We start from the raw sequence: 72,089 nt of genomic DNA on the forward strand, positions 1-72,089 counted from the left end.
CAAACCCTCATTTATTCATTGGTGCAACCTCATATTCTTAAACATGATAGCCAGTTATTGGCTCAATTTTCAACTTTGCTTGACTTAGGTCAAGCATTCTTTTTCCATCATTCACATTTAGCTAAATACCTTTTACCATCAACACCTATAGTATATATTTCTCCCTATTTTATTACTTTCATGATTTTATTGGCTAATCATTTATTCCAAATTGAATATCAATCTTTGCTATCTTCTATTTTCAATCATCGAACATGTGATTTTAACTTATTGAATCTATATGTATCAAGCTTCATGCATTTATTATACTCTAATTGATATATGTATCAAACTTCTTAATTAAGATGCTCTATTGTCCTATATTATCTCGCTAGAAAATCACCATCTACCGATCATATACATAGGACTTCAGTTCGAAATAGACTGGGCATTGGGTCAACCCGATGTTCAACATCCGAGCCAAGGCCCAACACAGTTACATAAAAAAATATTTTTTAAAACAAAATAATTTTTTAATGTAAAATATATTTTAAGTAACAATATATATATATATTAATAAAATAAAATTAATATTTAAAAGTTATCGGGACGATTGGGCCCCCCAGGCTGACCTGGGCCGGCCCGATACATTATCGGGCGGGCTCGGACCCAGGCCCGATATGGCGGTGCACCATGTCTAGTCTAAATCATAATCTCTTATTCTTTTTTAGATGTATATATGAGAATACAACAAGAGAAAGGCAGGATTCAGGGTTCAATTGATCTTGAGTCTTAATTTCCAGGCCTCTTGCCCAAAACCAATTAGTTCAATTGTATCATAGATGAGCAATAGCCAATTATATTGTGCTTGCTAATCATGTCTAATATTGTTGAATGGTTGAATTAGAATTTGGGATGGCTGGAAAGGTGTCAACCAAAGCCAATGTCTACAGCTATGGAATCTCCTCCTTGAGGTGTTTACAGGAAGAAAGCCTACTGATGAATAGTTTGATGGGGATTTTACTTTGAGGCAATGGGTGGCAGAAACATTTCCTGTTGCAATTTCAGATGTCATTGACAGCCATCTTTTGAATGAAAGCAATATTACTCCAACTGAAAGATTAGCTGCTATGAATGATCTGATGGTGATGATCATGGAGATAGGCTTGTCATGTTCAAGCCTCCAAGTGAGAGAATGGACATGAAGGAAGTGATTGTAGGGCTGAGAAGATACGATAGAAGACAAGAATGATAGAAGGACAATTCAAATATATCCATAGATAGAATGAGATTTAAATCCAGGGCACCGGCCATTGGCTGAAATGTTGGAGGTGGAAATGTAGTTTGATTGCTTTCATTGAGAGCTCTCACTTGCATTGCTCAATTACAGTTGAAAATAGGATTAATAAAGATATGCTTAATATGCTTGTGTGTTCTATTCCTAAGGCATCTGGGTGACCAATCTTGTAGAACAACTCGCACATTCCAGTGCAAGTTACATTAGAGAGGCTTGGAACTTTGTCCATTATTGCAGTTTGTGCCTTATTCTAAGTAAGGACACCTCATTAGCCATGGTCCACACAAATCCTTTCAAATTTCTAAAATTTTTATGTACTATATCCTCAGCATAATTCTCAAACCTACCAAAAAAATGCACAACTAGAAGAATGACTGAAAATGAACAATTCAGTAAGTTTTGGACTGGAGTCCAATTTTATCAAAAGAAAAGCCCTTGAATGAGGAGAAGGATAATTATATGTTGTGAGCAACATTGTGTTATTGAAGCATGTTATATGTAATGGCCCTCTAACAAAGGACCATGTGTTATGGACTAAAAATGATCAAAAAGACCAAAATACCCTGTTCGTTAAACAGAAGACCCCTCCCCCCCACAAGCAAAATGAAACTTGAAAAATCCTCATTCTATTTCCTATGAAGTGAATCCTCCACCAATGTTAAGAGGAAGCTTGGTGTTATCTCGAAGAAAGTAATATCTTCATTCTTTTCAAGCATGCAAAAATGCATGAAGCCAAACCCATGAGCACGCCGATGGCCACATTCATAACATTATTTGCTGGTAACAATTCAAGTCCAAGCCTTTATAATGAAGTATTGTGGAAGCATTGCAATCTGTGACCATCACCCAGCCTGATATTGCTTACGTGCAAATAGGGTATTGGCATCCTAAAATTTTTTAGGTTTTGTTTTTGGAGTGTATTAAAAAATTATTTTTATTTACAAAAGAACAAAAAAGGGACTGGCCTGTTGGTTCCAGGCTTGGCTATTCCCAACATCTTTACGAGGGATAACTAATCCTATGGCTAAGTTCATTCTCAATGCATTTCATATTGACCCGAACATCATCTTCAACCTGTATGTGTTCTGATACTTGGTAACGAAGTTAGAACTTTATAAAGCGGAGGAAGGAAATTCTTTTTAAAGGAAAGTATTTCATAAACCTTTATCAAAATAGATAGATAGATAGAGAGAGAGAGAGAGATATATACAAATATTTTTAAGAGAGAGAAAATATAGACAGAGAATAACCAATAAAAGAGGAAGAGATTTTTAAGAGAAAATTAAGAGAGAGAGAAATAAAGATTTATAAGAAATAGGAAAGAAATAAAGAAAAACTAGTAGAAGAGCAAGAGAGTTTAAGAGAAAATATGTGTGTGTGTGTGCGTGACAAAGAGAGAGAGAGACATAAATATTTTTAAGGGAGAGAAGAAATAGAGAAAGGAAAATTAATAAAAGATAGATTTAAAGGAATAATCAGAGAGATATAAATATTCTAAAAAAAAGACAAAATAAGAAAGAGCGAAGAAAAGAAGGAAGAAAAAGGATCTAATAACAAGATATTTTAACCCCTCTTTTATTTTATTAGAAATTAAGATTTAGAGATAATTTTGAAAATTTCAACTTCAATATTTTATGTAGGCAATAGAGAAACTTGGGCTCATGGGAGAGCCTGGCTAAGTCTCTATAGCCTCCTGAGGGAGGACTTATTTTTGAAATCTTTTTAAAAATAAGATATATTACATATATTATATATAAAGACAAAGGTGAAAATATTTCATTCATTATTGCAAAAAGGTACCTCTCTCCCACCATTGGGTGTGGGAGAGAGACTAACCTCAAAAGAAAAAACAACTATCAATAAAGAGTGCTCCTCTTGTTCTTAAATCCCATTGGGAAGACACTTTTAAAGGTGGATCACTCTTCTAAGGCTACTAACAGGACGACCAATAGGTATTTTATCAAGGGAATGTAGATCTAAATGATGTCAAAACGTATTTTAACATCTATATATTCATAGTGTTTTTCTTGGTTGGACAAGCACCAAACTCAAAATTCAACTAGCTATACATGCATATTGTTGTAGTAATATAACGAAGGCATACACTCAATTGAAGCTTGAAAAAAACACATATCATGCCTATTTCAATTTATCAAACAAACAAGACTTGGCTTTACATTGCTCATACTTCCAATGCACTCAAAAGTGGCTCTTGGCTTGAGGAGGAAATTTCAAGAGCTCTCTTACATAGCATGGGGAGATGATGAAGGGAAGATTAGGAGAAAGTGATGCTACATACCTTGAGATGGTAGAGTTCAAGAATAGATGTGTCCTTTACTTTAATCAAACAATGAAAAATGAAAACTCTGATGTGTTGAAGAAGCTTTCCAAGGGTCTCCACGTGCTCCCCTTTCTACTCATTGAAGATGAAGGTTGGAAAAGAAGGAGAATCCCAAGTTTGAAGATGAAGAAGTCTTCAAAGAGAGAGAGAAGAATAGATGAAGTTAGAGGGCTCATAGAGTTCCCCAAAGGTAGGGATATCAACGGATCAGACTTGGATCCATCTGAATTACTTTTAAAAATTCGGATATGGTAAGCAATTTACCATCCACTTAAGAAAATCGCATCGGATTCGGTTTTAAATAAATATCTGATCGGATACTAACTATCCTAACAGATATATCTAAATCCAAACTATAACCTGATATCTGAATCTGAACTGTGAAAGTTGATATCTAAATCCTATAGCCAAATATCTAAATCCGAGTTGTGGGAGCTTGAGTTGGTGAGAGTAGGTTTGGAAGTTGTAACCTACGTCAATGGTAGAATGTTTCGGCATAAGGTCTAGCCAAACCCACTTAGTTAACATTATGACAAAAAATGAATATGAATTTTATATGAAGGTATTTCACTAAAAGATAATGAGTTTTATGAGTTGCATATAATAATAGCTTTATAGTTACCATATAAACCATTTAACTTATAACATTTAAAATATCATATAAAATTAATTAATTAATTAATATTGTATTTAATTAAACACTTTTTGTAATCAAGCAAACCATTATAGTTAAGGCATCAACTAAATAGGATATCTTAAATAATTTATTGATTTAATTGGAAATAATAAAGAAAACTTCAAACAAGAAATTCAACAAAATGGGCATTTTAAAAAATATGAAAAAGACACTTTTAGAACTACAAATTTTTTATGGACCATTATGTCAAATTAGTTGCGAGAATATCTATATTATATACTTAAAAAATTGCAAGTTTCAAAAAAAAAATTATTGGTATTGACATATGAGAGACCTCTAGGAATTGAAATCAATCGACTGTCAAATATTGCTTGATGATAAATTTGTTTAAAAATCACCCCTAAAAACACCTTGCAATGAAGCATTAGCAATAATTATCACATAGCCATGGTTTATGGTGACTATACCAAAGGCTTATGGTGTTTTTTGTAGTTATCAGGCCAATTTCAAATTTTTGAGACTCATAAAGTTGGAATTTGAAAGAAACCAAAGAAGTTGCTTCTTTAACATAAGTACCAAACAATGTACTTTAATTAATATAATTATGTTTGGTCAATTTGACCTTGTAAATGTTATATGTTAATCAATGTTTCTTATGAAAACTAAAAAAAAAAGTTGATAGCAAAAAGTATACTTCACTATGCATAATCTCAAATAGATATTTTAATATGAAAAAACTGCTGAACTCATAAAAAAGTTTTATTTATCAAATTAACAATTACTTACTTAATCAATCAAGTAAATTATTTTTATAATCATAACATCTATCCAAAAGTCATAGTTATTGATATATAACACATAATTTACAAATTTGAAAACAAAAACATTTTAACTAATATGAAAACAACAAATTGTTTGATTTAATAAATTATCTGATATATAAAACATTTATTGCAATAAAACTAAGAGGACTAATAAATTATGTGATATATAATTGAACACTCTTCTTACGGATGTAACACAAATTATTTCAATTAACAATGAAATGAAAAAAACATTAAATAAGTTTTTTTCAATGAGAAATAATATGGGTTACCTGATTTAATAATTCTTAATAAGAGATCATCACGAAATAATAGTTTACTCAATTAAATATATGTTTTTATTTAAAAATTGACCAATCAATGTTCAATATGCACAACTAATGTGAAAAAAAGTATGAAAGTCAAGCATACTAGTTGTTCAATAGACCAATCAAAGTTCAATGTACTATTTGTTTTCCACAAGTATTTAAAAAAGAGAATTTATCAAAAAATATATGTGAAAATAATTTAACACATCCTTAAACAATTTGAAGACATACCAGTCAAATATGATAAATTATGAGCATGAACTTGTTGAGAAAATTGATAAGCTAACAGTTAAAACATCTTAACCAACCAGGTGAAAATTAAGTAAAAAATATTTGATCATAAAAAGAAAATATGAAAATATAAAAGTTCAAAATATAAAGCAATTTATAGTTAAATTCAGTAAAAAAACTCGACTCGTTGAAATGCACACACACACACACACACACACACATATATATATATAATATAAATATTTATTAAACATTTCGTACATATTTGAAATGGGCCCAAGTGCACCTAATTTGAAATGTATTTTGACTATAAAAATAAAATTTGAAAAATATTAAGAAATGAAGCATATATTCAAAGAATTAAAAAATAGAGATAAAGAAGCTTCCCACTGTTTGCTCTTTGCTTCTAAAAAAAAAATCCTTCTTATTGGTGGTTTGATGTATGTTATTGAAGATGATTGGTTGTCTGTCTATAGGGGTGAACAATGAGTCGAGCTACTTGAGCTCGACTTGTTAAAGCTCGGCCTCTGAACGAGTCCGAGTAACATCATTTGTGGAATGTGTGAAGCTCGAGTTGATGAGTTGACTTGTTCAAATAATCGAGTTGAATTCGAGTTCACTAGACTCGAACTGTTAAAGCTCGACTAGGCTCGAAAATGGGTAGCAATTTTTACATACTTATTTTTTAATTAAAAAATGGTTCCCAAACCCCTTGTCTCAGGCGGGAAAGTTTAACTTTTCCCTTTTCATTTTTCCTGGTTTCGAAAGTTTTTGCCGCTAGATGCTCCCCTTCAGCCTTCAAGGTTTCAGGAGGCCACTGGCAATTCAAGGTTTCAGGTGGCCATTGGCGAGGCGACATTTTCTGGCAGAAAAGAAGGCAAACTTCCTGCCTACATGTAGTTCTCTCTTGCTTTCTCTCTGTTTTTGCATTTTTGTTTTTTCTAACATATGTCGGTGGGGTGTCAGGTGGGCATGGCTCAAGTCGCTACGGAGGAAGAAGGGATTGGAGGGGGCAAGATGAGGAAGAAACTCAGCACTCATTTCCCTTCAGTATGATCCTCTCCATCGGATTGTTCTCTATTTTGTTGCCGAGACTTGAAGTTGAGATCCCAAACTTTCCCCTTTCTTAATTTCAAAATGGGTCTTATTTCTATCTCTTGTTTCTTGTTTTTCTTTTCTGAAATTTGATGGTCAAGAAACAAGAGTGTCATGTCGTGCATGAGTTGTTTGCAAAGTTAATGGAAAAGTGATCTCTTTCCATTTTCTGAACAAAATCTTGCTGGTCTACTTTGTCGATATTTTCAATGCGTTGAATCGGAAAGGTTAACAAATTCACAAAAGATGATTTTAATCCTTTATACATATCTGCTGTATTGTTTGGCTGCTAGAAATTTCTGGTCTTTCCTTATCACTGAGCTAATTTTACATCAATCTGCAAGAATCAATAGAGAGATGGGCCTAGAAACGTGCAAACAAGCTATGTTTTTGGGGAAACAGGAACGAAAACATGCGAGAATCTAAGGTGTATGTTTTCAATTTAAAAATGTGAAGTTCCAAAGCTACCAATCTGCTGTCCCCTTTCTCTTTCTTGACCAATGACTTTCATTTTGCTATTTTCAGAGCACGTACAGAAGCAGAACACCAAGTTAATAGCCATTTCTTTGATTTCAATCTTTCAAAGTTCAAGTCTTTTAGGAGAGGCAGAATAATAGAAATTCCATTAGCATAAGAGAAAACTTTGATCTGCATATACCAACTAATGCCCCTAAAGCTAGCTTCCTAAGCACATGGTTTGAAATTGGATTTTATAGAAAGCATAGCAAGTTGGTGACTATAGGTTGCAGGCCTAAAGCAACAACACATGCATCAACAAGAAATTGAATTCAACTGTTTTCCACAAGCACTCAAGGATCACGGCGCAGCTTTTCCCTAATGAGGGTAGAGATGTGGGCTGATAAATCAAGAACGTGAGGGACAGCACCTGCTCTTGCTATGTAATTTTTGTTCTCTTGGCAAGCTGATAACTTGGCTAGAACTCCCAAAAACAGCTTTTGATAACTTGGCTATATATATATATATATATATATATATATATATATATTCTCCCTCTCCCTTAATAAGCTTGACAATTATCACCAATGTTAATATTGGCAGTTCATTTGGTGTTTACTATATATTTTTGATACATAAATCGAATTTGGATCAGATTTGCATATGGTTTAAATAAAATATATTATTAACCATCCATTGGTTTTGAGCTCCCTAACAAATAAAAAAAAATGTAATATCCAATATTGATTCCGAAGTCAGATTCCACAATCTGAATCTCATCCGAATCTAATTTTTTTCCTCATCCAAAATCAGATTTCATAATTTGAATCTGACTTAAATCAATTTTTTTCATCCTAATCTGAACCTAAATCATATATGCATTGGATGTAGAATTTTAATTAAGTCCCATCTGGATCTGATCGGATACTTTGGTATATTTGAATCTGAATCAAAATTTAATTGGATATTTTTATATAATTAAATCTGAATCCGTTCGGATATTTATGCATATATGAATCTAAATCTAATCGGGTGTCAGTTCTTAATTTCAAATCCAATCCGATTTTTTAGTTGACTAGTAAATTTCTTTTCTTCATCCAAATGTTTTTGGAGTAGTTGGCTTGGACATTCAATTCAAATCAGACATATTGACATCCTTAGGTTGAAGCTTCCCCACTCCAACTTACATGTTTCACCATTATAAACAGGGGACGAGTCCATTTGTGTGTGTCATGTGGATAGAGCTGTAAAACGAGTCAAGCCAAGTCAAGCTCGACTCGAATTTGCTCTGTTAAGCTCAAGCTTAACTTAAAACTCGTGATTATAAACAAGTCAAGTTCGAGTTTCATAAAATCGATTTGATTGAACTTGAGTAAACCATTATTCTGGGCATTCTTTTGAAAATTTTCAAATTTAAAACCAAAAAAGAAAATCAGGTCAAATGGGGAGTCAGTAAACAAGTTGAAAAGAGAGTCATGCCCGAGCTGTGGCTCGGTCTATTGCATGGAGTTCAACTTCACCTTGCATAGCTGAACTCAAACTTGAGCCAAGCTGAATGAGCTCGATTTTGACTTGGCCCGTATATAGCCCTACGAGTGTGTGCTGAAGTGGTGTGAGGTGCCCATGTAGTGAGCTCACGGCATGAGCAAGTGTTAATGATTCACTTGATTCACTTATTATTTTTAATTTTGACAGCAGCCACTCGTGTTGAATGGTTTGCCCCATCACTATATCCAAGCCCCATCAATCTCCTATAAGATGTTCCCTTCATCCAACTGACCTCAAAGTGGTGATAATTTATCCCTGTGGTGTAGTTCCCTTCATCCAACTGACCTCAAAACAAAATGTAAACTTAGTCGCCTGTTTGTTTGGGGAGATGTACTTCTGTGACAACATATTATATTCTTGGAATTCCATCCACCCCATCCATCGGTTTGGGTTGGATTGGGTGTCTATAACGCGCCATCTAGGACAAGGTATTAGCGTACGCAAGAACTTTGGTCAGATCCATATTGGTATTTCAAAAATTGAATAAAACGGGAAAAGATAAAAGAGTTGAGTGTCACAGATACACCATCATATGCTGGACAAAAGTGTCTCAAAGGTGCATTTTGGGACCATTCATCCATGAAAGCTATAATAGACTACCAAATTAAAGAGAAGACTTCCAATTGGGCTCTGATCCAGTGGCGGAGTAATGTTGTAGGCACACCGGCCCATCAAATTTACTTTATTTGCATATAAGTGCCCCTTAAAGATTGAAATTTAATCTTAGAGTTTTCTTTAAAGGTTGAAGTTTAAAGACAAAAATTTCTGACTCCACTCTGATATGGAGTGCTAACTTGTAATCAATTCCCTTTAAGGCTGACTGGGAATGCGATCAATCCTCAGAGGCTCTGTTTCAGGGTCGGCTTGGATTATGATTTCATTCCTCATTCTTTTGTATACTCTCTTCTGCTTCTTCCTACATCATACCTATTGTTTCCATCGTCGAAATCGAAAGACTCAACCTATACCAGGGCTTCCTCTCTTACAGAATATGTTTGGATTGTTCTTTTTCTCTGCTGATGAACTTGTGTTCTTGATCGTTGCCCTTATCGTCTCATACTTGGAAACAACTAGGCCCATATATAGGAGACAAAAATTAAGAACTTTTGCATGGGAACATTTCAATCAGTCTTCGAGATTTGAAATTTTGATTGTTTTCCTACATTCTTAAGTTTTCCAAACGTCCTTTCTGTAGTGAAATAAAATGTGATCAGATTGGAGCTTTCAATCGTCAAATTTCAAGGTCATGTACATTTCACATCATCCGGACTTTGCTTATGATATCTAACAATAAGAGATGGCATGAATAAATCAGCTAATGAACTGCATATCTTAAAAATTGACCTGGCAAATTCTGCATAGTTTGAAGACATTCTTAATGACTTCTATCAAAATTTTGTTCCTTTCTTCGACTGTCTAAATTTACCTGCTTTGACCAATTGATCAGTTGATTACTAAGCCAAATAAGAAGTGAAACAGGTTTTATCAAAAAGAACTAGCATTTCTACTGTTAACTTTTAAAAACATGGTGCTGGTACTCATGAAAAGCAAGTGATATCACTTGTTGTTTTCCACACTCGGTGTCTACGGCACGGGCGCAGATCACATCAATGGGACTTTCTCTAATTTGCAGGACTTCTTATTTCCACATCCAGCAACTTAGTTGACATGAAAGATTACATCAACAAGACTTTTTCTTCACAACCCTTAAAAACATATTTCCTTGCCAGTTTTCAACATATTCATATTCGTAGTACTTTTTCTTCACAAGTAGGACCTGAGATTAGCCAGCTCGAGCTTGTTTCAACTCAAATAACTTGAGCTTGAGCTTGGCTCAAACTTGAGTCAAGATCCTTATAACATGATCGAGCTCGACTCGACTACATAAAATCAAGCTGGAACTTGACTTGTTTAACCCATTTAACTCGTTTAGGTTTTAACTCATGTAAGCATTAACTCGTTTAACTCATGTGAGCGTTACATTTAAATCGTGTAAGCATTAACTCGTATAAGCTGTGAAAATTTGTTTTTTCCCTCAAGTTAAAACCAGTGATTCAGTGGACCGGTTTTGGCAAATGTGTATATAGAGTACCGGTGTGATTCGAGTTTGAGTTTCAAGAACACAACTCGTTTATACTCGACTCGACTCGCACCAGTATTCCATATAATATTGCGAAAACAAGTTGACCGAATCACTGGTTTAAACTTTGAGGATAAAGACAAATTTTTGCAAGCTACACGAGCTAAACAATTACACGCAACCTTAACACTTACATAAGTTACACAAGTTAATGCTTATACGAGTTAATGCCTAAACAAGTTAAGTGATTAAATGAGTCGATGTTGAGCTTGATTTTGTGTAGTCGACTCGAGCTCGAGCTTGACCTTGAGCACAAGATTTTTGAGCCGAGTCAAGCCATCGTGCAGCCCTACCAACAGGCCGGTTCTTCTAAATGCAGTGTAGGCTGTTCAATTGAAAAACCCCCCAAAAAAAAAGCTAGAAAATTGGCAAGAAGATAAGAGAAGGCAAGAAGAGAAGAGAGCATGTCATTGGAAATATGTTGTTAAGGGTTGTGAAGAAAAAGTCTTGTTGATGTAATCTTGTGTGCCAGGCAAGGTGCTGGATGTGGAATTAAAAAAAGTGCCATTGATGTGATCTGCGGCAATCTGTGGCCATGTAGTAGACACCGAGTGTGGGAAACAACAAGCGTTATCACTTGCTTTTTATGAGAACCAGACTTAGGACTCTTCCAACAACTTGAATTTAACAAAAAAAAGGTGAATATTTATGGAAGAGAAGCTGCAAAAGCAACTTGATAATTGTTCAAGGCGATAACATTATTTAGGTAAATACATTCCTTAGCACCTCAATTAAATTGTGTATCCTAATCAGTAAAACTGGTTTCTGAATCGAGTCAACAATGTATGTTTTCAATTTGGTGGACCAGCCAATTCAAGAAAAGAACCCCTTGATGTTATCAGCCGTGCCAAAGGTGCTAAGTGTGGAAATAACAGACGATTTCCCTTTCTTTGCTCTTAGACTTGAGTCTTCCAACAATTTTAATTAAACAAAAAAAATGATTCTTTCTGGAAGAGAATCTATAGAAGTGAATTATTTGTAAAACACACAGGCTTGGGAAAAGAAGATCAGTGGAAGTAAATCAGCCTCTTCGATGTGCCGACCAATCCGGTGATCTAGACGATTTAGTTGTGAATCAGTACAAAATATTAAAAAACAGAATTTATTGGAAATTAAATAAACAATGAATAAAAGCTAATAAAAAACATTGTTTTTTTAAATAAAAACATGTGAACTGTATCAAACTGATTTGGCACAGATTTGAATGAACCTGCTGACTCAAGCAAATATTTCAAGCTAATTGGATACTATAGTCTGATTGGCAAAAACGGTTGAGTGATAAAATCTTTGGTGTTGGAGTGTGGAGCTTGATCCATACTTGATAAAGTTTTGTCCAACATAGGCAAATTTTCTATAGAGTTGGGATTGAATAGGGTTGAGAAGTGGTTAAAGGAAATAAGATAAGGGGTACCAAGAAAAAGTCTCATTGATGCAATCATCACTGGTGCGACTGGATTTAAAAATGTGAACCAACGTGTTCCAAAGCAATAGACCTGAGGCTCCTACAACTTAAAAAAGAAAATAATAAAAATTTCTTGAAGAGAATCTATACATAAATTAATGACCTTGATTGTTGTTCATGCATCTTCTGCATAGAAAATTGGATAGGCATGGCTACCACCTGTTGGTCACCCCAGCCGCTCATCCTTCTTTTGTGTTTCTCCTCCTTCACCTTGATTGTAGTTCTCGGCCAAAGGGAGGTGCCCTCCGCCCTTGTTTCTCTGAGCAACGTGACTGATCAATTCGCATTGTTGTCTTTCAAATCCCTTGTCACTAGAGACCCTTATATTGTCTTATTAAATTGGAATTCCAACATCTCTTTCTGCGACTGGAATGGAATTTCATGCAGTCGTGGTTCACAAAGGGTAGTTGCTCTGAACCTCTCTGAAAAGGCATTTGATGGTCCTCTCTCCCCATACATCAGCAATCTCTCCTTCTTACAGGTTCTTGATCTCTCGAGTGACAGTTTCCATTGTCACCTTCCCGTTGATTTTAGTCACCTCCCTCTACTAGAAAATCTTTCCATAAGCGAAAACAATTTGGAAGAGTTGATTCCAAAAACACTGAGCCATTGTCGAGGTCTCCAAATACTGTCAGCAGAAGATAACCAATTCTATGGAATCATCACAAAGTTTCTAGGCAGTTTGTCAAAACTCAAGCGCTTAAGCATTCGTGGTAATAGGCTCACTGGCACCATTCCAGTTACTTTGGCTAATCTCAGTATATTGCAGTGGTTTACTATCGGTCAAAATTAGTTATAGGGGAACATTCCTCCATAGTTGGGAAGCCTAAACCACTTGGGGATACTTGACCTTTCCTATAATCTGATTGAAGGTACCATCCCATTGCCCTTAGCCAACTTGACCAAGTTAATTTCCTTATATTTGAGATTCAATGAAATAAAGGGTCCCATTCTGCCAAATATTGGATCAATGAAAAGCGTACAGGCATTAGCTCTTTCTAGCAATGCATTAGAAGGTCCAATTCCAGACTCACTTTACCCATTGGTCCACATGTCTAATCTCTATTTGGACATGACTGCACTCAATTGGCCAATCTCGATCTCTATAAACAATCTGATGAATCTACAAAAGTTGTTTTTAAATTCAAACAATTTATCGTCAACAATCCCTCCTGCCCTTTGTGAGTTGAAGGATTTGATATGGCTTTACTTGCAAGACAACATTTTCACTGGTCAGCTACCTTTAGATGTGATAAATTTGGCAGCATTGGGCAAAATGGATGTCTCTATGAACCAGTTGAGCGGAGTGCTGCCTGTGACCTTATTTAGGCTCCAAAGGCTAGAATATTTGAATCTCTCCAAAAATTCATTTAAGGGCCACATTCCCGAAAGACTTGATGGTATGGTAAGCATTGAAACTATTGACCTTTCCCACAACAAGCTTTTTGGTGAGAAACCAAAATAATTGGAGAAACTTCAACACATCCAAGTCCTGGATTTGTCCTTCAATCTATTGGAAGGAGAGATTCCAAGTGGTGGAAAGTTTGCAAACCTTTCCATAGATTCATTTGTAGGAAATTATGCACTATGTGGAGCTCCCAAATTCCATATGCCAGTATGTTCAGATGGAGTGAAGAAGCACAATAATGTCAACATTATCAGAGTTGATATTTTTTTAGCAAGTGGGGGCTTTGCACTTGTACTCATTGTTGTCACAAAATATAGAAAGAGGGGGTTGGAGAAACATGATCAGGAGGTTGAAAGATTTTGTGGATATCTTTGGTTCCTAAGTTGTTCGACAAACAACTTCAGCGATGCAAATTTTCTGGGGAGTGGAAGCTTTGGTTCAGTGTATAATGGAATTTTGACAGATGGAACAACAGTGGCTATTAAGGTTCTAAACTTGTTATCTGATGGAGCATAAAAAATTTTGACATTGAATGCAATGTGATGTGCCAAACTCGACACCGAAACCATATTAGAGTCATCACATCTTGCTCCAGTGCAGATTTCAAGGCTTTAGTTCTCCAATACATGCCCCTTGGGAGCTTAGAAGTCTGTCTACATTCAGGTGGCCATCACTTGAATCTCTTCTAAAGATTGGATATCATGATTCATGCTGCTTGTGCTCTAGAATATCTTCACCATGGTTACTCGGAGACAATAGTTCATTGTGATCTGAAGCCAAGTAATGTGCTTCTAGATGAGAACATGACAACAGACGTCAGTGATTTTGGCATTGCAAAGATTCTAGTTGGTCTGAATTCTTATACTCTTACAACAACTCTCAGAACCACCAGATACATTGCACCAGGTATGTACTATCTCTTATATTTTTGTCTTTTTATAAATTTTGTGTCTCTCAAAGTCTGAGTATAATTGCCTGAACCATTTCTTGAGTCAACCTAGTCTGGCTTTGAGTTCTTATATGTGTGTATGCATGTGCGAACACTCTCTCTTTCTCTTCAATAACGCTCTCAGGGTGAAAGTTGAAAAGAAGGTCGGATCGCATGGGAGGGACCGGAGAGGTGATGAGGTGAGATAAAGAGAGACAATGTAACGCTCGTTCTTTTGTTTAACACAGTTTGGGCTGGAGCGGGTCCAGACCTAGACCCGAGCTCCACTCGTGGAAGGGAGCCCGACGTCACCCTCCTCTCCCTCGTCTTTCCTTGTCTCCCTCGTTTCCCCTCTTCGTCTCTCCCTTTGTTACGACCACAATGCAGAGACGAGAAAGACAGAGGTCAGTGTGCCGGCGACGGAAGTGGACGGCGGCAGCGGTGCCACTCAGGTGAAACAGTGGTCTCTCTTCTTGTCTCTCCCTCTCTCTCTCGTGTTATCCCCCTTTCTGCCAGCCCTCTCTCTCGCACTCTCTCTCTGTCCAGGCTCTCTGCTCGAGCCCTCTCCTCTTCGTCAGTGCCCTCCCTCTGCTCGCACGATCTCTCTTTCCCTCTTTGCACACTCTCGTCTCTCTCGCGCTCTCTCTGCTCTGCTAACTTCCCTCTGCCAGCACCTCCCTCACCCACGTTCTCTGCTCAAGCATGCTCAACCCATGCTCACTTCTCTCTGTCAGCGCCCTCGCTCCATAGCACCTGCTCTCTCTCTCTTTTCTCACACGCTCTAGCCCTCAGCCAAACCTCATACTCACGGCCGACTTCCCTTCTTGGAACGGCATATTTTCCATTTTGACCTATCTTTTGCAAAAGCTCACACTATTTACGATTGTTTGGTCAGATTTCAGCTTGGGGACTTGTCTTCCCCCTCATAGCAGGGACTTTAAGGCATTGGTGGAGGCAGGAGTGAGAAATTTTAGCCGCTTGGAGACACTTGGACTCGTCAGGTGGCTGCCGGAAGGATTGCAGCAGTCTAGACTCTTGAGTTGGGGTGAGCAAGGCGTAATTGAGCCTATTTAATTGTATATTTTCCTTTGGAGCACGTATAATTATTGTTTGAGCATGCTAGAATTAGAAATTGATGATTTCGAAGACATGCTAGAGATGTCGCTATTTTGGGGAAGTTTATGCCCATTTTGAGACACACGAGGATCTTTGTGTATAAGTGTTTTTCTAGCATGATGTGTTGATATTCGAAGAAATAGGGAAACATGGTAGAGATTGTGATGTTGTGGTGAAGGTTTAGAACCGTTTTAGCAAGCTTGGGAAATGGGCTTCTATTGATGTACATATGCGTTGTATGTTGAGAATCTTAAAGGCGGGGAAGATGCCTCAACTATGGAAAACAAGTGAGAATCACACATGTGATAAGTCAAATATAAGTTTGAGTTCTAATCATTGGTGGCAACCTCATGGGTTGCGGAAAGACCCTTTTTGGAGGGCTTCATGGGTCGACACCCATTTGAGGTGAATACATGCATCGATGATGGTATTTTTAGATTTGTATCGATTGTAAGCGAAACGAGTAGAGAACTTACCATTTGGTTATGTTTGCAGCTACACCGGGCACGTCAAGTAGGCTTTGAGCAACGTGGGTCGTAATTCGAGGTGTTTAGTGGACGCACGACAGGTATGGCGGCATTCCACGCAAATCCCTGCCTGGGCAATTGTGTGAATGTTTGTTCCTAGGATCCTGGGATCCTATGATTGTGATGTGATTGATGGATTGTTTTGGTGAATGAATGTGTGTATGCATGCGAATTGTTTGATATATGATATGATTTGTTTTGAAAGGCTATGACAAACATGTTTTGAAAATGTTACGCATTTGCATGTGCATGTTAGAATTGATAACTGCTTGGGACAGATGAGGTGGGGTATCGAGTTGAGTATCTCCTCGACCCCAATTATGCATTAGAAAGCATCCTAGAATGATAATTGTCTAGGACAGATACGAGCCAATCACAGATCAAGACAACTCTTTCTGGTTTGGCTAAGTTTTGAAAGGTGTGACAGATGTGTGTGGTTGTGAATGATTTGTCATGTGACAAGTTCTGTTTTGAAAAGCTATTAGAAGCTTGTTTTGGAAACTGTTATGCATTTGCATGTGCATGTTAGAATTGATAACTGCTTAGGACAGATGAGGTGGGGTATCAAGTCGAGCGTCTCCTCGACCCCGATTGTGCATTAGAGGACATCAAAGAATGATAATTGCATAGGACAGCTACGAGCCATCACAGATCGAGACTATTCTCAAGGATTTGGCCAAGTTTGGAAAGATCTGATTGATGTGTTTGATAAGATGTGAATGTTGTGAAATGTTGCATATGTATTTCTGTGAGCAATAATGTAATTGATTGAAATTGGAGGGTAGTTGTACCCGTATTATATGACGGCTACCTGTGACTGTTAATGTTATGTGTAGACCTCGTGTGGAGGCAATTGGAGGTGTGGGTGCACTCATGAAGTGTACAAACTTCATGAGCTAGCCAGTCTTCTTGTGAATGTGCAATTGTAATGATAATAATGAAAGAATAAGAGATGAGAAGCCAGTGGGATGTGGCTATGTGTTTGGGAAACGTCCCGCTTTCGCCATTGGTCTCGCCTTTTCGGAGCGCAGGCGGTGTGAGGCCCCAAGGTACTATTGTGTGATGTGCTTGGAGCGTTGGGCTCCCGCCTTCCCAACTTGGGTGTCCGAGGGAAGGCTGAGTATCTCTCCTTGGAATTCACACATCCATGGATGAGTGCTCTACCCCTACAGCAAGTGAATGGATCCATACTGTTCTGAGCCACCATGGGAGCTGTCTCTCGGCTATGGGCCACCCGCGGTGTGCACGTGCCTGTGTTTGCATCCACAGGAACTATCAATTCACTAAAGCTAACGAAAATGAATGTATATGAATGAAATGTGTGTAAACGAATGTATGTGATTGATGGGCATGTGAATGCTATGATTGAAATGAAATGTTTAAACATGCCTTGCATGTGATTGAGATTGTGTTACTGTGGCCCTTGAGTGGCGTTTTCATGTCATGGTCTATGTTAGGGGTTTTCTTGGCAAATGATGTGCCTATGCCCTAAAACAACGTGACGATAGATTGTTTTTATGATTGTTCTCAGATTTGAGCCATACCTAGGAGGGTTTGGAATTTTCCTGGCTTGTTGCCACACTGCGAAGGCTAAGCCTTCAGTTGTTTTTTTTTTTCAGGTTTTGGTAGACCCGGGGCAGCAGGTTGATCAGATGGCTTCACTCACATCCTATTGGGGAGGTTTTGGGTCTTCGGTAGTGCCGGCACGTCACAGTTTGGTCTTTTTGATGTCTTATTTTTGTTAGGCATAAAATTTGTGGTTTGAGACATTTTTGTCATACACTTAGATGTGATTTTGTATGAATCAAGATTGTTATATGAATGAAAGTTCACCCCATTGTTTGGAATGGCATAGCTCCCTTTTTTGAAATGTTGTGTCGTCACACTTCAATGCTTTATGTTAAACTAAAAAAAAATGTGTTTGAGGGTCAAAAAGGTTGGGGTGTGATAGTTTTGGTATCAGAGCTATGCAAAACCCCACTATGGATGTGAGTTAAGGACTATCTATGAAGCCGTGTTGCCTAGGTACGCGCTACTTGATTGAATTGTTATTGTAGTTTTGATTTTTACGGTAAACTATATATACAGAATGTGATTGATGTTTTGAGATTTTGTGCCGATGCACTTCTATGCTTTGATTCGAGAGATTGGTCATGATCGTTGTTTGAGAATGAGGGTTCTGGTGAGTCAATTGGAGTACCAATGTTGGGGTAGGAAGCGAGCTAAGTTCAGCCCATTCTGATGGGCATACCACATTGGATGATAGTATGTCAGGGCAATAGTACACCTAGACTAGTGTGGGTGCCCAAACCCTATTAAGGCAGAGGAATGGATTGAAGAGGGTGAACACATCTTTGAGCTCCTTAAGATACTAGAATGTGACAAACTTAACTATAGTTCGTATTTGTTGAAAGGTTATGCCAAACGGTGGACGTGGAGACCCACCTATTTCACTTACCTACACAGTTGGTAATTCATAAGTTTTAGTGAGTTTGATGTTATTTTGGGCTTGGATTGACTATGCACACATTGTGCCACTATAGATTGCAGAGAGATGTAGATACGATTGTGGACGAATGAGATGAAACCAAAGGATTTCCAAGCACGAAAAGCTAGTCGAACTGATAAGCTAATGGTGTCCGCATTGAAGGCCAAACGTTTGATAGAAAATGAAAGGGTTGCTTTCTTGGTCAATGTGTTGACCAATGAAATTGAACTGGTGAGGTTACAGGATGCTGCCGTTGTGAGTGAGTAACCCGATGTATTTCCTGAGGATCTGTCAAGTTTGCCTCCAACACGAGAAGTTAAATTGAAGATAAGAGTTGTTACCAGAGACAACTCCTATTTCTAAGGCACCATACCGTATGGCAGCAGCAAAGTTGGAAAAACTGAAGAAGTAATTGCAGGAGCTCTTAGATAAGGGCTTCTTTCGACCTAGTGTGTCACCTTGGGGAGAACCTATGTTGTTTGTTAAGAAGAGGGATGGAACAATGCACTTGTGTATAGGTTACCGCATGTTAAATCAAGTCACCATCAAGAAATAGTATTTGCTTCCTAGGATTGAAGACTTGTTTGATCAACTCAAGAATGCAAAGGTATTTTCCAAGATCGATCTGTGGATAGGTTATTATCAACTTTTGAAACGGGAGGAAGATGTTTAAGACTGTTTTCGAAATAGATGTGGGCACTAGGAATTCAGGGTCATGTCTTTTGGGTTGACCAATACTCCCGCAGCGTTTATGGACCTCATGAATCGGGTTTTTCAAGACTACCTGGATCGGTTTGTGATTGTTTTTGTGGATGGTATTTTGGTGTACTCAGATAGCAAGATAGAGGATGGAGATCACTTGAGAAATGTGTTGGGTCTTTTGCGCAAGCATAAGCTTTATGCCAAATACTCAAAATGTGAAATTTGGCTAGAGAGGGTAAACTTCCTTGATCATGATCTCGAAGGATGACATTTCTGTTGATCCGACTAAGGTGTCAGCTGTACAAGGCAGGAAGACATCGTGCAATGCAATTTAGGTTAGAAGTTTTTTGGTATTGGCAGGATATCATTGCAGGTTTATACGAGACTTTTCAAAAATAGCTACGCTCATGAGTAAGCTATTAAGAAAAGGAGTGAGGTTTGTTTGGAATGAAGAGTGTGAAAAGAGTTTCCAAACTTTGAAAGACAAGCTTACTACTGTCCCTATCCTGACGCTTCCATCAGGTTATTCTGGTTTTGTAGTGTACACCGATGCAATGGGAATCGGTTATGGATGTGTATTGATGCAACATGGCTGTGTAGTGGCTTATGCATCAAGACAGTTGAAGGTACTTGAGCAACACTATCCCACTCATGATTTGGAGTTGGGAGCGGTTGTGTTTGCATTGAAAATATGGAGACACCATCTCTATGGGGCAATGTTTGAGGTGTTTACAGATCACAAGTCATTAAAGTATATAATTTTCCAAAAGGATCTAAATCTGAGGCAAAGAAGTTGGATTGAATACTTAAAGGATTATGATTTCACCATATCATATCATCCAGGCAAGGCGAATGTGGTGGCTGATGCTTTGAGCAGACATGCTACGGCAACAATGTGTAGTACGTTGGCTCCTTCATGGACATTGTTGCAAGATGTGGTAGCATGATAGCCTTACCTTTGTGGCGAGAACAAAGCAACGATGACTGCCATGATACGACATCCTTTGATGGAATAACTCATATTGAAGCAAATGGAAGATTCTGATTTTGCTAAGAACATGGAAAAAAGTGAGAAGGTAGATTCCCTTTGGCATCAAGATGAAGATGGTTCATTGTGGTTTCGACAAAGATTGTGCGTCCGTAGAGATGAAGGGGTAAAGCGCTAGTTGCTTCATGAAGCTCATAAATCTAAGTTTTTTATAAACCCTGGCAGTACAAAGATGTTTCAGGATATGAAAAGAAAATTTTTGGTGGCCCGCAATGAAGCGTGAAATTATAGAATATGTAGCAAAGTGCTTAGTTTGCCAGTGGGTCAAAGTAGAGCACCAACGACCAGGAGGCTTGTTGCAAAGAATTGATATCCCTATGTGGAAATGGGAAGACATTATGATGGATTTTGTGATTGGTTTGCTTCATACCAGAAGACAACATGATGTCATATGGGTGATTATTGATCGACTTACGAAGTCCACTCATTTTCTGCCAGTAAGAATCAGTCAGTCTTTAGAAAGTCTCGCAAAGTTATATATTGGCGAGATAGTGAGATTGCATGGAGTGCCAAAGTCTATCGTTGCGGATCGAGATCCATGTTTTACCTCTAGGTTTTGGGGGCAATTGCAAAGGGCATTGGGTACTAAGCTTAAGCTGAGCACAACATTCCACCTCCAAACTGATGGGCAATCTGAGAGGACCATTTAAACCTTAGAGGATATGTTGCGTGCATGTGTCTTGGACTGGAAAGGAGAATGGGATAAACATGTGAGATTGACAGAATTTGCATATAATGACAGTTACCACTCTAGGATCGGGATGACACCTTTTGAGGCCTTGTATGGAAGGCCATACAGATCGCTAGCTTGTTGGACCGAATTGGGCGATGACAAGATCGAGAACCTTTTTGTATTGCGACACTACACCGACCAAGTGCAATTAATAAGGAAGAAATTGTTAAATGCTCAGAGTAGACAGAAGAGCTATGCCGACATTCGACGTAGAGGGTTGGCTTTTGAGGTGGGTAATCATGTGTTCTTGAAGATTTCACCTACTAAAGGTGTTTTTCGATTTGGTATTAAGGGAAAGTTGAGTCTGAGGTTCATTGGATCGTTTGAGATCTTAGAAAAGATTGGTGAGGCGGCGCACAGATTGGCACTACCACCCAACTTGAGTCATGTACATGATGTTTTTTCCGTGCTTCCATGCTTCGAAAGTATATACCAGATCCTACGCATGTGATTGACTTTCAAGGTATTCAAGTGCAAGATGATTTGATAATGGAAGAAAAGCCTATTAGAATAGTGGATCAAAAAGAGTAAGTGTTTCGCACGAAGATGATTTCTTGAGTGAAAGTGGAATGGCAACACCATGGGTTGAAGGAGAGCACATGGGAACTCGAGGAGGATATGCGAAAGAAATATCCACATTTTCTTTTGCTTTGAGGTATGATCTAAATTTCGAGGACGAAATTTTATTTAAGGAGGGTAGGATGTAACGCTCGTTCTTTGTTTAAGACAGTTTGGGCTGGAGCGGGTCCAGACCCGGACCCGAGCTCCACACGTGGAAGGGAGCCCGACGTCGCCCTCCTCTCCCTCATCTTTCCCTTGTCTCCCTCATTTCCCCTCTTCGTCTCTCCCTTTGTTACTACCACAATACAGAGACTAGAAAGACAGAGGTCAGTGTGGCAGTGACGGAAGTGGACGGCGGCAGGGGCGGTGCTCAGGTGAACCAGCGGTCTCTCTTCCTATCTCTCCCTCTCTCCCGCACTCTCTCTCTGTCTAGGCTGTCTACTCGAGCCCTCCCCTCTTCGTTAGTGCCCTACCTCTGCTCGCACGATCTCTCTTTCCCTCTTTGCACACTCTCGTCTCTCTCGCGCTCTCTCTGCTCTGCTAACTTCCCTCTGTCAGCACCTCCCTCACCCACGTTCTCTGCTCAAGCACGCTCAGCCCATGCTCACTTCTCTCTGTCAGCGCCCTCGCTCCATAGCACCAGCTCTCTCTCTCTTTTCTCACACGCTCCAGCCCTCAGCCAAACCTCATACTCACGGCCGACTTCCCTTCTGGTAACAGTAGATTTTCCATTTTGACCTGTCTTTTGCAAAAGCTCACACTATTTACGATTGTTTGGTTGGATTTCAGCTTGGGGACTTGTCTTCCCCCTCATAGCAGCGACTTTAAGGCATTGGTGGAGGCAGCAGTGAGAAATTTTAGCCGCTTGGAGACAAATGGACTCGTCAGGTGGCTGCCGAAAGGATTGCAGCAGTCTAGACTCTTGATTTGGGGTGAGCAAGGCGTAATTGAGCCTATTTAATTGTATATTTTCCTTTGGAGCACGTATAATTATTGTTTGAGCATGCTAGAATTAAAAATTGATGATTTAGAAGGCATGCTAGAGATGTCGCTATTTTGGGGAAGTTTATGCCCATTTTGAGACAAACGAGGATCTATGTGCATAAGTGTTTTCTAGCATGATGTGTTGATCTTCGAAGCAATAGGGAAGCATGGTAGAGATTGTGATGTTGTGGTGAAGGTTTAGAACCGTTTTAGTAAGCTTGGGAAATGGGCTTCTATTGATGTACATATGCGTTGTATGTTGAGAATCTTAAAGGTAGGGAAGACGCCTCAACTATGAAAAACAAGTGAGAATCGCACATGTGATAAGTCGAATATAAGTTTGAGTTCGAATCGTTGGTGGCAACCTCGTGGGTTGGGCAAAGACCCTTTTTGCTGGGCTTCGTGGGTCGACACCCATTTGAGGCAAAGACATGCCTCGATGATGGTATTTTCAGATTTGTATAGATTGTAAGCGAAACGAGTAGAGAACTTACCATTTGGTTATGTTTGCAGGTACACCGAGCACGTCAAGTAGGCCTTGAGCAACATGGGTCGTAATTCGAGGTGTTTAGTGAATGCGCGACAGGTATGGTGGCATTCCAGGCAAATCCCTGCCTGGGCAATTGTGTGAATGTGTGTTCCTAGGATCGTGGGATCGTAGGATTGTGATGTGATTGATGGATTGTTTTGGAGAATGTTCCATTCACTTGTTGTCGTGAAACAGCCGTAATGAAATATGATATGGAAAACTCAGGAAATGAGACAGAAAAATCAATTTCTTCGTTTTAGCTTATCGGACAGAAAATGCAAAAAGGAGTAAAACACATGGGAAAAAGTGTTGTCTGAGTGCGGGTGCAAATGTTGCATTTTCAAAAAAAGACAAAAAAAAGTCTCTGCTTGCATGCAAGGAAATATTAGTATGTACAACTTTTCATTTGGCCTCACTTCAGGTCTGTCAAAAAGCCTAAGCAGTGATGCTTTTTTTATCCAAACAAAGCCCATAAGTTTGTGTTTCCTCTTACTTAATCATAAGAAAACATGCTTTAGATTAGAAATATGTGAGTTTCTACATTCAGGTCTTCACTTTTCAACAAATCTAACTAGTTTCAGTTTTCAACTCTTAAAGAAACACATAAAAATTTCACTGTAACTAATCTACAACAGTGTCCCACTAAATAGAACATGATAAAAAGATCTACTAATTAAATTGAATAAATAACATTTGCCGACACAATTTCTCCCAGTACGTAAAGTGGGGCCTAATCAAAGAAATAGGAACAAAGGCATTTGCCATCTAGGTGTCTAATCTTGCACACACCATTTAAGTGTCTAATCCTGCACACACACATATAGATCAGCTGTCTCAAGAAAAGAACAGATCTCCATAAAGTATCAGTATCTGTTTCATAATAGATATTATATGGGATACATCTTAGCAACTAAGAATGAAGAATTAGAAACAACAATGCTGAATAGGCTTTTTAGTACTTGTAAATACTTGAAGAGTAAACAAATGATCGTAAACTAAACAATTTGAGTGAATAAATATCAACTTAAAAAAAAATTATTTGTCAAATCATTCATATTCATCTGATTGAGTTCCTTTTTCTTCAGGCAGTTCCATTTCTCTGGAAAATTTAGAATTCTTTCATAATTTCAATGCAACAATCACTCCAACTGCTGTCATAACTCAAAACATCATTAAGCAAGAATTTTCAACTTCGGTGGTCACAATCTACTACCACTACAGACATGAAGCATGAAAATCAAAAACTTCTCAAAGAAAGGTGCAAGTTCATTCTCAAATGGGATGTACGCTAAACAAGCTTAGGAAAAATAGCAACTACTACTATGCTAAAAAAGCCAGTGATTATTTGTTTACAAAATGCAATGCAGAGATCTATGTTAAACTTTCAAGTGGTACCTAAATGAAATAGGCATGTTAAAGCTATGCATGAAAATGATTGGATAAAATAGCTCTGCTAATGTATTTTTTTCTTAAAAGAACACTCATTTAAAAAGTTCATACCCCTCAACCATGACAAGAAAATCTAGATCATGAAACACATTCTTCAAATGCTTCTAAGGAAATTCAGAAATCACAAGACTTTCTCTTTATATGCAGATATACAGATATATATATTTACATTCTGTCACACCCATATCTGAGGTTGCACTTTTTCTGCTATGCTTTTTCCTGCTATACCTGCCTAGGCATACATGACAATGACAAATGGTACTCAAAATGTCAGTCAATAAAAACTCCATTAAGTTGAGCTACCAAAAATATAGAGCAGTTGGGAAAATTTGTCTATTCATGAATATCTATTAATTAGGTAATTCTTTCTGAAACCATGCAAAGAGAAAAAATCATCTGGAACAGAAATTGAAAAAAAAAGACAATGCACAAACAGATATTACAAAGTGGACATTTCAAAACCCTAAAAGCTTAAAGAAAATGAATAAAAAAAAGCCTTCAAAAAGTCGTGTAGATTATATAAGCAAAAAACTAGGTTTCCAAAAAAGTGAAGCATGATTCCTTGAGTTAGAAAATCAAAATTCAGAACTCACAAATTCCCAAACATCGGTTTCCCATTTGCATAGTTAAAGTTTCAGTGCAGATAATGGCTTAGTGAATGAGACAGTGGGCCCAAGGCTTTTTTTTTCTTTCATTGGCTTTTTCTCAGGCTATAAAACACTAAAATAAAACATTCACATTCAATTATTATTAACAAACTTCATTTAAAGAGAAATATCCATCTCAATTCAACATTAGCCTGTCATGTTCAACTAGTTAGAAGCTAGCATCAACATAAATCCAAGTGTAATACATAAATGAACCTACCTGAGGCCAAGCTCCAATTGAAATGTTTAAAAAAACAAAAATAAATTAAGAAGGAGAAAGTGAAGCACGGCACAGGGAAGTACTTGATCTGCAGAAAATCAATTAATTTTAGGACGAAAGTGACAATAAGAGACAATAAAAGAAAAAACTTCAGATCGTAAAAAGGGACTCATCGTTCATCTTTCAAAAGGGAGGAGCTAACACAAAACTCCCCATTGGCTCCTTCACATGTAAATTTCCGGATACATATTTACTTATCCAACTTATCTCTAGAAGAATCCAATCCTAGTGGACCCAGTCACACAATTGCTTATATTATCGTAGAAGTTGGGGAAGGCTCCAACTAATAACGAAGCAACAAAAAGAAATGAACGGCACTTCATAAATTCAATGAAATAGTTTAGAACTTAACACACTACCTTGTCTATATAGACAAAAGTATTCTTCTTGACTGTTATATGTTGGCATATTTAACATCGGATTACATATATAAGAGAGAGAGATTAAGTCGGGGCTTATACATGAGAGAGAGAGAGGGAGAGGGAGGGAGGGAGCGAAGGGCTTGAATATCCCTTGTGCATATCCTTAGCCATCATTGAATCCATTTGGTTATCATTATGAAATTTATGTTTATTCTTGTGAAGAACACATTTTAAATTGATTTTTCTTGATGTTTTGATCTAGTTCAAGATGCGTGAAAGTTTGATTTAAAATTGAAATTTCTTCTTGCCTTATTAGTTGTAGTTTAGTATAGTGGGGACATGGTTGAGAGTCGTGCTTGTGGTTCAGAATGCTATGCTTGTTTGAGTCCTAGTTAAAGTAGTTGTAGTTTGATTGTTAACTGTCGTGTTCTCTTCTTTGAGCTTGTGATTCTATTTAAATGCATGTATGTTAGTTGCACATGTCATCGCTATACCTAGGTATATAAGGATGCATGTGTACACTGGAGTTGTATAGTCATCTATATTTGCTGCTACTCCTCGTACATCGGCATCTTCACTGTGTTTTGTTTCTCACTTGAAGCCTCTTATTGATTGAAAAGGCTAGCCCCTTTCTCTTTTGAGTGCCTAGGACACTTGAATATGCTTTTTTGTGGAGGAGACTCTACCTATTTTCATAATTATTGATGGTGCAGTAGAACAATGAGGCAATAGGATTATCTATAAATATTTGATCCCTGATTCTGCATGCATTGTATTTTCTCATTAAAATTGGTAGCCAATTGAAGGGGGTTGTGAAGAAAGGGATTAGGGGCATTTTTATCACCTCTTCCTATGCATCAATGTATAGTGCCATTTTTGTAGTTGAAAGTTCATCTACAAGCCAACATGAGCCATTAATCAGTATTTGTGTGACATGATGATGATATCATGCAGAAAACCATGCATCCATGCATGCATGGTGGTGAATCAAAGATGTGTGGAGGTCCGGCAAGACTTCGATTGTGTGATGTTGTCACCCCTTTCATGTCTTGTTTCAAGCATGCATGTCGAATATAATTTTTTGTTTGGATGCATTATTATTTTCTACAAATAGTTGAACAATCAATAAGATTGACAATTCAACACCTTGTGTCAGCATTATCGCGTCTTGGACTGTTAGCAAATCTTGGACTCCAAGCGATTTGGCAATTTTGAAGTTTGAGGTGCCTGAAATTTAACTGCATTTTGAGTACTATGTTGCAGACAGAAAAATATGGAAGGAGAGAACAAGCAGTGCATCACTCTGGTCATCCATCTGAAGTGATACATAGTCAACGAGCCTTCAAAGATGAAACATCGGTGGCTGCATTGGACCGTGGAGTTTTATGATCATCATTTGCAATTTGAAGTGTTTACATTTCAAATCAAGTGGAAAAAGATTTTCGACTTACTATTTTGTGCAAATCTTTTGTTTCTCTTTATGCTTGCTCATCCTTTTGATAGGCCATTTATTCTTTAGTTCCTTAAATTGGTCAGCTTTCTTTTTCCTCTATTTTAATGACTTCTTAAGCAAGTCCATACAATATTGCCCATTATAGTGAATATTGAAAAGAGTTTGATCCCAAGGGGTCACACATCACTATTGGAGTATAAGATTGTAGTGCGACTTCTTGGAATTCAAATGGTCTCGTCCAAGCATTTTCTCCATTCTCCGGCAAGATGATGCCAGCTCTGGTCGGCAGAGTTGTCTTCAATATTTGGAGTGGCAATAGGGTTTGGGAAGATCAGGCGATCATCAAGTAGCAGAAGCGTGATGCTCATGTGCTGCTGCAGTGCCACGACATGGTCGAAGGTGAGTCACATTTTTGTTCTTGATGAGACACCTGCTCAAACGATCTTTGCATGTTGCTGAATTGCCTCATGGCCTTGGAGTTGGATGAGGATCGACTATGCATCTTGTGTGTGCGAGTGATTGTAGATGCACATTCTTTTGTTGTTTAGATTTGGTTAGTTGCTGTTGTGTACTGAATTATGATCTTATGTTGCTTTTCAGGATTAGTATATTATTTGGAAAACTTTAGATAGTGATTTGCAATTGAGTTTGTATAATTAAACTTGTTTAGGTATAAAGCTCAATTTGTGATGGCACTTGTACTAGGTTCATCTCTTTTCTTTTTTCTTTTTTTTATTGCAGATAGTTGAATTTGGCATTCTTCATATATTTCTTCTATGTATTCTTGACATACTTTTAAAAATTAAAGTTATTCAACTGCTGTTTGCTGGACCTCTCAAGTATTGGTGCAAGAGAATCAAAGTTGATGTGCTGGTTTCCAACTTAGCCACATGGAATGACGATGCTGTTTCTAGTTCTTTAGAGAGTCTTAGCAATTGGGTTGAGGGCTTGCCATTTGTTCACTCATTGAATGGTTACTGAAAATTTTATTTGGCAACTAGCCCCACAAGAACACCTGTGAAGTTCTATGAGAGTACATTTGAAGATGTAAATTGCAAAGAGCTACCAGGTTTGTCTTTTTCTCTCATATGCAAATCAGTGGAAGAGTTAGAAAGTTGAGCCACAGGGGCCACTGTCTTGTCATTTTGTAAAATATAAAATGTCTTTGCATGTAAGATTTTCCTGAAATAGAAGATGTGGTTTCTTCTTTTGAGGAAAAAAAAGCTATTTTTATCTATTTTGAACAAGGCAGTAATTGTTGTACTATAATATTCAATAACAATGTTATATAAAGATGCGCATAATGTTATATTTTTCTAAAATCCAATTAATTCTAAAACTTCACACCTTTTTCATTACCTTATATTGTTTTCTTTATATTTATAAAGATGTTCTAAAAAGTTTGAAAACATCATTAAGTTTATTTACCAGAATTTTTTAAAATGTGGTTTTAAATGACAACATTTATCCTTATGTCTTTCCAACATGCACGAACAAGGTGTTCTTGCTTTCAACATTCTGAAAATGGGAATCAAACACTTTCTACATGCAATGAAGAACCATGGGAGGACTTGACCTGTTAAATTTAATGGGGCCCTCTAGAAAGAAGCCAACCACCATCGCCGTGCCATACAAAGACAACATCATGAGAAAAATCATAGATTTGAAAGGGAGAAGGAGGGCTTAAAGCACGTGATGGCACTAAAGGAGCAGGGCAAAGCCAAAAGAAGGAAAAGGTCTAAATTTCAGTCTTCTTCGTCGCCAAAGAATATTTGTACTTTCTTGTCACCCACATCTCCTCTTCCAACCCTAATTTCAGGAAGCTGCAGTTAAAGTCTCTTCTTTCAATACAGTAGAAACAGGTTTGATTGTTTTTTCCCTCTTCTTCTTTAAATTGGAAAACATTGTTGCTTGTCCTAAACAAAAGAAAATGTTGCTGCTCAGTGTGAATATTCTTTTGATTAAATTCAATTTTCCTCAATGATGCTTTCTTTGGTTTTTGTGGCAACTTCAGAGGCATCAAACAGTTGGATGCATGAAGCCCAGACTTCTTTTTTTTCTTCCTTTTGTTATTTTTTCTTCCACTTTAGGTTAAATAACTCTCTGTGAATGTCTTGTGAGGAACACATGCCTTCATGTGACTCATCATCCTTCAACTTGAAGGTCTTGAAGTACATTGGCTCATCACTAATAGAATTCATGCGGTGATGGTAAAATGAAAAAGTGGGGAAGTCGGCCTCAGAGGAGTTCGACTTTTTTTTTCTCTTCTCAATGTGGTAATCTGATATGTCGTTGGTCTCAGATCGGCCACAATAAATCAAGTGAAAAAAATACATTCTTTTATTATCTTGTTGCAACATTTCCTCCTCGTTACCAATACAAGATTATTGCAGTGAGCATTTGATAAGAATAATATTTTGTGTATTGTTGGGTTACGTTTTCAAAATACATGACGTAAAAGTTAACATAACATAATGTCAACAATTAGACGTTAGACATGATTACACATTGTGTTTTGAAACAATAATGTAAAGGTTTTGAAATACATTTTACAAGCACACAATGTTCCTCTTATCAAACACACTCCTATTCATTTTATTCTCTTAGCTATCTGTTGCCTAATGGGTCAATATCTGTGAAAACAACAACAATAACAACCTGATTTGATATCCCAACTAAACTAAACCTGATTATTTCAGTCTCAACCAGTCTAGGTCCTATGTGTGTGTGTGTGTGCAACACAATGGTTCAATCCAGTTGAAGATTGTGGCATAATCTGAAGTACATCTTTCATATATATGGGGAAGAAAAGGAATACAAGGCATGCTTTGTTGGAATAATATGTCTGCTCACTGTCTTAATCCTCCTGAAAAATAAAAGGAGGAAAAAAATAAAGAAATAAAGTAAAGAAAAAGAAAAGATCCCTAGGACTAAAGCATCGATAAGTCAAATTTTCTAACTTGGCCACAGCAAGGTTCTATTCCATACAGCTCAACAAATTCGTTTTGGCCTTTTCGCACATGATCACAGCTACAAATAAGGCTCCAGAGGAGGAAGAACATCATTAATCTCGACGTTGCCCATGGAAGAAACCAGGCTGCTCCTCTTCTTCCTGGTCTCTGCTTCTGTCCTTCTCCATGGGGCTTCAAGTAAAGCGCCAAAGGTACGTATACTTGATATGATACTCCATGATTAGTAGTTAAAATTTATTGACCTCTTCTTTGTTGTTACTATCTGTTAATAACGATAATTATATTGATAAAGTTCTTGTGATAAAAGACCATCAAATTAGATTTCAGTGAATTGTTGGGCGTAATTGAGCATTTCCAAAACCAAATGAATTTTGAGTCCAGTTTTTCCATTAATTTAAGAGTTTACCGAGAATTAGATTGCTTTTTTCCTACGTTCTATTTTTCTTTTCCAAAGAAATTGTAGACATTTTGGTATCCAACCTTTAGCTTATTGGGTGTATCTCCTAGCTAGGCGCATGTTGTATACATGGGATGTACGTTGTGTAGCAGCAACGAAGTTGAAGGAGAAAATTATCAGGAAGCAAACCACTTGAAGTTATTGTCATCCGTTATTCCATGGCAAGAAAGTCGTTTGTACTTGTTTCATTACCTTGAGAAAGGAATCACTTAATCTATGATTTTATTGTACAGTGTGGGCAGTGTGCGAGTGTCATTAATTCATGTGTACAAGCACTTCCTAAGAGGATTTGCTACCATTTCACAACGGAAGAGGCAGACACATTGTCCAGTAAATTATTTTCCTTGGTCCTCAGGGGATTTCCAGAATCTGTAACTGAAGATAACCTGACACACTATTTCATGTTTGGCAGAATATCCCATAATCCTATCAGTTTTCCCTCATCCAGTTCTTACACCTCATACGACATGTTCATGAGACTTCTTGCAAGTTGTGTCCGGTGAGCTGTGGGCAAAGTTTGCGACGTCACTGGTCAATGGGGACATAATAATCAGAATGATCGACACAGGTGAATCCTGATCCAGAGAAAATTATTTGTTTCTCTTAACCAGCATGATTTTGAATGTGTCACTGCTTGTTTCCCATTGTTAACACCCCAAATTTTTTTCACATCAAAATTGAAGCAATGTGAAAATTTCACAAAAGAATTGTAAAAATTGCAATTTCAAAGCCAATTTTGAACCTAAGCACAATTTGGATTCAAATAATGAATTTAACTCGGGACACGAATCCCCATGTAGGATTACGAGTCCAAATCCAATTGCAAAATTCAAATTTTGTCTTAGATCCAAAAATTGAATCTAATTCGGTCTAGAATGCTATGTGGGACCCACGTGTGGGCCCCACCTAGCCCGTGTGGTCAAGATCCCCCCAGGGGCCATGGCCCCCCTCCATTTAAAACAAAATAAATAAATAAATAAATATTTTCTCTCAAATTAAATGAAGAAAAGTGATTTTCAAGGAGAAATGAATGAGAAACCTAGGAAAAGAGAGACATTTATGTCTCCATCTCTTCTTTAACCAGGTCCTCCTTAAAGAAAAAAATCATTTTCAAGGATGCAATTATTAGACTGGTCAAACTCACCTAACCTACTAAATGCAAGTAGGTTTGACCCAGGTGCACCCAAATGTGGTGCCAATTCCAGCTAGGTTCGGTCAGCACGGACTCAACACAGTCAAAACGTAAGTCTGTCTCATGATCCAATTAAAGTACAATTTAGCTCAATTAAGAGCTTTCTTAACCCAAATTTATCAAATTACCTCAAACAAAGTCAAACTACTCGCAAATGAGCTTTGACTTTGGTCAATTGGTCGAAATTGATCAATTTGGACAATTTTGCCCTTTTGCAGTCAAATTGAGATTAAAAAGCCCAAATTGGTTTATGAAAGGCAAATAAACATTTGAATTTGTCAAATGCATGAATCAAATACCAAGTTTAAATTGAATTTCTCAAGTGAAAGTTTGATTCAGTTGAAATCTATTTTCAATCAAGTTTTGGACGAAAAAAAACCTTTTCGAACCAAATTTGATAAACTTTCTGAATTTTATTAAAATTTAAATTGAATTATCATAATTCAATGGCATTTGGAGCTTAGTAACTAGGTTTTAACCTTACAAGCTCGATTTAAAAAAAAAAAAAAGTACAAAATAAGGGCCAAACCCTATGCAAGGGCATTTTTGTAAAAAGTTTTGGTCAAGATGGTCACCTAGGTCTGAACCCATGTTGACCAAACCTAGCCCAGCCCACCTAGCTCGTGGAAATGGGCTGAGAAATGGTCAATTGGAGCATTCAAAGCCTATTTAACTAATTTTACAAGTCTCCAAGGTCTTAAGCAAATTCCCAAGGTGAGTTAAGAAGGTGGTTGAACCCACCTCCTCCTCTATATAAGCCTCCCTTTGGGCACCAAGGAGGAGGACGAATTTTTGGAGTATTCCATCAAGTGTTGCAGCCAAGGAGCTTGGAGAGAGAAGCCAAGGAGGAGCAAGAAGATTCACCCAAGCTTTCTTCTCCCATTTCTCTCATTTTCTTCTTCATTCTCTCTATCGAGTTTGCTAAGTTAGGGTGCTTAAGTGGACCCTTACTTAGGATTTTCGTGGAGAGAAGTTCTCTCATTCTCCATTCCAAATTTCAGCAAGAAGCTTTTTCTTATTCTAGCTTTGCTAAGCTTGAATCCATGGTTGGATTCTTGCTTAGGATTGCTCGAGTTAGAAAACAAGTGAAGACGAAGGACAAGCATCAAGACCGACCGCAAGGTAGGTGATTTTAACTCACTTCTCTTCTACTTTAGCTTATTGTTGATTTATTTTAATTCCAGCAATTCATGGGAGGGTTTATTTTCATTTGCTTACAGCTGGGAATGATGTCCAGCTAAGGGAAACCTACGCTTCAATGTACATGTTAATGCATTATGCATGCATATGTCGGTTTTTCCTAAATATGAACCCACGTATCAAATTTTGAAATGGGCCCCATGGCCATGTCCCTTTCAAAGGAACCAACTTAATACCATTTTGAACTCCCTACCATGAGAGAATCTCACGGTGAGAGAGTGATTTTGCTGCATCACGTATGATGAAAATGCCTATAAGGGATGGATAAGTTTTTATGAATGTGATCCACCCTTCCATGGCGAAATGATGGACGAATAAGCTTGAGCATTGTTTATTTTCTTTCTTATTCACAGTCATTTTGATTCATGTCTTTCAATTTAATTAATCAAGGGTAGTAGGGAAGATTTGAAACAAGTTTTCAATCTTCCTATATAAAAGAACCCAGCTAGGAATCATCATGCTTCATGAGTCATGCGGTCCCTTGATAAAATTTCATTTTGATGAGTATGGTATGTATATATATATACGTTGTTATATATATACATACATGCGTCTAATCACTTGTTGAAAATCATTTTTCTTCTCTTAAAATCAGGTTGGAATACGTTTCCAAACTGGTTTTTAAGAATGATGATCGTTTTGATTGATTTTCATAGTGCAAGGCTATGAAGTCATTTTCATTTCATTTTTCCAAAATGCAGCAAACTCATACGTAACATGTATGTATGTTGTTGAAATCAGACCATGTTTCATAGAATTGGTTTAAGAATATGAAAAATATTTGAAAGGCCAATTATCCTAGAATCATCCAAAAGAGTTGACGATCTCATTACTATCAAATCTGGAATTTGAATCTATTTGAAAGACTTGTCATTTCCATCTAAGAAACAAGATATTTATTGGAGCAATGTCCACAATTTTCAGCTATTAAAATCAACACAAGGTCTGATTTTTAGCTATTTTGAAACGAAACTGGATGTCATCCACGTCTCCCATCCATTTCAAAGATTGAACTTGGCATCATTTATATATTTTCATCATTTTGATAATTTTATGTCAAGCCTCAAGCTTATGGACTACATCTCTAATTCATGTGCTTAATCATACAATGAGCACATATAGAGAAAGTCATACATTTTAATCAATGCTCATGCATAGATTGTATGACGTGCAATATGGACTTTGAGAGATTATGACAGAGAGAAGAATGAATGTTCCATATAGTTTTCCTTCCCGTTTCATGCATTCACCTTCACTCAAACTCAATAGCACCACATGCACATTCTCAAGAAATTAAGTGATTCAAATTTGAGTTGCAAAAAGTGACCAAATCATATTGCAATGAGAATTTGTAAACCTCACTTAACTTTAAAAGAAAATACAAGCAATGCATTCTTAATCTTGGCCAAAGTGTATTTTGAAAACAACATTTTTCTAACAATTTGAAACCTATGTTCTTTCAAAAGAATGAATTCTACAAATCACATGATTTGACAAAAGAAGAGTTCAAAATCAATTTTGATCATAAGATGATCATCATCATCTAGAGTTCACAACAAAGAACTCAATTCCAAATCTTCAAAATCCTCAAGAATTATGTGTTTCAAATAACACCAAAACAAAGGTTTTTAAACCAACTTGAAAACCCCCCAATATTCAAATTCATTTATTCAAAAAATGAATTTCGGTTCTTGAATCTAAAACCTCAATGCCCAAGCATATAGGATTGGCATCAATAACTGTATATGATCCAAATGATCCTTAGCCCTTGGTCTAATTACCCCTGTTAAAGGCGGCAGGAACGGTTGGACCCCGTACCGACGGGCGGATCCCTTTCTCTTGAAAATTTTTTTTTCAAAACCCCAATTTTAAAAGAATTTTGCTGACTCGCATTTCGACCTCCTTAAAAAAGGAGAGGGGTGCGAACAAATGGCACGCCCGGTGGGACCCGTCATGTCTCTAAGATTATTGGTCATATATGAGTTATTTTAACCAATGTCGGACATCAATTGCACAAAAAAATTTCGAAAAATGCATACCGACACCATGTACTGTACATTGAGGAGATTTCATGAACCTCTTTCATTTCAATTTATCCTACCCCTCCTCAATTTAAGGATTGTATGCAGCCCATGCATGCTCTCAAAATTTCAAATCTATCTCTTAGGAATGTATGCAATAGAGCCATCTATTTTGCATCTTCTCATGAATTTTGAAAAACAAATCCTTACCTATATCATATCCCGGTCATCATGTTGCCGGGCTATTTCTAAGACATTAGTCCAAGATATAGCCTTACAACTGGACCACCCAATTGGACTGAGAAGTCCCCCCATTAGTACCGAAACGGACAATAGTCCCGGTATATCGATGGTGAAAAAGGAGAAATGGAGAGCCCAAATCTAGAAATCCCTTGGAGGAGTCTATGCCAGTACCATAAACTTGGTATATAGGCATACCATAAATTTTGGATGAATAAAGAACCATTTACCCATTTATTCTCCATAGATTCCAAGATCAATTTTCAAAATAATGCATATAGGCAAGAGTCCTAGGAATTGCATTGTCAATTTTTCATTTGCCTGCTTGTTTGGATGCATGTGATGTTTTACTTTGCGTCTAAACCCATGTCCAAACCCAATGTCAAAACTCTTCTCGAGTCTCTATTGGGTTAATCCATGTTAAAGTCTAATACTTTCTCTTGTCTAGATGGACTCAGAAAGCATTTTTTCATATGACCACATCCTATTCGGGTCGTGTCAAGGTCGATCCGGACTTCGCATCATCCCAAGTGGAGTCTACCTACCTCAGTGGTATCTTTCATGGTACCCATCTTTTCGGTGTATGTTTCCAGACCACTTAGAGGATTGTGGTCTTGAAGAAGCAGTCAGTCTTGCCATACAACCTATAAATGGCAATCTAATCATGCAATTGCTGAGAGATGGAACCCAAGAACCAACACATTCTGTTTCCATGGGGTGAGATGACAATCACTTTAGATGAATTTTCAAACATTATGGGTTTGCCAGAGCCAAAAGGTGACCCAAGAGGACCAATTGAAGACCAGTTCCTTGTAAACCAAGGTCAAGTCAAAATCTATAAGTGATTCGAAAACTCACAGGGAAACGGAGCTGGCCTTTTCTAGAGAAAGATGGACATCAATATCTTCAACTACAAGAGCTTGGTGAAATATACTCCCAATTTGTCAACCCTGCACCACTATCTAGAAGTGTTGCAGACAAGTACAAAAACTCCATGGTGACTTGTACCACGGGTCTTATCTTCTTCAATAACGAAAAACACATAATGGATTTCTGCATAGTTCGCCTCTTCAGAAAATGGGGGCATGTCAAAGTCCGTCACATTTCCATAGCAATGGCAGCCTTGGCATTCCTTTACAGAGGGTTGACCAAATTTTCAAATGGAGATGCAGACTCGATAGAAGGATGTGTCTTCGCACTGCAAGCTTGGTTCTACAAACATGTGGGGCCACAATCATGTCATTTTCAAAACACAGACGGTCAGTTATTCAGTATGGAGCACTACCGCAGAAAGATGGAGGAAGTTGATGACTCCACCATCATTTGGGACTTCTTTGATTGAGAGGTCATCAAGTCAAGATACACTTACAACCCAGTCAGAGGAAGTCTGGTATTGGGACCGTTTTTCATAATCAAATATCATCTAGAGCATTGCCTCAGGCAATTCTCACTGCGTCAAAGGAAGGCATATCCAATTGAGTCGGAAGGAGCCATCGTGGAGTGTGAACTAGACACTGAAGAGTGGTCCGGGATATACACCTATGCCCAGCAACGTTGGGAATCATTTGCTCACTTGTACCTTGTCCTTGGTCCAGGAATGGGTCCCGAATATGTAAAATGGTGGGATGAAGTCTGCCCATCTATCCTTCTGTCCTAGATTGTCATGTCTAGTTCATTGTCATTAAGCCAAAATTTGTCAAGTTTTGTCAAGTTATGTTAAACTTTGTCAAGTTTTGTCATTCTCATCTTTCTTTCAATATGCAATCAAAATTTGTCATCTCTCATCAATTCACATCCTAACATTTTTAATTTTTCTTCTTGCAAGGTGAACATCCGCTTTATGGTTGAAACCAGAAGCCAAAGTAGGAGAAGGAGTGAAATGGAGCTTGATCAACCTTTTATAGGAGATAGGGGAGAAGAATCCTCCTCAGAAACACCTCCCAAGCTAGAAATAAATGACCCGGAATTTGAGAAATACAAAAGATTCTGGAAATACATGATCATGTTCAATGAAGAACAAGCCCAGGCAGAAAAAGCCAAAAAGAAAGGGAAGAAAACAAGAAAGTACCCATCAAGCAGTTCAGACTCTTCTGAAGACGCTACAACAGAATCTAGTAGTGAGGAGGAACCAAAAACTCCCAAGAAAAAGAAGAAGGGAGAATACTGGAAAACAAAAATTCAGGAAGTTGAAAAGAAGTTAAATGCAGTACAACTTAAAGGCAAGAACAAGAAGAATTTCACTTGCGAAGATTTCTACGAAAGCTTCGAAAATGACAAGCACATAAAAAACTTGCCCAAGAAATTTATCAAATTTGATGGCCATGGAGACCCAAAGGCACATTTGGCCATGTTCTTTGTTGAATGCTACAAATTCTGCCACAATCATAGGGCCCTCTTTCGATGTTTCCCAGAAGCCTAGAAGGAATTGCAGCACAATGGTATCGGGAACACATCAACCCAGTGGAATTGAAAAATTTTGACATGTTAATCAACCTTTTCATTGAAAGGTTCATTCAAAACGTTGAAACTGCACCAACGATCACCACATTATGCTATCTGAAACAGAGGCCAGGTGAAAAGGTGAGAGATTTTATTCAAAGGTGGAGGTCTTCTTGCAACAAGATGAGGGACCCAATCTCTCAATCCCATGCACTGAGATTGATCATAAACAATTTGACACAACCATTAAGGAGCCTCATTTCCAATGCTTCAATCAAGTCTTTCATCGATCTCACTGAGAGGGCAGAATGCATTGAATAGGAATTGAGAATGGAGCTTTTGATGTTGTCATCCCGGTGAAAGTAAGGGAAGATACCAAGAAGAATAGCAGAAGTCAGAATGTTCCAGCCAACATCGTGGCCAACGCTACAGCCTTCAAGAAAGAAAAGTTCGAATATCCCAAGAATAAAGGGGTAATGGACAGAGCTAGTGGCAGTAGTAGTGGCACCAAAAACAAACATCCTGGTTGGGGGTACGATAGAAAATTCACCCCATTACAACAGAGTTATGAAGAGATCATGCATATGCTAATCGAAAGAGGTACTCTGTTTCTCCCAAAAGTCTCCAACCCCCACCAATGATGGGGAAAAACAAAAAGCAATTCTGCAAATTTTATCGTGCTCCAGGACATGATACAGAAGATTGCCTTGTACTTAAAAATATTGTGCAGGATGCAGTTGACAAAGAAATAATCAAAGAGGTCAGTGAACAGCCGGACATTCTCAAGAATCCTTTTCCTAAACATGGCAAAGAATAATTTCGATGGTCAGCTTCTCAACAAATGATCCAATGATGGTGACAAACAAAAGGGATACCGCATTTCTGGATTTCTTTTGATTGCTTTTCAAACATGATAAAGAATCCATCAATGCACAAACTGGACCAGTTGAGCAAGACAGTCTGATAGAAATCGATCAAAAATTGCAAGTATGAGATCCTGAACCCTTGGGATCCATTTTCAATGAATTGGACCCTTACCTGAAGTCAAGAAGGGAGGGTTTAGCCCTAACAGGGGGGATGAATGGGCTCTTGAACTATGTGAAAATAGTTCGATCATATTCTCTGTTAAAGATCTACCAACTGGAGGTGCATCGCACAATGATGCCTTGCACATAGTGGTAGAGACAAGGGGCACCAGAGTCTCCACGTTTTAATTGATGGTGGAGCAAGCCTGAACATCTGTCCAAAACAAACAGCTTGTGAGTTGGGCATAAGACAGGCTGACTATACTCCATCCACAATTTTCATCCATGGATATGACAGGACAGGACAACCATGCTTAGGATGTATATGTCTAGATTTGAATATTTCTGAAACGTATCATCGGGTTTTGTTTCATGTGGTGGATATAGAACCCTCCTTCAACTTGTTGCTTGGAAGCCATGGATCCATGCTACCAATGCAGTTCCCTCCACTCTACATCAGTGTGTCAAATGGACTCACAACGAGAATTCTATAACCATCTATGCGGAGGATAGGCAAAATCGTCTTGCACACCCAATGATTCTGGTGCCAACATATGCAATTGAGGTACCAAGTATTCGAGTCTGCAAAGAAGAAGAGATATCTCAAAGTCTTAGCAGATTGGCCATTCGAAAACCAAAAAAACAAATGTGGGTAAAAAAAGGTACAAAACCTGAAGCAAGTTACAAAAATCATCCTTTATTCAAGAAATTTGTCAGAATGAGAAAGGATTGGATTTGCTCATACGCCATGGCTACCGACCATTTACTGGCCTTGGCAAATACGAAAATGGAATTTTGGAGCTAATTACCTTGATAGGACAACAAGGCACTCAAGCCTTGAGGTGCCAAAGCTATGAAAAAGTGGATGTTGAGGAAGAATTCAAGCCAGTACCTTTCGTCAAGAGCAATACCATAGGCGGATGTTCACCATCAATTTGAATCAACAAATCCGCCATCATTTTGTCATTTTATCGTCATTGTACTCCAATATACCAAATGTCTTCATTTTGTAATACCTTCAAAAATACAATGACAAATGCAAATTACTTCCATATACAATGTCTCAAATTTCATCTAACTTATTTACAATCTTTAGGATGATATCTGAGGATCAAACATCAAGAGCCTTTAAGGAGATAAATCCAGAACTCACTGAGGCAGAATGTCCTGGGTTCATCCAAATGAAAAAGCAAGATCAACTGTCACCTTTGATTAATGATCCGATTGAGGAAATTAATACCTTCAAAAATACAATGACAAATGCAAATTACTTCCATATACAAAGTCTCAAATTTCATCTAACTTCTTTACAATCTTTAGGATGATATCTGAGGATCAAACATCAAGAGCGTTTAAGGAGAAAAATCCAGAACTCATTGAGGCAGAATGTCCAGAGTTCATCCAAATGAGAAAGCAAGATCAACCGTCACTTTTGATTAATGATCCGATTGAGGAAATTAATATTGGCATGGAAGAGAGTCCAAAGATTTTGCAAATTGGAACAAGTCTCTCAGCAGAAGAAGGGAAAGAGCTGATAGACTTCCTCAAAAAACATCAAGAAGCCTTTGCATGGACTTATGAGGACATGCCAGGACTTGATACAAAATTAGTCGAGCATCGACTACCATTGAAACAGAATGCAAGCCAATCAAACAAAAGTTGATGAAACTAGACCCTCGTGTTGAGGGGCAAGTTAAGGAAGACCTAGAAGACCTACTAAAGGCAGGGTTCATCCGAACAATCGACTATCCTGAATTGTTAGCAAACATTGTGGTAGTCCCAAAGAAAAATGGCAAAATTCGGCTCTGCATCGATTTCAGAGATTTGAATAAGGCTACACCAAAGGATGATTACCCACTCCCAAACATTGTTGGTAGACAGTACCGCAGGTCACGCTATGTTCTCCTTTATGGATGGATATTCTGGCTATAACCAAATTAAGCTGGCTACTCAAAAATTAAGCCATTATTTATTTATTTATTGACTACTCGCACATGGAAAAAGCTTGCTTAGCCTTGGTGTGGATGTGTCAAAAATTAAGGCATTATTTATTGGCTTGCAAAGTTAAAATTTTATCCAAACTTAATCCACTCAAATATATCCTCGAACAGCCATTTCTGAATGGAAGGATAGCAAAGTGGCAGGTTTTTCTGATGCAATATGATTTGGAATATGTGTCACAAAATTAATCAAGGGGCAAGCCATTGCAGACCAATTGGTAGATTTTCCTCTATATGAAGAAATTAGAACAAATGATGATTTTTCATATGAGCAAATCCTGACGACTGAACCAGAGCCGATTTAGGAGATGTACTTTGATGGATCTAAGAGCACAGTTGGGGCAGGCATTGGGATACTTTTCATTACACCAGAAAGGGAAATGATTCCTTACTCTCTCAAATTGAATTTTTCTTGCACGCATAATATGGCAGAGTACGAGGCCCTAATCCAAGGACTCAAAATGTTGCTCAAATTTAAAGTGCAGAGAGTTCGCATTTTTGGAGATTCTCTCTTAGCTGTCAGTCAGGTCAATGGAGATTGGCAAGTCAAAGATCAGAAATTGATCCCATATCAAGAGTTAGCAGCTTCCCTCTTAAAACAGTTCGAGGAATGTCAACTCTTATATGTCAAAAGAGAATTTAACCCAATAGCAGACGGTTTAGCCAGTTTAGGCTCTACCATTGCCTTCAAACCTGGAGAATCTATTAGATCTTTTGAAGTTGGAAGACTCGAACAACCATCTTTTGTCATACCAGAACAGGTGTTGCAAGCAAAAAGTAGAGAAACACCATGGTATCAGAACATCAAGGATTTTCTCCAAACTGGAACACTTCCACCAGAAATGTCTCGAAAAGAGCAAAGAGTTTTGAGACACATGTCTTCAAGATATTTCATTTTAGCCGACATCCTATACAGAAGAGGATTCAACACAGAATATGCTAGATGTCTCGATGCAAATGAGATACTAGAAGTCATTCAAGAAGCCCATGAAGGAATTAGTGGGGGACATGTAGGGTATCAGACCCTCGTCAAGCAGATTGTCAGAGCAGGGTACTATTGGCCCACAATGCAAAGAGACTGTCACCAATTTGTCAAGAAATGCATCAAATGTTAGTTGCATGCACCATCAATTCATGCTCCAGCAGCGTACCTTCATTCAGTCAGCTCACCATGGCCATTCTCCATGTGGGCCTTCGACGTGGTCGGACCAATCAATCCACCTGCCTCAAATGGACACAGGTATTTTCTTGCAGCTACAGATTATTTCACCAAATGGGTGGAAGCGATCACTTTAAAAATAGTCGAAGGACAACACGTAGTGTCCTTCATTCACAAAAATCTTTTGTGTAGATTTGGCATCCCGCATGATATCGTTTCTGATAATGGTACTCATTTCAAAAATGAGAAAATGCGCAATCTCTGTCACAAACACAAAATACAACATCACTTTTCTGCCCATATTACCCTCAAGGTAATGGTCAGGCAGAAGCAACCAACAAGATTTTGATTCGTGTCATAGAAAGGACTGTTGAAACAGGCCGAGATTGACACGAGAAAATACACAATGCACTTTGGGCGTATCGAACCACAATTCAGACACCCACCAATGCTACACCAGTAGAATTAGTATATGGAACGAAAATTGTCCTTCCATTACATGTCCAAAAACCAGCAATGAAATTTGCTGCTCTCATTGAACTCCCAATTAGCAAATATCAAAAAAAGAGACTTGCTCAATTAGACCTCTTAGACGAGAAAAGACTACAAGCGACAGAGCATCCCGAAGTCTATCGTAAGAGAGTCGCTTGACATTATGCCAAATCAGTCATTGAAAGAAAATTTTAGGTAAATGATCTTGTTTTAAGATCCATAGTTCCACTCAGGAGTAGACCCAAAGGAAAATGGGCGCCGAACTGGGAAGGACCATATGTTGTCAAAGAGGTTCTACCTCACAATTCTTATCGGCTGATTGATGCCGATGGGGTTGAAATCCCCGATCCAATTAATGCTTTGCATCTCAAAAAATTCTATACTTGAATTTGCAATTCAAAAAATTTCAAAATAGTTGTGCTTTGATAAGCACATTTGTAACAATTTTCGAACCAACTAAGGGGTATGGTATTTTTTAGAGAAAAGTTTCAAAAATGCATCAAAATTTTCAAACTCAGCCCATGTCTTGAGGACAATTGCAAGGGCATCGGCTTGAAATATGCAAGAAATTTCACAGACATTGAGGGACTGATGTATAGCAATTAATGTTGGTCCCGACAATCGGCATTTGTAAAGGTCTAGCATGAGATGCCATAAGAAAAAGCCTTGTCACCTAAAAGACCTTGGCAAGATGCTAGAAAAACTATCAAGCGAAATGAATTGAGCAATGAGCTCGGGTGAGTGTAGTTGTTCCTCTGGATCAAAGCTCAGCAGGCGCGGGTGGGCATATGACATATGCTTACGCCGTGAAGCTAAAAACCAATTCATGAACATTTTGCTTATATTAAGTCTCCTAAAGGCTTCTGAATTCGAGCAAGTAAGCCCGAGGAGTGTTTTACATTTGGTACCCTGAGGCCAACTGGTCTAGGAGTTACCGGCCGAAAACTCGGTACAAGGGTTCAGAAGAAAGCCCGATAGACTTCATATTGCACAAAGCAAACTACATAAAACCATCAAAGCGGTGGAACTCCGTAGTAGCTTTTGGGGTGGTGAGGAATTTCTCCCAAGAGTGAAGGGTGGCTCAAAAAGAAAATCAAAATTCAAAAGCAGAAGCGAGTATGTGAAAAACTAAGTGAAAGGAGAGAAAAAGCACTTGCCAATAGTCTAGAAGGCATCAAGAGCTAAGTTCTCCAAGCATCAAATGCAAAAACTTACACAATTGCAAAATTTTTCAACCAACATTAATTCCTCTACAGAGTCTCTAGTGAGATAGAGGAAAATCTTCTTATTTCAGGTCTATCCCTAGCATTTCCCCTCAAGCGAGGATGGTTAACATCATTTGAAAAATGGATTTTTCAAACAATTTGCAAAAATTTGGTGCATAAATCTTTGCTATTAAGCAAATTCTTCAACTTGCTTAACAGTAAAGAGGGGCATCTGTTAACACCCCAAATTTTTTTCACATCAAAATTGAAGCAATGTAAAATTTCACAAAAGAATTGTGAAAATTGCAATTTCAAAGCCAATTTTGAACCTAAGCACAATTTGGATTCGAATAATGAATTTAACCCGGGACACGAATCCCCATGCCGGATTACGAGTTCAAATCCAATTGCCAAATTCAAATTTTGACTTAGATCCAAAAATTGGATCTAATTCGGTATAGAATGCTATGTGGGACCCACGTGTGGGCCCCACCTAGCCCGTGTGGTCAAGAGCCCCCAGGGGCCATGGCCCCCCTCCATTTAAAACAAAAAAAATAAATAAATAAATATTTTCTCTCCAATTAAATGAAGAAAAGTCATTTTCAAGGAGAAATGAATGAGAAACCTAGGAAAAGAGAGACATTTATGTCTCTCTCTCTTCTTAAGGAAGCAATTATTAGACTGGTCAAACTCACCTAACCTACTTAATCCAAGTAGGTTTGACCCGGGTGCACCCAAATGTGGTGCCAATTCCAGCTAGGTTCGGTCAGCACGGACTCAACACAGTCAAAACGTAAGTCTGTCTCATGATCCAATTAATGAACGAAAATAGACTTTGACCAAACCAAACCCACTTTGACTAAACTCAGTCAAAGTACAATTTAGCTCAATTAAGAGCTTTCTTGACCCAAATTTAACAAATTACCTTAAACAAAATCAAACTACTCGCAAATGAGCTTTGACTTTGGTCAATTGGTTGAAATTAATCAATTTGGATAATTTTGCCCCTCTGCGGTCAAATTGAGATTAAAAAGCCTAAATTGGTTTATGAAAGGCAAATAAACATTTGAATTTGTCAAATGCATGAATCAAATACCAAATTTAAGTTGAATTTCTCAAGTGAAAGTTTGATTCAGTTGAAATCCATTTTCAATCAAGTTTTAGACGAAAATACCCTTTTCGAACCAAATTTGATAAAATTTTTAAATTTTATTAAAATTTAAATTGAATTATCATAATTCAATGGCATTTGGAGCTTAGTAACTAGGTTTTAACCTTACAAGCTCGATTTCAAACAAAAAATAAACAAAAAGTACAAAATAAGGGCAAATCCCTGTGCAATGTCATTTTCATCCGAAATTTTGGTCAAGATGGTCACCTAGGTCTGAACCTATGTTGACCAAACCTAGCCCAGCCCACCTATCTCGTGGAAATGGGCTGAGAAATGGTCAATTAGAGCCTTTAAAGCCTATTTAACTCATTTTACAAGTCCCCAAGGTCTTAAGCAAGTTCCCAAGGTCGGTTAAGAAGGTGGTTGAACCCACCTCCTCCTCTATATAAACCTCCCTTTGGCCACCAAGGAGGAGGACGAATTTTTGGAGTATTCCATCAAGTGTTGCAGCCAAGGAGCTTGGAGAGAGAAGCCAAGGAGGAGCAAGAAGATTCGTCCAAGCATTCTTCTCCCCTTTCTCTCATTTTCTTCTTCATTCTTTCTATCGAGTTTGCTAAGTTAGGGTGCTTAAGTATACCCTTACTTAGGATTTTCATGGATAGAAGCTCTCTCATTCTCCATTCCAAATTTCAGCAAGCAAGCTTTTTCTTATTCTAGCTTTGCTAAGCTGGAATCCATAGTTGGATTCTTGCTTAAGATTGCTCGAGTCAGAAAACAAGTGAAGACGAAGGACAAGCATCAAGACCGACCGCAAGGTAGGTGATTTTAAATCACTTCTCTTCTACTTTAGCTTATTGTTGATTTATTTTAATTCCAGCAATTCGTGGGAGGGTTTATTTTCATTTGCTTACAGCTGGAAATGATGTCCAGCTAAGGGAAACATACGCTTCAATGTACATGTTAATGCATAATGCATGCATATGTCGGTTTTTCTTAAATATGAACCCACGTATCAAATTTTGAAATGGGCCCCAAGGCTACGTCCCTTTCAAAGGAACCAACTTAATACCATTTTGAACTCCCTACCATGAGAGAATCCCACGGTGAGAGAGTGATTTTGCTGCATCACGTATGATGAAAATGCCTATAAGGGATGGATACGTTTTCATTAATGTGATCCACCCTTGCATGGCGAAATGATGGACGAATAAGCTTGAGCATTGTTTTATTTTCTTTCTTATTCACAGTCATTTTGATTCATGTCTTTCAATTTAATTAATCAAGGGTAGTAAGAAGATTTGAAACAAGTTTTCAATCTTCCTACATAAAAGAACCCAGCCATGAATCATCATGATTCATGAGTCATGCGGTCCCTTGATAAAATTTCATTTTGAAGAGTAAGGTATGTATATATATGTATACGTTGTTATATATATACATACATGTGTCCAATCTCTTGTTGAAAATCATTTTTTTCTCTTAAAATCAGGTTGGAATACATTTCCAAACTGGTTTTTAAGAAGGATGATCGTTTTAATTGATTTTCATAGTGCAAGGCTATGAAATCATTTCCATTTCATTTTTACTTAATTTCAGCAAACCGATACATAAGATGTATGTATGTTGTTGAAATCAGACCATGTTTCATAGGAATTGGTTTAAGAATATCAAAATTTACATATTTGAAAAGCCAATTATCCTAGAATCATCCAAAAGAGTTGACGATCTCATTACTATCAAATCTGGAATTTGAATCTGTTTGAAAGACTTGTCATTTCCATCTAAGAAACAAGATATTTATTGGAATTAATGTCCACAATTTTCAGCTATTTAAATCAACACAAGGTCTGATTTTTAGCTATTTTGAAACGAAACTGGATGTCATCCACGTCTCCCATCCATTTCAAAGATTGAACTTGGCATCATTTATATATTTTCATCATTTTGATAATTTTATGTCAAGCCTCAAGCTTATGGACTACATCTCTAATTCATGTGCTTAATCATACAATGAGCACATATAAGAAAGTCCTACATTTTAATCAATCCTCATGCATAGATTGTATGATGTGCAACATGGACTTTGAGAGATTATGAGAGAGAGAAGAGTGAATGTTCCATATAGTTTCCCTTTCCGTTTCATGCATTCACCTTCACTCAAACTCAATAGCACCACATGCACATTCTCAAGAAATTAAGTGATTCAAATTTGAGTTGCAAAAAGTGACCAAGTCATATTGTAATGAGAATTTGTAAACCTCACTTAACTTCAAAAGAAAACACAAGCAATGCATTCTTAATCTTGGTCAAAGTGTATTTGGAAAACAACATGTTTTCTAACAATTTGGAACCTATGTTCTTTCACAAGAATGAATTCTACAAATCACATGATTTGACAAAAGAAGAGTTCAAAATCAATTTTGATCATAAGATGATCATCATCATCTAGAGTTCACAACAAAGAACTCAATTCCGAATCTTCAAAATCCTCAAGAATTATGTGTTTCAAATAACACCAAAACAAAGGTTTTTAAACCAACTTGAAAACCCCCCGATATTCAAATTCATTTATTCAAAAAATGAATTTCGGTTCTTGAATCTAAAACCTCAATGCACAAGCATATAGGATTTGCATCAATAACTCGTATATGATCCAAATGATCCTTAGCCCTTGGTCTAATTACTCCTGTTAAAGGCGGCATGAACGGTTGGACCTCATACCAACGGGCGGATCCCTTTCTCTTGAAATTTTTTTTTCTCAAAACCCCAATTTTAAAAGAATTTTACTGACTCGCATTTCGACCTCCTTAAAAAAGGAGAGGGGTGCGAACACCCATACTCCATTTGAATTCTCCAGTCCCTTTAGAAAATTATTCATTTAGAGAAGGCACAATCTGTTAAGTATGTCGAGCTACATGTTTGAATGATGGAGAAGAAGCGTGACTCGGGCCTTTTGTCTCAGACATACTCTTGCCATTCAAACACTGGGGAAGGATTTTGGACAACCTTGAAAGAACATATGAATAAGTGCACAACCTTTTGTCGCACTTGTGGTGGTGCCACATAGCTTTCACTAGCATTCAACTGTGCAATAAATGCTTCAAGGGGCATAGTTTAACCGGGTAGCATGGTGGTTTACACTCAAAAGATCTAGGTTTGAGTCTCAGGTTCAAGGTGTTACTCCTCTAGGCCACAAATGGTGGCAAGTGCAATGATGCAGACCTTCCTACAGGGAGGCCATGAACCAGCGCCAGCACGGCCATGCAAGGCCAAGAGAGCCGAGCACCTTCGGCCAGGTTTGCGGCCATCAAAATTGAAAGCGTAGATGGGCTAAAGGAGGCTAACACATAACTTGAAGTTGATGTAGAGGGTGGTGTGGGCGGAGCATCATCTGCGGAGTGCGGGCAGCAAGCTGAAGACTTCAAGGGTGAGTAGGCAGGGGAACTAGACCTAGATCCAGTTATAGCGAGTTCGAACCCTGAGTCTAGTCCTGACCCAGTCCACGCGTGGCAAGCCTAAGGCCGAACTTAGGCAGGTTATATGGCTGAACCCACGAGAAAGAAGCCAAACTCACTGAACTTCCGAGACATCTTGTCTCGATTTCCCTTTCATGCATTTGCTTATAGTCGAGTCCTTTATTTCAGCAAGTGTCTCGGTGCATGTGTTAGAACCGGTTTTATTTCAAGTACTCAAACTCATTTGTAAGTCTTTTCTCAGTATGCAATCAAGAATTAGAAGTTGAGTTTTTCGTGTGAATTGGCTCTCGCCTCTCTCTTCCTCTCATCATCTTACCGCCGATGACTGGAATCCCAAGGCTCCAACCCGTGGCTCTGGTTGAAGCAAAACAGGTTTGGAGTCGACCTTTGAGGCCACCGAAAATCCTCTAAGAGCGTCTTCATCATACGCACAAATTCCCTGACCGAATCACCATCTTCTCATGGTGCAACTTCTTCATCCCCGGAAGAAGTTAGAGGCCGGCGAACTATCTCAGGAAGGCTTGACGGAAATCGACTCGTGGCTCTAGTCGACTAGTAATCAAGCAATGACTCCGGCTGCTAGAGATTAAGGGAGGAACCGAATTCATCTCCTGGTTCCTTCCCCCTCGATCAAAGCCTAAGACAGGTCAAGATCGGCCCTACTAAGCTTCTTAATTTCTATCAAAATCAGAGAAAGAGAGGCCAGAAAGGTAGATCGCAGCCTAGTCTATCGGACTGATTGTCAAGGTGAGCATCCAAAGGTTCATTGGAATCCATGGTAGAAGGCCAGTAGGATTTCTGTGAAAAAATTGCGAACCTGAGAATTCTGTCCTCGGCAGCAGGAAGTCACTCCGCATCAATTCGAGAATTGCTGTCTAGAAAGGAGATGTATTTTCCCCAATAGCCGACCCCAACCACATCGCTCGCTCGGCTTGGCGGAAACCAAGCAGTGCCTGGGTGGAAGTTGCAGGCAAAATCTGAAGCAACCAAGGGCGAATTTCACTCTCTTGTTCACCCCAGCATAATCGCCCAGATCTTAGCAACATCCCCACCAAGTTTCAGGCGAATCCAACCAGCCATCATGAAGAGCTCACTCCCGGTCGGAAATCTGTGTGCTTCCGCCGGAGTAACCAATCACTGTTACTTTCCGATCAGTTTTCGGTCCAGCCCGATCATTTCAGTGAATTCCTGATTTGCCCATGGTTAGTTTGATTCATTGCAAGAGTTCGAATTAATTGGTAAGGGTATTCCCATCAAGAGGGCACTAAATCAAGTTAAGGAGAGGGCACTGGCTGCAACCGTTACACGTCGCAGCCTCCTCTTGAGCTCCCCATCTTAAAAGATGAGAGTTACAAATCCCTCCACCGAGTGTATCCTCAGCCATTCACCTCCACCCGCACCATCATCAGCCATAATTGAGGAGTTAAGGTGCGTATTCAATTTCCTTAGCTAGGGAGACCCTTCTCAAACCTTTTAGCCTCTTCACCTCTCATAACCGACCCTTTCAACTTCACGCAAGCCTTAATCAACCTCCACGTCATGCTAACTCCTCCTGCTCGTCATTACTAGCCTCCCCTCGCATGTCTCTTGACTTAAACCCCTTTGCCTAACTGATCCTAATCATTAGTGTCATCTTCTCTCGTGTAACTCTCCACCCTCTCTCGCACAACCCTTCACCTATCTCTAAGTCATAACTGACCCTCTTAGCAATTAACCTCCATCTCACGCCTAGACCAAGCCCACTCCACTACCGAACGACTTCCAACTAGACCTAACCCGCTTCACCTAATCGAGCCTACCTAAACCTATACCAAGCTCACCTCCTTGTTCTGAGCTCGGCTTGTCCCCTTGGAGTCTAACTAGTTAGGTTCCCTCTCCAAGGATTGTTCATGTGCATCTCAGTTCACCACCTCCACTTCATCAGACAACCTCTTCTTGCAGCCTCCATCGCTGCACCCTGCCACCGAACATAGTCATAAGCACCAAGGCAACCTTGGCCAGGCAGACCGAGCCCCTACCTCCATCTGGGTCCTCCTCCATCACGTTGCTGTCTCTCTTGGCCGTCCGAGGCCTGCAGCATCCACACTCCATCCATCAGGTGTAGCAGGCAGCCCCAATGCCGTCCCCTTCCATTGCCGGGACACTCCGTCTCTCTCGGCCAGCTTCCACCAGTCCACAAGCAGTCCTAGGCCGGGCCTAGCCTTCGTTCCACCTCCTTGTTGAGATATCCGAGAGTGGATTTGGCACTGGTTTTCTCTTGGATCTATTGCTGTTTAAGTCGATCTCTCATCGGCTAGGTAACTTCTCAACATCCTATAGAATGGGGTTACAGGTGTAATTGTTTTCTAAACCAGGCTCTAGCCAATTGCTACTGTCGGTAGTCCCTCCAAGGCACCGTGCCAAGGACACGGTTGCGGGTAGCTAGACCACCAAAGGGAAAGGGCATGGTTTGGCCGTTCTAGGGATTGTATGAATGGTTTGTGAATGAATGTTGAGTGAGTTGTGAGAGTTAAATTTGTACCGCTCATGTTTGAACAAGCCTTGATCCCCTTAGTGTTGTAGTAGGATTTAAATCATGGGTCTGGGAAAACACACTTGTATCTTTTATCCAGGGTACTATTAAGCTGGGCTTGCTTCCGGTGGGGATATAATTTGTAAAAATAATTTGCTTAAGTTTGGACTTAGGCTCCCATGAGTTGATTATGGACTTGGGATCTATTCTTGGGTGTAGAAATTGCTAGCCAGGTCTTGGTTCCCACCATGCAACAAGTTCTAAATTTGAAATTATACTGGATATGGATCTAAATTTGATCTGTCGACATAAAAGATCGAAAAGCCCCCACTACATTCAACTGACATTCTCCAAAATCAAATAAATCTCCTTGATCTCCGTGCCCTTATGAGTCGTTTGGAGATATTTTATGAGCATCCCAGGAATCTTGGTTCATTACGCAATAGAGAGATGCAAAAAAACAGTCCACCACATTCCTTTTTGAACACCATATACCTTGCTTACAAACTTTGAGAAAGAGATTCCGTTGTACAAATCACTCTTGCTTTTAGATGGGAGCTGGGAATTTGGTGCTTTGAGATTAGGATAGGAAAACTTTTCAATTTTACGAAGCAGGGATCTGGTCGACCTTCTAATTTTTACTAATGCTACTCCATGCCACACCTTATTTCTTTTATGTCTATCTATTTATTCCCACAACCATGAGATCCCATGTACGTTTATCGATTCCAATCACATATGAAGCATATGTCAATCGATAATCTGTCAGTCATTCGCTACCCAAACTTCAATTTTAATTCAAATTCCAAATATCATTATGCATTTGGTAAGAAAAATTTTGTGCTCTTTGAACACATTTTCTTAAAACACATGTTATGTTCTTATTTTAAGAAGAATGATTTAGTTATGGTTATCGTTCCCAAATTAAGCAATCCACATGAGAAACCTTAGGCTGTGCTTGATTACTTTGGATCTCGGAGCCTTGAGGTGCTTCAACTGCGGTATATGTAGAAGAAGCTGGTACGGAGAACTGGCGGAAGGGCCTATCAAATCTTCCCTCCCTTGCAGCCTGGATGACCGGCTTTCCTGTACCTATCGCATAGCCGTTTCCCGAGCAGATAGCACGCACCACCTTGCCAAAAGAAAAAGATAGAACAGGAGACTTCGGGAACTCAAGCCCCTTCGTTAGGAGGTAACCACAGACTCGAGGATCACTCGTGCTGGCCCAAATTCCTAAAAAATTGCTATTTTGTTTTGTCTTTTCAAAAGTACTAGTGACATACATTTATTGGTATCCAGCCCTAGATCTGGTTGAAGAAGCACTAGTTTACCCAGTACTTTCCAATGCTACAAGGCTACAAGAGGACCGAGCGAAAATGACCGAACAGTTTTCAGGCCTCTTCCACGAATGGAAAAAGATGGTGAGTGGATTCCACGTGCTCAACCGGAGACCTGTGTCAAAGAAAGGTCCTTTTGGCAGAGAAAGATGTATCGACGGAAACTTCGATGAAGAGCTTGAAACAACAAACATTGCATTGGAACCTCTCCACAGCTCCCGTTCTCCGAAGATCAAAATTGGGGTTCCCAATGCTTGGCTTTCGAAAGAAAGGCTTTGAAGACATAGATTCAAGACAAGTTTTCATGGAAGGACCGGGCTGCGTTAGAGGGGTTTTCTGTTTCGCAAAGTGGTCAAAGACAGAGGGCAGCATTTTCTTCTCTTCGCGAGAACTTCTGGATTGGAGTCAAGCACGAGAGGTGTCGAACTTTCCTGCATGAGCTACTGCTCAAGTCGAGCTCTAGTTAAGTCAGGCGTCCAGCATGAGCGTCCCGCAAATCCCGTTGGATTGGATAGTCTCATTGGTCTGTTGGGTCGGAAGGTCCTGCTTCCTATTTGTTCATTAATTTCTAGTCCACACGACTTCAGGAAGATAAGCAGCTACTAAAGCTATGCCTGTCAATCGAGTAGGTGATTTTGGACAGTTTTGAACTACCGTGGACTTGTTTCATAGCACTCAGCCAAACAAATGATGATTGAGACGAGATTTGGCCATGGTTGGATCTAGTCAGAAGATCCACGACAAAACAAACCGTGCATCTCTAATCCACAAATTTCAAATCTGTGTGGAGTGAAATTCATGGATTAGAAATCGAGCCACCCCCATCTGATCACTTGCGCGGATCTCACATTATCGACCCATCTCCTACCATGGCCCTTTCTCTCCACCTAAAACCAACTAGAAGATATGATTCTCAAAATCTTTCAAAAAGCAATTGTAACTATCGACTTCCATGGCCCTTTCTCTCCACCAAAGAACACTATGAAAATAAGCTGTTGGCAATGCAATGGTTTCAGAAATAGCTTTTTGAGAGGGAGAAAAAAAGAGATGTTGAAGCTCAGTCGATGGAGATGCAATCCCTCTTTAGACACTACCTTTAACACTCCTAAGTGTAGGGAACTTCAACACTTTGATGAGCCTGAGGATTTCAAGAAAGAGAAATAAAAACCATCGGCATGTTGACGATTTCAAACAGAGAGGGAGAGAGGGAGAGGGAGGGAGAGGTATAAAGGGGGGGAGAGGGAGGGAGATGACTTGCCTGACCATCTCCGAGTATATCTGCAGACACTTGAAAAGAGAGAACTCACCCACAAAAGATGCCCTTCCTTTGTGATGATGAAGAGGAGATCAGTAAAAAAAAAAAAAAAAACAGCCACCACCACTGAAAAGAGATAGCTCAGCCATAGAAGATGCCCTTTGCTTATGATGACGAGGAAATCATGAAAAAAAAATGACACTGCCATGGTCAGGGCCGAGAGAGAGAGAGAGGACGAGGATGCAAGCTTTGCATTACCAAACACGGTTTATAGAAGGTGAACAACGAGCTGAGCACAGCTCGTTAAACCTCGACTCAAAATCGAGTTTGAGCCAACTATTTTAACGAACGAGCCAAACTGAAGCTCATTTTTCAACTCTTTTTTCAGTCAAGCCGAGTTCAAATTCATTGAACTCGAATATTTTAAGCTCGACTCGCCTCGAGCAAAAGTAGTAGTTATTCTGTTTTTTCCATTTCATGTTTCATGCCATCCCGTGGTTCTCTCTCTTCTCTTTCTTCTTCAATGCCTCATCCAAATGAAAAGCGTCTCATCCAAATACCCAATACCACCATTGCCCTTCTCATTTGCTGCTGCAAAGCCTGTCAAGGTACGCCTCTCTCTCCCTCTCCCTCTCTCTAACTGTAAGTCGAGGGTCGCACATTTCAAAACCCGTGCTCGCCAAGTATGCTGTAGAACCAATATCATCCTATTAGGAAGAAAGCATCAAGGATTTTCATGATACAACAGAACCATGATCAACCTATTAGGAAGAAAACATCGAAGAGGCTCATGTTACAACAAAACCATTATCATCTTATAAACTTTTAAATAGTCTTATTTTCTCTCTCTCTCTCTCTCCCCCCAACACAACCCAACACCCCACCCCCCAACAAAAAAAAGAAAGAAAGAAAGACAAACCAACACACACTCACATTCTGAAGACTATCTCTCAAGCAGTTCTATTGCAAATAATTTTATGCTTATGATGAAAAGCACTATACCTCAAAATAGTTCACGCAAGTAATATCTTCATATTTCTTTTGACAAAAGAAAATGGTTGCTCAGTCTAGGTGCTAAGAAATATAATCCCATGTTAGCCAGAGTCACTAGCCAGATGCATACAGAGGTCCACTATGTGATAGACAAAAGGTCAAAATGATTCAGCCAGCCAGGAATCTTACAATTACCTTTGCAATGTGTTCCAATTCAGACATGCTCAGATAACTTTCATGATGCTGCACACTCCACTAGAATTTCAACATTTTCATGAGACCACCAAGTATCCTTGACACCGTACCAATGCCCTTTGTTTCTGTTCTATCATTTTTCATCAATTTGTTGCTGGGCATCTGATGCAACCTGCCCTTGGAGCTGCTCAAAAGAGACAAAGTTGCAGTCGCTTCTCAAGATCTATTGGGGCTAACACGCCGAGGAAGGTTAAAAGAATTGGGATTACAAAATTTCATTCCCAAGTCAGACACAACCCCAACTGAATATATCTCTTAGGACTGATATACAAATAGTGGTTCACTCCCAATTTTCAACCTACTACAAATCATGAATAGGAATCTGAGGCTTTACAAGCGTCAACGATACAAGAAGATCTCTCCCTCACTCAACAATCACATCATCCGTGACAAACCATACATTCAATCCCTAGGTCGAGCATTCCACACCCTTCGCCCGAGGACAGTCCGACAGCTTAGGAATGTGTCCTCAGCTAAGTGAGCGTTGGAGGATTCCTGAATGGCTGCAAACCTGAAGGTTGGCTGGAAATCAAATGCACCCGCCCACGCAGATATAGGGGGTTTCGGATGTACCTTGCTGGAGATAGTCCAGCACTCACCAAGGAAGAAGGCCAAGTATATCCTTGGTATTCAGCAATACTCCACGGCTCAATCAGCTACAAGTCCTCCGATGGCGGTCAATCTCCAATGCGTAGGCTCCTAGTGTTTAAGACAACACTAGCAGTTTACTGTTCTTGCAAGAAACAGCTGAACAGAAAGTAATGGAGGAGGTGCATCACCCGAATAGCAGGAAACCCAATTGTGTGATGTAGATTGGGGGAAAATATCTTCAGATTGGTGCTGAAGATCACCCTTCCCCTTCAAATGGACTGTAGATTGGAATGGAGTCCACCACCAGCCTGCTATGCCTGTGATGTGCGCTTCTAGAAAACAGGAGCAGTCACTGTATGCAATCAGAAATCTCATATGAATGCAGGAGTGGAGATGCTTCACCGGAGATGAGATCAACCACTAGTATTTGCAATTGAATTTGGGGGATGCTGGCGTCAACGGGTGACGACGCACACCTCTTCAAGACAGCTCCTTGCTACAAGATCGAGCTCCAACAGGTTCTGCTTCTCGCCTAATTCACAGCTCGCTGCCACAGCTATCAGCGGAAAGTATGGTGCTGCAAAGGAATCAAGAGCTCAAGCAGAAGACAATTCTATAGATCATCAAGCTCGAGTCATGCAAATGCACCAGAGAATCGATTTCACCCAAGTCTGTAACAGAATTTGGGGAAACGGGCGAGAATCCCTCTCGCAGGTGTGGAACTAGCTCCCAGACTAGCGTTCCTTCAAAAAACCATAACTCCGTGTACAGAGGTCCAAAAATCATGAAATCTAATCTGGAGGAAGCCAAGATCTGGAGAAAATTAGACGCTCCAAAAATCAGCCCCAAAGTCGTTTCCAATAGGTCACTCGTTGAAGCTAGAAGTTGCGCCTGGTTTTGCAGGAAATCAGCCTGTTGCAGGACTCAGGCAACGTTAGGAGCGAGTCACCTTCAAAAATTTGCCAAAATTAAATCGTAGCTCGGATTGAGCTGAAATTTGGACCAGTAATAGCTGAGATTCTGATGTATGAATGCTTAAAAATTCAGCTTGAAAGGAGCTTCCAAAGGGTGAGTCAGTGAGGATTGAAATCAGCCAATTTCTGGTGTCACTCAGAACTGCGCCACCTAATTCCGCGATCCACCGTCATGATTCCGATCAGCCCCGGCGATCTATCCAAAACAGCTCGGATTCTTCCCAAACATCACCAAAATGATCCCTCAAGACTTATGAATATGTCTAGCCATTTCCCTGCTCAGATCAACATCTGATCACCGGAATTGTGCTGATTTTCAGAGATTGCCATTTCTTTCTTCAGAACAGGAATTCAGCCTCTGTTTCTTAATCTTCAGTCAATCGATTCCTCAATGTTTCACTCCATAGCTCATTGCAAGGGATACGCACAATTAGAAACAGATTGCAACAGTAAGAATTGATTCTTAAAAGAATTGAAATCGATCCAAGTCTGACATTAGGTGATCTGCCTGAAACAGGGATCGTTCTCGCCTGAACTCATCAGCATCTCCAATCCCTCTCAAATCCTTCGATCTCAATCAGATCAGACCGATCTATTCTTCTCGTTAGATGAGTTGACTCAAATCGATCAGAACGTCAGCATCCTCTCCACTTCTGATCGGAAAATAGGAAGTTCTCATGGTAGAATATCCACGGAGAAGGATTTCTTGCCGATTGAGTAGTTCCTCTGGCTGTCGTTGTGCAGTTCAGGAATTCCTTGGATGAGCTACGATCCGCTGCACCGCAACAGATATTGCTGCCCTCCGCAATCTCCCTTGCCCGCTTGCACCTAACGCCTTATGCTTCGGTCTCCTCAGAAGTATGGTTAACCTCACTAGCCTCTGGTATGCCTATCTCAATCGGCTGTTTAGTCTTGCGCTCTACATTTAGTGCCTCTGCTTTGCTCGACATGGAATTAGCCTCACTTCGCTCAAAATGCCTTGGCCCTCCCTATATCTTCTCTCGGTTAACCTCACAATGCCTAAAGTCAATAGCTTCAACTCATGCCACGCTAGCCATCTCCCTGCTTCCGACCATGAGCGATAGCAGCTGGTATCCCTCCTACATCCTTGGCAGCCTCCTCGGCCACACTCGGCTTTGCTCTAGGTAGGTGCACATCAAGTGCACCCCCTTGAATGGAGCTTGTCCCGAAGCGGGGAGGACCACATATCCACCCTCACCCACCCAGCTTGGATTAGGACCGTAGCGCCTCGGCAAGGACCTTAGTAAAGACTTTTGGTATATGGGAGGTTCTTGGTCACCCCTGTAGGAATTCGTCATGAACCCAATTTCCTGACGTCCTCTATCATGGGATTGCCAAAGTTGGCCGCAACTTTTGTCATCGAACTTCTCAACAAGTTACAGTTTTTGGTCCTTGTTGTTAGAAATAGCACACCATGCTTCTGTGCTCTCTTAGCCTTCACCTCGAGCATATAATATGACTGTATAGGGTTCGTCATAACAGTCTTAAAATGTTTTGCAATTTGCTGCATTTGAGCCTCTTTCAGTTGTGATTCCTTCTTTCCCATGGAAGAACTACTGCTCATCTGGTCTGACCCTTCTCCCGGACCTTGTGCTGCTATGGTCTTTGCAGACTTTGTATCAACAGCCGTTAAGACAACTTGTCCTTCGCTATTCTCCTTAGGGAACATAATGGTCTTGGTGGCAAAGTCCCATTGGATTTTTTCCAACGTTTTGAACCATTGCATTCCCAAAACTACATCTACTCCATGGATAGGCAGAATATATAAGTCCATCGTAAATGGTACATTTTGAATATGAAGCACCCTATCCTTGCATAACTCCTTGCATGCGTGACGTGTTCCATCACCGTTTTGGACATCAATAGCATATATCACTTCACTTTTACCACCTATCAATTGAGCTGTCCCTGGACTTATGAAATTAGTAGCTGATTCTGTGTCTAGGAGAGCTAATACTTTACGGTTACTGATGTATCCAACAGCCTTCATGGGATCCGGATGTCTTATATTAGCTATCGTGTGACATAGCACCTGGCTGTCATCATGAGATTCATAGTTCGGCCTTTCTTCCTGGCTGTCTTGCTCTCCAGCTGATTGCTCAACTTTATACTCTTCATCTTCGTCATATATGACTATGAACAACTTGATCTCTTTCCACTTATGTCAACGAAACTACTTGTCATCACAATGATAACACAACCCCTTTGCCATTCTCTCATCCCGCTCTTGCTGGGTAATGCATTGTTTCTTAGGGCTGTCAGAGGTTGGCTGTGGTACCTCCTTCTTCTTTGGTAACATTTCTGGATCGGTCTGGTCCGATGTGGGTCAAACCTTTTGCCTTGCTTTTGGAGAGCTTGTTTCCATAACATTTTCTCTTCTTTGTGTCGGGCAACTTTCATGCATATCTTTAAGTCACGAGATTCTTGGGAAACCACAGCCAAACTGAATATCAGGCTGCAATCCCCCAATGAAAGCTCCTACTAATGCTGCTTCATCCCAACCTCGTACTTGGTAAGATAAACTTTCAAACTTGTGTTGATAGTGCAACACCGTCCCAGTTTGAGTGAGATCCTTTAACAGTGCATTGAGATCTGTAAATCTGGAATCTTCAAACCTACTCATCTGCTCTTTCTTGAACTTACCTAAAACAGGAATCGTTCTCGCCTGAACTCGTCAGCATCTCAAATCCCTCTCAAATCCTTCAATCTCAGTCAGATCAGACCGATCTATTCTTCTGGTTAGATGAGTTGACTCAAATTGATCTGAACGTCAGTATCCTCTCCACTTCTGATCGGGTAAACAGGAAGTTCTCACGGTAGAATATCCACTGAGAAGGATTTCTTATCGATTGAGAAGTTCCTCTGACTGTCGACGTGCAGTTCAGGAATTCCTCGGATGAGCTACAATCTGCTGCGCAACCGAGTGATCCTTCTTCTGATTCCAGCCTCTAAGCGCTTCAAGAATTGGAGAGCACTTGCACTATGATCGGATCTACTTCTGCACTATATTCGACGTCCATAGTTCCGGTAGCCTTCCCTGTTTGGCTCCTCTGGTTCTGTAGGCGATCTTCTTCTCCAGCAAAGTCTCCTTCACTGGCCAAGCTTTTGGCACCACACTTAAGCAGCTCAAACTCTCTCGCGCAGGAGAGAAAAGGTTTCTTTTATTGATTCAATTTCCAAAAGTTACAAGTTTTGGCACACTCTCCAGCTTATATGCCTTTGGACTGTCTCGGGTTTAACCCGTTATCTCGGACTGATACGAGTACAAGACCTGACTCAATCAAATCCAAAACAAAACAAATACAATGACTCGGTCTGGGCTTGAACCCAGTTGTGACGCGCTCAGGTTAGCCTGAGCTCTTGGCAACTAAACCTGACCCAGAAGCACTCTTGGTTGCGCCCAGTCTTCCTTGGTCTCTTACAGCTAATGCAGTCTTTGTCTACCCAAACCAAGAACCTCTGCTCTTCAGCGTTGCTCCACTGACGACTAACCAGACCGAACCTAGTCCCTTCCATGCTTTGCTCTGCTGACCGAAGCTTGCTTGAACCCATTGTATGCTCCTCGCTCTCGTCACCGGCTGCAATCTCTAGCCCGCAATCTCCCTCGCCGGCTTGCGCCTAACGCCCTTTAGTCTTGCGCTCTACGTTTAGCACCTCGGCTTTGCTCGACATGGAATTAGCCTCACTTTGCTCAAAATGCCTTGGCCCTCCCTGTATCTTCTCCTGGTTAACCTCCCAATGCCTAAAGTCAATAGCTTTGACTGATGCCGCGCTAGCCATCTCCCCGCTTCCGACCATGACCGTGATAGCAGCTGGTATCCCACCTACATCATCGGCGTCCTCCTTGGCCACACTCGGCTGTGCTTTAGGTAGGTGCACATCAACATCAAATCGGTTAAAGATGCCTTTTTTGTTATCTCCTCTACCTTCTGTTGACAGTTTCACAGATCAATATACAAACAAAGAAATGGAGTCAGGCTCCAGTGCCAAATTCTTGACTTGCACAGGTATCGCAATCTCTTGAGCTTTTGCACTCCTTAGCTTGGAATTCCAACTCATGTTCAATGATGAAGTATCCTAGAACTGAAAAGGTAGGTGAGAAACTCATAGAATTGGAGCAGGCATCTTCCTGCTTTGTTGAGAACCAAAATGTATTTGAAAAGGAAGCATGTGGTGACTTCAAGCTCCCTGCACATAACAAGATTGACATTGGGAATTCAGAAATTAATGTGCGAAGTCCTTTAGGTGCATCGGTTCAAGATAATATAGGAGGCTTGCTGGATACCAAGCATGTGAAAGGAAGAAAGATCCATGAAACTGAAAGCAACATGATCATAAGCTCAAGAAATCTCTTGATGGTCAAAAACATGAATCATCTGGTTCATTCCAAAATGTAACACAACGGTCTGCTTCTCTGAAGCACAGTGAAGCAAGGGATTCAGGCAAGCCTTCTGGATCTCATGCACGTGAACAAAGGCCTTCTATGTTGCAACAGGAAAATCCTTCCAGCTTTCATACTGGACTGGACTTTTATAAAGAGGCACAAAAATCAGGCCACCATGGCAAGGCATCGCACCGAAGGATGGGCAGGAAATCAGTCTATCCTTTCTGGATATTGGCCAAGGATCAGCAGCAATCAGGAGCTTCAGAAAATATCAGGAGAGTATCCACTTCTACGTAGTTTGAGAATTGTACTGTAAAGCATATTTGCTTGGCATGATTGATTCACTCCAAAATTTGCACTTGATTTGTTGATATTATAGTGAATCCAAGTCCTCCATGTGATCCTTGACCTTCCATAAGCTCAAATTATATTATCACCCCTTTATCGGAGAAAACATTGAGTGCTAGTGATGCAGGTCGGATAGGGTGCCTGGTGCTTCCAAAACAGTGTGTAGAGGTATGTTACTGAAATTTCTATTGTCGTCTTTTCTGAAACTAAGACCATGTTAGACTTTTTCGTCCTCCTGTTTTGCCATATACTAGAGCGTCTGACTTGTTTAGAGCTGTTTTCTTCCTTGGACTTCCTTCAATTAAATTTGGTTTTTGGTACATTCATATGCTTGATTGCTATGCAATTCTTAATCTTGAACAGACATACTTCCCAGCAATTTCTCATCCTCAAGGACTGCCTCTTAGGATTCAATTTCGATTTTGGCCAAATAATAACAGTAGGATGTATGTGTTGGAAGGTGTAACATCATCATTCAGTCAAAGCAACAGCAAGCTGGTGACATAGGTAATGTGTACAGCGTGGTCATTTCTTCTTGCTTGTGCATGCAATGCTTGGCACGCAAATAACTAAGAAGCCTCTCAATCATCCTTGTGCATCTCATTAAATTTACACTTTCCGAAGTTGAGTTACCTTTCTTTGCACATAAATCAGCAAATGATTGTGATTTCTGTTCAAGTCAACCAAACTTCACCGATTGACAAAGCTTTCTACCAGACATAGCACTATTGTTTTTGATTAGTATCCCATTTAATATAAGGCAACTGGTGTTATGTTATTAGATGTCATACTGGAATATAGTATTATGATCAGAATAGGTTCATAGCCCTATAACCATGTTATTTGGTCATAACTGTATAGGAGTTATGACCATATATATACTTACATATGGTGGGCTGTATAAGTAAATGTACCCTACTTAGTACATATTTAGTTGATTTTGATTCTTAGTTTAGTCGAGTTTGGTTTCTAGCTAGACATAGGTTGGATAAGTTGGGATGATGTGGATGAGCAATAAGGAAACTAAGAGAGAACATGGGTAAGCACGTGTTTTATTTGGTTTCCCTTATGGACCCAAATTATAAGGGCATCACACATAATCCCCTCTCCTCACTCATGGGTCCTATTTCTCATCGCTGTTTAGGTAGTAGGTTTTTGAAATGTGATTCTAGATTTTATTTGATTTGATTTTTTTCATTTACATAATCTTATACTAGCTATCTATTTCTTGTAGTCTTGCTACGTTTAGTTGTTTTAAAAAGTTGGAGATGCTTGAGAAGGCCCTGTGGTGTTTCAGGCAGATAGCCATCTAACCATTCATCTTAACAATCTAACCATTCATCTTAACAACCCCCCATCTCCAGCATGCGGTAGATTTCCTTCTATTTATCCCTCCTTCTTGTTTGCTCTTCTTAGCTGGCATAAAGAATTTTCAAGTGTCAAAAGTGAGAGTAAGAGAAGGTGTTCCATCTTCAAGCATCATCGAGCACACTGTCCACCACGCTGCTGGGTCCTCCATTGAACTTTCCCTTTAGAGGTTGGGACTTGGTTCCATTTAGAATTGTGTTAAGGTCAGGTCTTATTGGTGAGTGTCAAACAGGTTTAGAGTCTTTAGACTTTGAGACCTAGGTTCAGTATGTATCCTTTTTTATGTTCCATGTGATTCCAGCCTACGGCGGTGCTCAGTTTAGAGTTAGTTTCATGTAGTGCGTCAGTTAACTAGAGTCCTCACCATGTGAGACTATTGTTGAAGGTCAATTGTTCAGACTTTCTTCTTGTGGTGCTTGACTGGCAGCCTTTAGGTGAATATTTTATTTGTAGTCTAATGCAGTGGGGACGTGGGTAGTTTCTGATTTCATGCTTGTTTGAATCTTAGTTAAAGTGGTTGGTGTCTGGTTGTTAAGTGTCGTGTTTTCTTCATTGAGCTTGTGATTTTCAATATGTATGTTTGTTGTGCATGGCATGGTTACACCGATTTATATTTTAGAATGTATATGAATATTGGAGCTGTTATGCCTTGGTATTTACTTTGTGTGTTCGTTTCTCTTCATTAGTCAAGCCTTTCTGAATGGGTCGAACCTAGTTAGTTAGCTGAATTATTTTGCAAACATATATTAGTCATCGATTTGTTTTTTCGTTATTTGCCTTTGGTCGTTGACATTCCTTATATCATAAGCATTCAGTATTTTTGAAGGTCCTCTGTTTCCGTTGAGTCAATACAACATTTAGTTTTGGTATCAACTCTTCACAAAGACAGGTATAACCATGATTTGGCAAACCTATAAAAACTACAAAAATCATTCTCTGTTTCAAAATCAGAAGACTTATGACGTTCTGATCTGGGATAAAGTTGAATTTGGGTTTGATTGTTGGTTTGAAGTTTCTTGTGTGAAAATCAGCTGACAAAATTTCAATTTTTTTTCAACTTTGAGTATTTTGATATATTGTTGTTAAACTTTCGCTGTTTCTATTTCTCACAAAATTTTTTTTTGAAAACTGAGCTCTATTTCTTGTTTGTTGAATTCTATCTTGGAAACAGATTTTTCAATTTTACATTTTTACAAATTTTTTAGTGAAATTTTCTAGTTATTATTATTATTATTTATTTAAGGATCTGTATCCATATCAAGGCCAATACTCCAACCAACACAGTTTTAGACTTTTTGTTTAGTGGGGAGAATTGTGATTTTGCATATATTGTTTGTTATTGCTAGGAAAATTATCTAGAAAGGTTTTTGATTGCCTTATTTTGTTGGAGCCCTTCCTCACTTGGGTCTCCTCTAGAGTTAGAGCTCAAGCCTGTTCATGTCTGTGAGAAGGAGTGGGCTGCCGAGCCACTAGGTCCTTGCTTTAGGATCTCAAGAAGTCACTCTTTCTTGGAGTCCTTGGTGAGTCCGAGGATAGGGATGTCGTGCGACCTCTAGGGTGAGAATAAGGAGGGAGGCATAATGTGCATGGGTGCTTAGGGACTTGGTAGGGATTGAGCTAGGCTAGGTGGGTGCTAAAGGAGAGGGGCATGGAGGGTATGGGAGAGATTGAAGTCGGGGGGCTATACATGAGAGAGAGAGAGAAAGAGAGAGAGAGGGAGCGAAGGGGTTGAATCTCCCTTGTGCATGTCCATCATTTTCTTCTACAGCCAATCGAGTTTCTCTAAGTCGAACATGAATCCATTTGTTTGTCCTTATGAAATTTATGTTTTTTTTGTGAAGAACACATTTTAAATTGAATTTTCTTGATGTTTTGATTTAGTTCGGGATGCGTTAAAGTTTGGGTTTAAATTGAATTTTCTTCTTGTTGCCTTCTTAGCTGTAGTTTAGTATAGTGCTGTGGTTCAGAATGCAATGCTTGTTTGAGTCTTAGTTAAAGTAGTTGCAGTTTGATTGTTGACTGTCGTGTTCTTTTCATTGAGCTTGTGATTCTATTTAAATGCAGATACGTTAGTTGCACATGTCATGGCTATACCCAGGTATATAAGGATGCATGTGTATACTAGAGTTTTATAGTCATCTATATTTCCTGCTACTTCTTCTACATCGATATCTTTACTTTGTTTTGTTTCTCACTTCAAGCCTCTTGAAAAGGCTAGCCCCTTTGTCTCTTGAGTGCATAGGACACTTGAATATGCTTTTTTGTGGGGGAGACTCTACCTATCTTCATAATTGTTGATGGTGCAGTAGAACAAGAAGGCAATAGGATGATCTATAAGGATTTGATCATTGGTTCTGCATGCATTGTATTTTCTCCTAAAATTGGTAGCCAGTTGAAGGGGGTTGTGAAGAAATGGATTAGAAGCATTTTGTCACCTCCTCCTATGCATCAATGTACGATTGCAATTTTGGAAATTATAATCTTATGTTGCTTTGCAGGATTTGTGGATTAATTGGAAAACTTTAGATAGGCATTTGCATTTGATTTTGTGTAATTAAACTTGTTTAGGTATGAAGCTCAATTTGTGATGGCACATGTACGGGGTTCATCTCTTTTTTTTTCATTTTTTTATTGCAGATAGTTGAATTTGGCTTCCTTCATATATTTCTACTATGTATTCTTGATATACTTTTAAAAAATTAAGTTATTCAACCGCTGTTTGTAGGACCTCTCAAGTATTGGTGCAAGAGAAGCAAAGTTGATGTGCTGGTTTCCAACTTAGCCTCATGGAATGACGATGTTGTTTCTAGTTCTTTAGATATTGTTGGCTATTGGGTTGAGGGCTTGCCATTTGTGCACTGATTGAGTGGTTACTGGAAATTTTATTTGGCAACTAGCCCCACAAGAACACCTATGAGGTTCTATGAGAGTACATTCGAAGATATAAATTGCGAAGAGCTACCAGGTTTGTCTTTTTCTCTCATATGCAAATCAGTGGCAAAGTTAGAAAGTTGAGCCACAGGGCCACTGTCTTGTCATTTAGTAGAATATAAAATGTCGTTGCACGTAAGATTTTCCTGAAACAGAAGATGTGTTTTAGTTAATAGAATAACAAATTGCACTACTACACAAGAATAACTTAATAAGTTAATGAACAATATAATTATTAATGCCTTTTTTAAGACTCTTTTTTAATACGACAGAAAGGTGATGCCACTTAACGGGCCTTCTTTTTGGGAGTTTGTCCCAATAAAAGTTGACTTGAGATTTTTATATCTGTTGTAAAGAAAACTAAATCCACACTACAAGATGAAATTGCTGCCTGAAATGGATTTTCAATGAGAAGATGGGTGTTCATAAAAACTTGTCCATATCAAAGTTTATGTGCAACCTGTACAAAAGAAACATGGCAATTGTTATACTCTCTTATAACTGCTATTCATTAAGAAAACATTTTTCCTTTTTTTAATATGGCAAATTTTGAAATGAGAAACTGCATGTGGAGCCTTTGCACATCCCAAGCCATGGGTGGCCCCATCTTTGATGTCAACTAATTTTATGTGACATTATTTTATACTTCTTGCTCCTTTGCCTATCCACCAAAAGTAGGAGTGGTCATTGTTTCTCTAAGCTTTACAAGTGTCATGTTCACTTATGTGACTACTTATCTTTCTATTGCTCTCATTCACTTATGTGACTAAATTACTAAGTGGACAAATACCTACACTTTCTGAGTTTCGCAAGGTGACCCCCCTGTTCATAAATCCTGCAACCTGGAAAGAATCTCGAGTCATGCCTATTCAGGTACTAAGGTCTCGGATTGTGAATGCATGGCATGTGTTTGAGAGAGAGAAAGAGAGATTTCTAAATCTTCGTAAATGTTGTGTTCGCAAGTTTAATTCGAACTAGAACATGGTAATCTTGCATAGCCAAGAAGAATGAGGTAATTCTCCATCATGCAATCACATGCTTTAAGACCTTGTTGTCTTTGAATATGCTTTGCTTTTGTGACTTGTTTTTTCTGCTGATTATGAACACAAACTTTATATTTGCATTGTTAAAATTAGTTTGTAATGTCAGCACAAAGTTAACTTCTGATGTTCTTCATTTTTATGTTTCTTCGTGCATTGGTGAACATTGACCATGTGAAGTCAACTTACCCAACTCACTACCCCGCCATTTGCATTAGTTCTTGTAGTGCATTTTCAAGTAGTCCTCCTTGGAATGCTGGACTATGACCCCATATGCTTATTTTGCAGCCTTTGGCATTCATTTTGTTTCTATATAGCCCACCATTTTCTTGACCTAAACATGCAACTTTTGCAGAACTTGGAAAACTCGACCTCCGTTCTGGCTCCTTCACTTTGAGACAAATTAAAGTAGCCACATTGAACTTCGATGCTGTTGACATGTGGACTTTTCTTTATAAAATCTCTAGGGTAGTTAGTTTGTCATTGCTGTGGATGTGTATGGTGCAATGTTTAGATATTAACTATTCCTTATTTCTGTGTTTTGACTAAGTTTTCATTCCTAGTGATACAAGAAGGATGTAGGTGAAACCAAGTAAATAGGCTACTGAGTGAGGCCTAGTTTGTGGATGGTACCTACGTTTCTTTGAGAAGCCTTCCTTCAGTTAATTATGATTCTGAGTCAAGCAAACCCCCTCCCACTAAAAACTGTTTTTTAGAAGGTCAAGTTGTTTTTACATGTATATTGTATAATTCCCATTTTAACCATATGTAGATAACAAACCAAAAAGAAAATCTTGAAAATTAGTGTTATCTTCTCAGCTGTTTTATTACTTTTTCTTTCTACTTATATTTTATATTTGACAATGCTTTCCTGAAAAATCTTGAAAATTGCATGTACACATGTACGTACTGATGTATGTGACTCCATGCTTGTGCAAACCTATAACTAGCAGCTCTTTCATTTGCTGAACGTTTAGAGAGAATTGTGACAAAGATAGGTTGTTTACTTATTTTCACCTGCTATGCCTGTGCATCTCATTGCAATGTAGCTTCTTTGCTAACTCTTCTTTCTTTTTCTCGCTTATTGTGCAGTACCTGAACACTATAAGCTGGTTGCTGAGGCAAAGTTCTCAGTAATTTTATATCTCAGTCCACATTCAAACTCATTTGTTGACATGTACAGTATACTATAAAATATATACTACATACATGTATTGTATATATGTCCACGTATATCTATATACATATATTAACATATCACATACTATATAAGTATACACATATCACATGTATAATAGATATATGTATTATATTCCACATATATGTATATACCATTATATTATAGTATATTATAGTACATATGTACATACATATATAGTTTCAAATGTTATACATATTATGCATATACATACATATATATGTAATCTTTTTATGTATATATGTGTGTGTGTATATATATATATATATATGATGTAATAAATTAATATGATTACACTTGTATATATCCGTAGTATGTAACTACGTTATATAGTATGCATCTATGTCACATGGGTGCGGGTGCGGCTAGAGCATATATATATATACACGTTATTTGTTATATATGTAATTTTATTTGTGTATATTTTTAAATTTTTTATCCAGCTTCCCTTAATCTCATCAAAATTCAAAGTTTTATTAAATATAGTAAATGTTGGGGGAGGGGGGAGAGAGAGAGAGAGGACGGAAAAAAAGAAGAGGAAAAGATAGGAGAAGGAAAACAAGAAAAAAAGTAAGAGAAAAGAATAACAGATGCTGTTAGGAGTATCCTATTAGGTTTGATCGAGTCAAGTGATGTGCCAGGCCGTACCCGCATAGGTGCGGGTACGCCACCATAGTTTGTGCACCCATGTGACTTACTTTATAACATGTTATATTACATATGCAATACATAATTTATTATATATGTATATATATGTTATGTAACATATATAATACACACACACACACACACACACACACACACACACACATATATATATATGTATATATATATATAATGCATTTATGTATATTACATATATGTAATACATGTAATATATTGTGTATATAATGTGTACATATAGTTGTATGTATATCATATTATAGTATATGACATAAATAGTATATAGTTATATGTATATGTATATATAACTATTATAGTTTTATATATGTATATTACATAAATATTATATATAATTGTATATAATGTATATATGACATCATAAATGTAGTATATTACTATGTAACGTATATGTAAATGTATAATATATATATAATACATAAAATATATGACGTATATGATATATGTATATTTATAATATCTGTATACATTAACATATAACATGTAGGTAACTATGTGATTTATACATATTATGTATGACATATACTAAGTATTCATGCAGAACAAACATAAATGCTAAACATTATAAGATTGGTAACTGAGCATTCTTGGTGTCCCTCAAGGCCAGCGGACTCACAGTGACAACACCTGAGTTTGGAAACTGGTCCCAAGCAGGAGTAGCAGAATTACGAACGGGGCTTGGAAGCACATTGGAAAGCAAAAAGCAAGGTGCTTTTGAAGTGTCTTGAGAGCACTATTTAAAGAAAGAAGCCAGCTTCAATTGTGACCAGAACTGTGCTTCCTATTGAGGCAACTGATGCAAGCTTCCTTTTTCATTAAAATCTAGATTCCTAATATAATCAAACCCTATTTTATAAATTTTTGCCCAAGCTTAAAACTTAATTATGTAAAAAGTTTGGACTTTGTTTATAAGTTATATTTTTTTTTGGCTAGTTGTTTCTTAACTTGCTACTTTGGCTCTCGTTTGCTTCGTGATGTACTTTTGGGTCACTTCCAGTTCATTTCTTGGTTCCTACTTCTGAAAATTTGTAGGGGTCTCTCTACTCGCTCCCGATTCCATACTAACCCTGGTCCCAAGAACAGAGGCAAATGTGAATAAGTGCTTGGTGTTTTAACTAACTGGAAATTATTATGCTTTAGATAACTTTTTCCTTATCGTCTTGTTATGATGTTATCTGTTTTTGGGAAACAAGGAAGATTGATAGTCCTAGTCCATGACAAATTTTTGTCTTCTTTTGATAATTGCAGAATGTTGATATGGATAACATTGATGACTTTGGCACCAATTTGTATACAGCACCTGAGACTTCCTGCTTGGGCACAGGCTTTGATGAAAACGAGCTAAAATGCATAGATAATGAAGAGACTGACAATGCAGCTCAAAGGTTGATGATTTTAATTGTTAATATGTTCAACAATTAGTTTTTCATTTTGCATTCCTCTAGCACATGCTAATTTAGTGCTTCTATTAGAAATATATGCACATGAATAAGCATTTTATGCTTAAGTTGGTCATAAAGAACTGTTTTTTCTTCTGGTGTTATGTTAATTTCTTTTTTTCCCAAACTAATTACTTATTTACTCTCTAGTATCTGCTTTCAAGTGACATCATTCTGGGTGTGTCTTGCAAGCAGGACATGTTCATCGAGTCATGTAAATTTGAAGTTCATTTCCTTCTTGTCTGCATTCTCCATTATGTTATTGTATATTTCCCACATTAACTTACGACAGTCTTGTTCTTACTTGGTTTTTCTCTTCTCCAACTTGGCTGCCTATTAAGTACATGATGTGCATCGACCGTTCTAGCCATATATTGGTGTTGTTTGTAATGTTAAATTAATCGGTGGTGATCACAATGCCTCTCTGACATGATAATACTGTGATTTGTTGGTGAGCTAAGAACAAGTTGGCTTTGTTTGATTTAAGTGGTTTTTTTATTATAAATATTGCTACTATTATTGTTATTATCACATCTATTCAGCAATTTGACATGATTTTGAGCCGTTCAAGAATGACCATGGCTGGAACTATACTTTATTTCATTGTACTGAAATCCATGGATCCAAATCAACCCTCTTTGAATCAATATAGATCACATGTCCTTTTTATTTTTAATTATTTTCAATATTTTGAATTTTTTATTTTTTCTCTTTTACCTTTTTATCATAAACAATACAATTTTTAACTTTCTCTGATTCACAGATGATTCCTGTTTTTGTTTCAGCTAATTGTTTGAATCTTTTACTGACTGATTAGATTTAGGAATAAATGTTAGCATCACTTCTTTTATTGACAACAATTTTTGTTCCTCTTTGACTGTTTCTTAATTCTTCTGTCTTCTTTTATGCTATTTTATTGAACTCTTTTCTTGTGTCCTGCTTCAAAATCTTTTCAAAGCCTTTCTTAAGGTGCCAGGACCTTAAAGCAGGTGAGCTCATTGACGTTTCTTCTGAACAAGTGTGACTTTTGTTGTTTAAATATCTCAAGAGCATTTGATATATGTTTATTGTTGCTATTCCTTTTTCTCTTTTTATCTTCAGACAAAATCATGCCCTGAAAGACTGTGCTATGGAAAGGAAAGTGTAGTGCAAACAGATCTGGGTCTTGTGCCAAAAGATGCAAAGCTTGATAAGTATGCTATCCGCTGTATATTTATGTTTCTTCTTGTTTATCTAGTCACCTCTAGCAAGTCATTTTTCAGCTATCATCTCTGTTATCAAATTTCGGGAATCAGATGCATCAGAGCAGCAAGTTTGTATTATGAGTTCTACATGTGCCACTTGGGAGTACGATGATTGTGAAAACCAGTTTTCCATAATATTTTTTTGTTTTGCTTATTGAGGGTTGTAGATTCTGCATCGGAGAAATTGAAGATAGTGCCATCGACATGGAATAATAGGTCAAAGAAAAGGATGCCATGTTGAACCAGACGACGGTGGCCAATGTGCAATGGGGGTCAAGGTGCACAATGCCCCTAGGGAGAGTACCCGGACCAAAAGGCTGAAATTGCCATGCGGCCAGCATTGGAGAGAACTGAACCTTCAGCAGAACTTGAGGGCGGTGACACAGTGGACTCTCTGACACACGTTCAAAGCATAATGTTAGGACAAAGGAGGAGAAATAGCCTCACGCCTGGTAGGACACTACCCTGACTTTCAAGCTGGAACGGGAAAAGAGAACATAGGTTGGTCTCTTCAAGCAAAAAATGCAGTTGATGTTGCCCACGCTATCCAGGGCCAGCGACTGCATACCAACCGAGGAGAGCATTCCGCCACCAGTGGACCCAAGGAATGCCCTCAACCAGTGATTACAACACTTGTCTCCTAAGGAAAGCTGAGTACATTTCAAGCACGGCCAGTGCTTCACGTGCGGAGCCAAATGGGGGCGGCTACATGAGTGTAAGTAGCCAACGACCTGCTAGAAGAAGCTGAACCAGTGGCTCTTCCGGAGCTGCCAAAGGAGAACGGCAGAGGTGTAATTGTTACCTCTTTCATCGCACAACCAGCCTGTTAAAGGGAAACTGCGGGCAGCCCACACTCTCTATCTCCATTTTGTGCCCGGCTGTGAGGGCAATGCCTGCCAAGAGACCCCACCAACTGCGGTGAATGTAAAAGGATATGTCGACACTGCTGGAGCAGTTTGGCTCCTGCTCAAGCCATCTTGAGTCAGCAGGGGGGTC

This window comes from Nymphaea colorata, chromosome 8 (genome assembly GCF_008831285.2).
Source record: "Nymphaea colorata isolate Beijing-Zhang1983 chromosome 8, ASM883128v2, whole genome shotgun sequence".
NCBI classification, from domain to species: Eukaryota; Viridiplantae; Streptophyta; class Magnoliopsida; order Nymphaeales; family Nymphaeaceae; genus Nymphaea; species Nymphaea colorata.